The sequence below is a fragment of the Mustelus asterias genome, chromosome 8, assembly GCF_964213995.1.
Source record: "Mustelus asterias chromosome 8, sMusAst1.hap1.1, whole genome shotgun sequence".
NCBI classification, from domain to species: domain Eukaryota; kingdom Metazoa; phylum Chordata; class Chondrichthyes; order Carcharhiniformes; family Triakidae; genus Mustelus; species Mustelus asterias.
Genome location: NC_135808.1, coordinates 35,804,779 through 35,876,587, shown reverse-complemented (window position 1 = coordinate 35,876,587; position 71,809 = coordinate 35,804,779). Strand labels below are relative to the sequence as shown.

The following is a 71,809-nucleotide window of genomic DNA, read 5'->3' as shown; positions in this document are numbered from 1 at the left end:
AAGATAAGATGTTCACTCCAGGTGTGATTCTATTGACACAATAGGAAGCTTTTAGCAAAATGAACTTTAATTAACAAGACAGTTTAAATATAACAAATTAATTAGCTTAACTTTTACCAATTGAAATACTTAAACCTGACAAGATACAATTCTTAACTGCTCATCTATCTCTATTAGTTTCAATTTAAGCAATATTCCTCAGAGACGTAAACTGCTCTTCAAAATGCAGTTAGTAAACAATGTAGGCTTATGTGCTGGTACGTAAGCTGCCAGTCCTCAAGCCTTTGAACAGCCCTGGAGAGAGGTACAGAGAGACACCTGTCTTCTGACAAACAGCAGACTCCAGAGCGAGAGAGACATCGCTTGCTCCTTATAGACCCAAGCAGAAACTGCCTGCTTTTCTCTGGAAGCTTAGCTCCTCCCTTTCACATGATTCTGCTTCTGTCAATCAACCTAATAAAACCCTACTCTGAAATCTCAGGAAAAAAACAACAAAAATGCATTAGCTCAGATTAAAACAAACACCCCATTATCTAGGATAAATTATTCTCCTGCATTCTCATCATGGAGCTGCCTGGTTCATAAACAGATCAACATCAGGTAAAACAGCTGAATATTAAACACACACCTCATAAGAAATATGATAAAAATACATTTCTTAAAGGCACAGTGTCATCAAACCATTGATGGAGAAAGTATCAAAAACAAAATGCTGGAAAATCTCAGCAGGTCTGCTGAGATTTTCCAGCTTTTCTGTTTTTGTTTCAGATCCCAGCATCCACAGTATTTTGCTTTTATTGATAAAGTATATCAGCCCACTGTGACATTGAATGTTTCACTGAATAGGAACAAACTATGCTGATAAATCAGGTAGTTTGGATTCAATAAAAAAATGAATTAATTGTAAGTTATAAATCTATACAGAAGATTGATAAAACAGCAAACAAACAACAGCATAGTTTACACAAAACATCAACCAAAACAACAAAGCATTTGAAAATGATTCAAGATCTTTCCATAAGATGAAATGAATCTTGGAAGAGTGTAAGGTGAACATATCACACCATTGTTACATCGAGGTATGATGGGTTGAGGGAACTCAGGTTTGTAGAGACTCACCCCCACTCCCTCACCATACTCAGGATAGTCGTCCTCCCAGACAGGAGAGTACAAACATTACCCATGGTGTTAGTCAAATACCCGTCACCTGAAGAGGATCTGTCTGTAATTCACATCACCAACTAAAGCAGGGTCTGATTCTATCCCATACCCACTCCTGAGAACTGGCTCACTTTACTAACACACACTCACATCAGGAGAAATTCTCTCGCAATACTGCAGACAGAAGTTTCTTTAAAATCTCTGTGCTTTAGTCTGGCTCCCAATTCTGATGGTCAGAAATGGCGCTGAACTTTAGTGACACAAGATGGAGCTCTTTCCATCATACAAACTCTCCAATGGTTACAGAGATCCACATGGGTCCATGGACCAATCAGTTTCCATTCCTGGAAGACACTCTTCATCCAGGTGAGCTGGACAGTGCTTTCTTTTTATTGAAGTTATTGTTTTTATTTTTATTTTCACACAGCACACAGAAACAAAAGATTAAAATAGTAAAAGAGTTAAAATTGTACATCACATTAATCATCAGTGCTGTTGACAGAAGTATTAAACTTTACAAAGGCACTTTTAGTTTAGAGAAACAAGTTACATGTACAAATTGGTGTTCATATAGCAGATAAACAAGAAACTATTGATGAAAACTGTATTAACTGTATTATTGTATTCAAGTTGCTCCCTTAATATAGAGTATCATTGAAAAATAGCTAGAAAATATATGGGAAACCCTCATTCGTTTCCAAATCGGTGATAGATTTGTCCAATTCCTTAGCGCTATTTTCTGACAACCCCTATCCCTACAGGCACCAGAATCCTTGTACAATTTCCTATAGAAATCCACAAAAGCAGAAGTTTTCTCTGGTGTGATGGGGTGCCTGTGACTTAAGTTTTGGAACAATATTTGATTTGATTTTCATTTGATTTATTGTCACATGAATTAGTATACAGTGAAAAGTATTGTTTCTTGCATGCTATGCAGACAAAGCATACCGTTCAGAGAGAAGGAAACACAAATGCAGAATGTAGTGTTACAGCCATAGCTTGAGTGTAGAGGAAGATCAACTTAATGCGAGGTAGGCCCATTCAAAAGTCTGATGGTAGCAGGGAAGAAGCCTGTTCTGAAAGCAAACTATCAAGAGCTCTGAGAGCCTTTGTGAGGGGGAGCATCAAAAGCTGGTGAGTGCTGCTTTTTGCGATGCTGTTCCAAATTTTCAATTTCCTGCTCTAATTTAATATTTTAATTCTTTTTTCTTCCTTTTGGCACAAGAAAATCAGATGATGCAACCTCTTAACCTTTGTGCAGTCCCATAGGGTCCAGGCTGAGCTATCCCGTGCTGCATTGAGTCCTGGATAGAGTTGTAATTGTTTTCTTACAAATTCAACAAATTCTTTATCATTTATGAGCGATTCAAACGCCATCTCTTTGAGGAGATTTTCCTCCCAGATCCCAAGTCACAGCTATGGCCCATGATCGGAGAGAGCGTTATTGGTAAGATGTCGCTGTCAATTATTCCACGAGCTTCTGAATTATTGTGAAGAAATAGTCAATGTGAGAGTATGAACAGTGCCTGTTGGAGTATAATAAAGTCTCTGCTACTTGGGTACAGGTGCCGCCATGTGTCTATTAGCCCAATTTCCGTGACATGACTTCTCAATGAGACTTCTCAATGACTTGCTCATCTTGGAACAGGGGTTTGCTGATGCTGAGAGCTTGTCACAATTAAAATCGCACTTGGCTACAGTCAGCTAAGATCGCTCTACTCCCTCAATCTAACTGTTCCCACCGTCAACCGTTATAAGAACTGGCTAAAAACTTCCTGGCATTTCTGAATAAACAAAACAAAGTGCATACGTAAAAAAAATTCTCAGCCACTTGTAAAGTAATATCCCCAAAGAACAGAATCGCATCAGCAAGCTAACATGATACCAGATTACCTGAGCTGCAGCTAAACAAGCTGGCTGCAATTCAGTTTTATTTAGCTAACCCAGCCCGTAGGTAACTTCCAAGTTAAGGAGTCTCCAGTTTAAAGTTTCATTTTGTTCCCACTGATATCTGAGTCACATCTCACCACTATTTTAACACCGTCCTCCCTCATCGTGTCTCTGCAGCAGATCCTCTGAATCTTGAGCCACCGACCAACTAAGCAGGGAATCGCACCATCATTGATTTCTACCAGCATTGTGCCATCCGCTTTGGTGCACATCTCTCCAGCCGTTCACCCACTGAGAGGCTTGCGGTGATGCCCAGGTGTTTCAGTTCATCTGCAGTCTTCCAAGCCAATGAAAAGGTCTTGCTTCGATCGGCACGAGGGACTCTCAGCATCGCCACGTAAGATGTTGCAATCTTATGTTCATCTCCCGAAGTTGCTTCTTAATATTTGCATATTCGCATCTTTTCCATTACAGAGCTGGCAAATAGTCCTGATCTAGCGTGATTCACCTTCCTTTCAAGTAGAGGTTTTTCTTGCCCTAAGCCTTGGTGAGAATAGACTATTTTGTCCAAAAGCTGAGAAATTTCACCACAAATGATCTTGGGATACATTCGCATCTGACGACTTTTGTGCAGCAATCTGTGAGCTTGCTCTAGTTGCCATGGAAAATCGACCAGGTGTTTAAGGAGGTCCTTGTAAAAGCTTTCTATCCACCGGATAAAATCCCTGCCTTCTGAGTGTTATGGCACTCCATCAATTCACAAGATATTCTGTCTCCTGAAATTTTCGTGGTGCTCACATCTGACCACAACTCCCTGTCTCTCCGGAGTAAAGAGAGTAGCCCGTTGATGCATATGTTGCTATCCTTAACCTTACTAATTTTGTTCTCAGACTCCACTACCCGCTTTCCCAAACAGCTGACAACTTGTTCCAGTTGAGACCGAAATATTCATTTTCCCAAGGACATTATTAACTTCTTTCCTGAATTTTCTCAATTCAATCAGGAAAGTGCTCATCTCAGACTTTTCCAGATCTGAATGTGGTGCTCGGGCGTCCCCAGTGCTACCATGAGAAGAGGGGCGTTAACTTCTCGCTTCTTTATTTCTGTCTTGCTCAAGCAGTTTTGATTAATCTCTCTTCTGTCTCATACTTTGGCTCATTCTGTGTCTATATCTATATTGGGTAAGTATTTTGAGGTGATATCATTAGTGGATGAAGGTGGACTGATGTTAGGGGTGAACAGAGTAGTAACACTCATCAGGCAGCCATTAGGTTCTTCAGCTCCCTCTAGTCGACAAGTGCATTCTAATTTCCAACTCCCTGCCCTTTCATTCCACATAATGCTTCTGCAGCCATCAATCTGGTTTAACCACTCCCTCATTTCCACCTTCTACACCTTTGTTCCTAAAATTACCTTTACTCCCTTCCTGGTCGATCTCCAAAGTGTGAAGATTAGTGTGTTTCTAGCACACAACTGGTTTAGCCATCCATCGACAAATCTGACTGGACCACATGAAGCACTCATGGTCCTGCTGTCCTCTGTCAAAACTACTCAGTACTCCAGGACCATCCTGAAGAAAAAAGATAACTCACAACATCTCCTCCCCAAAACCAACTGTGTCCTTGGGAACTTATGTTCCAGCTGGACAGAGCTCTGATTAGATCCTATCTGGAGAACTGTGTTCAGTTCTGGGCACTGTACCTCAGGAAGGATATATTGGCCTTGGAGGGAGTGCAGCATAGATTCACCAGAATGTTCCTGGGGTTAAACAAGTTAAATTATGGGACAGATTGTACAGACTGAATGTAGAAAATTAAGGGGTGATTTAATTGAGGTGTTTATGCTGGTTAAAAGAGTTGATAAGAGTAATTTGTGAGAAACTATTCCTCTGGTGGGAGAGTCCAGAACAAGGGGACAGAGCATTAAAATTAGAGCGAGGCTGTTCTGGGGTGATGTCAACAAACACTTCTTCACAAAAAGGGGATTGGAAATCTGGAACTCTCTCCCCTCAAAAATCTGTTGACATTGTGGGGGGTTCTTAGATGAACATTTCACAACTAAGTTTGATAGGTTTATTTTTAGACAAGGCAGATAGATAGAGTTAAGCTACAGATCAAAGCTCAAAGGATGACTCCAGTTCCCCTATTCCTTAAATTTCTCTTGATTGCCCTCTCCACTCTCATCTCAACAACAATTGGTCAGTGTCAGCCTCAACCTCCAGCTGAGCTTCTGACCCCATACCCTCTCCATCATTAAGATCATCTACTTTCCCCTCTGTAACTTGCCCATTTCCAACACCCCCACCCATCCCCACATTAATTCATCTGATGTTGAAATCCTCATCAATGCTGACTGTGTGAAGTCTTTCTCAGACACCTCAGTCTGAAACATCCTCTCCTGTGTGGAGGTCTCAATGTTTCATGAGCGTTACTGACTGTGTGAGACTCAGTCACAGGCCTCACTTGGCTTTTCCGCTGTGTGAATGCGACGGTGATCCAACATCCCCCATAACTGTTCAAAGTTCTTGTTGCACAACTCACACGTGAATGTTTTCTTCTGCCCAGTGTGAATGCGTCGATGACTCATCAAGCCTGGCAATTGTGTAAAGCTCTTATTACACACCTCACACTTGAACGGCTTCTCTCCTGTGTGAATGCGTTGGTGTACATGGAGGGTCCATGACTGGGAGAATGATTTCTCACACACTTCACAAGTGAATGGTTTCTCCCCGGTATGAATGCGTTGGTGCACACGAAGGGCTGATGAATGGGAGAATGATTTATTACACACTTCACAGGTGAATGGTTTCTCTCCAGTGTGAGTGCGTTGGTGTGCATGAAAGTAAGATGAGCTAGAGAATGATTTGTCACACACTTCACAGCTGAATCCTTTCTCCCCAGAGTGAATTCGTTGGTGTGCATGAAAGTTAGATGAGCTAGAGAATGATTTGTCACACACTTCACAGGTGAATGGTTTCTCTCCAGTGTGAGTGCGTTGGTGTGCATGAAAGTCAGATGAGCTGGAGAATGATTTATCACACACTTCACAGGTGAATGGTTTCTCCCCAGTGTGAGTCCGTCGGTGTCGTGAAAGCCCTGATGACTCTGTGAAGGCTCGACCACATAACTCACAACTGAAGGGTTTCTCGCCTGTATGAACACTCTGGTGTATTAGGAACCTATAAGATGTTGGGAAAGATTTATCACAAAACTCACACTTGAAAGGTTTCTTCCCTGTGTGAATTGTCTGATGGACCTGGAGGTTCCATAATTTTGTGAACGCTTTCTCACACATGTCACAGCGGAATGGCTTCTCCCCTGTGTGAATGCGTTTGTGTCTGTGGAGCTGCCATGACTTTGAGAATGATTTGTTGCAAACCTCACACATAAATGGTTTCTCTCCAGTGTGAGTGCGCTGGTGGTTACGAAACTGAGATGAGCATGAAAAATATTTGTCACACAATTCACAGTTCAACAGTTTCTCTTCCATGTGGCTGTCTTTGTGTTACAGGTGATACAACTGAGCCTGTTGAGCCCACATCACACACAAACAGCCTCTCATCTGTAGGAATTAATCAGTGGTTCATGAGGATCGATGAATAATTGAAGCTGTTACCACACTTGAAACTCACTCACACTTCTTTCCAGCCTCACCCTGACTTATCACCCACAGCTGAACCTTCAGAAAGGTTGGTTCTGATGGAAGGTTCCACACCACTGACCAGTTTTAGAACTGATGATATGTCAAAGCTCCCCCGACCCAACCGATTTCCAGTTGACAGTTTCACTATCCAACCTTCTCCGTGTTGAGCAATACTGTGAAGGGACTGAATGTCTTCCCACAGTTGTGCAGTTGTTCCTTGGGTGATAGTCAGGATCTATCTGCAGTGTCTATCCTCTCTGTATTCTCTGGTGTACACAGTGCAATCCTTCTGTAAAACAGAAAAAGGAAACATGATTTCCTCCAACTCCCTCTCCTCCTTTGTTGAAGGACCTGATTCCTCAGTTAGAGAGTATTCCACACTGAGTGCCAGTCTGCTATCCCCGTGTGAGGAATCAGACACAAGTCCTTTCTTTTCCCTCACTCGACTGTCACACACCCACTGTTTCCAGCAAGGCCACTAAATAGTGACCAGGAGCAGACAATGTGGCTACTGTCTTTTCTCCACCTAAACCCCCATCTTCACAGGAATTATGAGTGCAATGGAACAGACAGTCAGCTGCTGTGCATGTGCACCACATGATACCAAGTTATTTTGCATCCAGGTCACTGAATCATATCAATTTGGAAATATCCCAGACTTCACCGTCACCATCCCTGGGAATGCCCCATCCACTGGCAGGTGGGGAAGTTCTCAATATTGACTCCATGGAGTCTCATGGCTTCAGGTCAAACAAGTTCAAGGAAAACTACCGCTCCCCTCCCAGCTGATGAGCGAGTACTTCACCCTGTTAATCATCACTGGGGAAGTAGACTAAGAACAGATCCCAAAACAGGTTATCCATGGGGTGCAGTGAGCCATCAGCAGCAGCAGCAGGATTGTATTCACCACAATCTCACAGCCCGGCACAGCCCTCGCTCCAAGATTATCATCAAACCAGTTCAGACTTATCAGGAGCAGCGATGGGTATATTATAGAGTCCAGGTTTTGAATCTGGTGAAGGTTATTATTGAATCTACGTCCACCGCCCTATCAGACAGCATATTCCAAATCCTAACCACACATTGTATAAAAACATTTTTCCTCAAGTCACCTCTGATTCTTTTGCCATTGTTCTTTTATCTGTAAACTCGACCCTCTGCCAATGGGAACAGTTTCTCTTTATTTACCCTGTCTAAACCCTTCATGATTTTAAACATCTCTAACAAATCTCCTCTTAGCCTTCTCTGCTCTGAAGGAAACAATCCCAGCTCCTCCGGTCTTTCCGGTAATCCCTCAATCCTGGAACAATTTTAGTAAAACTCTTTTGTGCCCTACCCAAAATTCAGAGATTGAGGGTGGGAGGTCTTTGCGAGATTTAAAAAAGAAAAGAGATAACTGACCATTAAGAGTCCACAGGAGAATCACACACACTCAACAATAGGAAATCAGTAGGAATCCTCGCTCTGCCCTCCCAGATAATCACACCTCACCTTCTCATATTCAGTAATGACCCATCAACAAAACTCAGCCTGTAAATCAGAAGGGAAATGCTTCCAATAAACACACTCAATACCCAACACACAGCTCCAATCAAACAGCTCAGCACAAAGCACCGAGTAAACAGGTCTCTCAGCTGGATCTTCTCACACAGCATAAGGGGCATTTCCACACCTGATTTCCCACAGGATAGTCAGACTGCCTGAACATTAGTGTGGATATTATGCAATGTAATTATTATAAATTCTGCTCCTTCACTCACCATCTCCTCACTTGGTTTTCAGTCCCTACAGGAAGTGAAGCAGCTGTGAAAGAGGAAGAGGAGAGAATGGGCAGAGTGGGTGGGCTCTCTGATTGACCGTCTCTCACAGCCAATCCAAATATTTCTGGAGTAACACGAGTTTCCTGAAGCTTGGGAAACTGACCGGTGAAACGGAGGTGACTTTGAGCAGCAGATCAGGTGGGGATTTAAACTTGTCATTGCCCCATCTGAATAAAACCTCACTATTGCAGTTCTCAGTTCCCCGGTGAATGTTTGACAGAGATTTCTAGTGTGGGTCTCGGTGCTGGGCGCCTGCGCACTGAGGCCTGTCTGAGTGACAATGACTTACGTCCAAAACTGGGAGGAATTTGTTAAAGCGGCGGAGAAGCTGAGCCTTAGCGAAACCATGAAGGTTCGTGTGGTCATTAAGTATCGGCACTGTGCTGGCCTTCTCTCCATGAAAGTGACCGATGATGTTGTGTGCTTGCAGTACAAGACAGACCAAGCTCAGGATGTCAAGAAGTTTGAGAAATTCCAGAACCAATTGATGCGTCTCATGCTTTCCCGGGAATCCCGCAGCAACCTGATGGAGATGGACTAAAAATCAGCAATAATGAAGGGGACCAAAAGAACTTCCGTGAATAGAAGCTATTGGGAACTGGAGGGAGGTGTGAAACGGGTTGACAGTGGAAACTGGACATGAAGTTTCTCTGAGGAGGCTCCGATCACAACTCGGGATTATTGGAGCTTTAAATCTACTCTCAGTGGATGGACTGGGATTGGTTCAGCCAGCAAGACTCAGACCTCTGAATTCTGGTTATGTATTGTGTTATGTTTCTGCAGTCAAGACAAAGTCCTTTTCCTTCGCATAATCCTGATGGTGGAGGTTCCTTGGGGAAGCTACCAGTTAGTGTTGAAGCTGGCTGCTTAAATAAATCATCCTTGGCGGAAAAAAAAATAGCATTCTTCATCCTCAGAGGTTTCTATACTGACATCAGTGTGGGATGTGCAGCCTCAGGTGTGTTTGACAGCAGATCAGAAAAGGGTAGGGGAGGGGGATGGGTGTGAGGGAGGGGGAGGGGGATGGGTGTGAGGGAGGGGGATGGGTGTGAGGGAGGGGGAGGGGGATGGGTGTGAGGGAGGGGGATGGGTGTGAGGGAGGGGGAGGGGGATGAGGGAGGGGGAGGGGGATGAGGGAGGGGGATGGGTGTGAGAGAGGGGGATGGGGTGAGAGAGGGGATAGGGGTGAGGGAGGGGGATGGTGGGGTGAGGGAGGGGGTGGTGGGGTGAGGAGGGGGATGGGCAGTGAAGGAGGGGGATGGATGGGTGAGGGAGGGGGATGGGTGGGTGAGGTAGGCAGATGGGGGGGTGAGGGAGAGGGTGGGGATGTGGCAGGGAAGGGTGAGGGAGGGAGATGGGGGTGAGGGAGGGAGATGGGGGTTAGGGAGCGGGATAGGGGGTGAGGGAGAGGGGTGGTGGGGTGAGGGATGGAGATGGTGGGGTGAGGGAGGGATTTGGATGGGTGAGGGAGGGGGATGGATGGGTGAGGGAGGGGGATGGGTGGTGAGGTAGGCAGATGGGGGGGTGAGGGAGAGGGAGGGGATGTGGTAGGGAAGGGTGAGGGAGGGAGATGGGGGTTAGGGAGTGGGATAAGCAAAAGTGGCATCAAAGCATTATCACAAACCTCTCACTTAAACGGTTATTCCCCTATGTGGATCCACTGATGGAGCTGGCGGGTTGATAACCTTAAAAATGCTTTGCACACCTCGCATGTGAATGTCTTCTCCCCCTATAAAAATTCTGGTGCACACGGAGACTTGATAAAGCAGAGAATGATTTATCACACACCACACACTTGAATTGTTTCTCCTTCATGTGAATGCATTGGTGTCTGTGGAGAGTCGATTAAGTTGTGAATGATTTATCACACACCTAACACTTGAATGGTTTCTCTCCTGTGTGAATGCATTGGTGTAAGAGGAGTTCCGATGATGACGAGAATGATTTGTCACACATCTCGCACTTGAATAGCTTCTCTCCTGTGTGAATGCACTGATATCTGTAGAGAGTCGATGACTGTGAGAAAGATTTGTCACACACCTCGCGTGTGAATGGTTCCTCCCCAGTGTGAATACGTTGGTGTGTGCGGAGATGCAGTGATCTCATAAATGCTTTGTGACAGACCACACATCTAAATGGTTTCTCCCCTGTGTGAATGCGTTGATGTATGCTGAGATTCCCCGATACCGAGAACGATTTGTCACACACCTCACATGTGAATGGTTTCTCCCGTGTGAATGTGTTGGTGCACGAGGAGTCCCGATGACAGCATGAATGATTTGTCACAAACCTCACAAATGAATGGTTTCTCCCGTGTGAATGCGTTGGTGTATGAGGAGGCCTGATGATAGCATGATTTGGCACACACCTCACATGTGAATGGTTTTGCTCGTGTGAATACATTGGTGTGTGCGGAGCGTTGATGAGTTTGGGAATGATTTCTTGCACACCTCACATGTAAATGGTCTTTCCCCTGTACGAGTGCATTAGTGTTTGTGTAGAGTCGATGACTCCAAAAATGATTTGGAGCACATGAAGACTCGATGACAACAAAAAGGATTTATCACACGTTTTGCATGTGAATGGTTTTACTCCTGTGTGAATGCGTTGGTGTTTGTGGAGGTTTGATGAAGTTGTAAATGATTTGTCACACACATCACATGTGAATGGTTTTTCCCGTGTGTGTGCGTTGGTGTTTGTGGAGACTCGATAAATTCGAGAATGATTTGTCACACACCTTGCATGTCAACGGCCTTTCCCCTGTATGAATACATATGTGTATACAGAGAGTTAATGCCAACAAGAACGATTTGCCACACACCTGACACGTGAATGGTCTTACCCCTGTGTGAGTATGTTGAAGTGTGCGGAGGTTCGATGAATTTGTGCATGATCTGTTGCATACCTCACATGTGAATGGCTTTTCCTCTGTGTGCGGAGGTTCCATAACTGTGAGAATGATTTGTTACACACCTCACATGCAAATGGTTTCTTCCCTGTATGAAAACATCGGTGTGTGCGGAGGTTTGATGGATTTGCGAATGATTTGTCACACACCTCACACGTGAATGGTTTTTCTCCTATGTGAACAGGCCAGTGATTTTCCAGGCCTGATGACTGTGCAAAGTTCTTGTTATGCACCTCACATTTGAACGGCTTTCCCCAGTGTGGCTGCATTGGTGAACCATGAGCTTTCTTTGGCTCGGTCACAAACCTCACACGTGAATTGTTTCTCCTCCATTAAGCTGCCCTTGTGTTAACAATGGTCTCTACACTGCAACCTTGTGTATTTGGAGACCATATGAGCAATGCTGTGACGGGACTGGATGTCTTCCCACAGTTGTGCAGTTGTTCCTTGGTTGATGGTCAAGATCTATCTGTGGTTTCTATCCTCTCTGTATTCTTTGGTGTAGTAAGGTGCAATCTCTCTGTAAAACAGGAAAAGGAAACATGATTTCCTCCAACTCTCTCTCCTCCTCGTCTGAAGGGACTGACTCCTCAGTTTTTTATTTATGCTTTCATGGGATGTCGGCATCGCTGCGTAGAAAGCATTTATTGACCATCCCTTTCTGCACAATAGAAGGTAGTGGTGAGATGATTTCATAAACTGCTGCAGTTTATGTAGTGTCGGTACACCCATAGTGCTCTTAACAACGAAGTTATATAATGTTGACCCAGTGAGTGTGAAGGAACATTGATATAGTTCCAAGTCAGGATCTTGTGAGATTCCGAGGGAAAAAGGTAGGTGTTGACATGTTCTTTTAGATGTTAGAGCTTGAGGGTTTGGAAGGTTCTTAGGAGCCTTGCTGCAGTCCATCTTGTAGATGGTGCACACAGCTGCCAATGTGCTTCACTGATGGAGGGACTGGATATTCAAGATGGTGGATGGACTGTCAATCAAGCAGGCTGCCTTGTCCTGGATGGTGTGGATCTTCTTGCATAATGTTGGAGCTGCACTCATCCAGGGAAGCAGAGACTATTCCATCACACTCCTGACCTTGTGGATGGTGGGCAGGTTTTGGGTATGGGGAGGTGATTTCCTTCCCGCAGAATTTCCAACCTCTACAGCTGTTGTCACTACACTATTTACATTGCTGGTCTAGTTCAGATTTTGATTAATGGGAACCACCAGAATGTTGATCGTGGGGGGATTCAGCAATCCCACAACCAGCAAATCAGATTTGAGCTCTGCAGTTCTGCCACATCCAGGTTAGCAGTTAAACAACTAACTGGAGGAGGTGCTGCAAAATATCCCCATTCTCAATAATGGAGGAGTCGAGCACATCAGTGCAAAAGGCCAGGCTGAAGCATTTGCAACAATCTTTAGCTAGAAATGCTGAATGGGATGATCCAACTTGTTCTGCTCTATATGTCCCCAGCAATACAAATGCCAGTCTTCAGCCATTTTGATTCACTCCACATGATATCAGGAAACGGTTGAACGCAATGGATACTGCAAAGGCTGTGGGTTTTGACAATATTCCAGTAATAGTACTTGAGACTTGTGCTCCAGAATTGTGATCCAAACTCCAGTTTTGAGTTGCTGAATCTGTTTGAAATCTATCCCATTTAGCACAGTGATAGTACCAAACAACAGGATGGAGAGTATCCTCAATGTGAAAACAGGACTTTGTTTCCACAAAGACTGCGTGGTGGTTACTACCAAAACTGATGTGGACAATGCATTTGCAACAGGGAGATTGCTAAGAATGAGGTCATGTAGCTTCTTCCCTCTTTTTGGTTCCCTCACCACCTGCCCCAAGCTCAGTCTATCAGCTATATCCTTCAGGATTCACCCAGTCAGTCAGTGGTGGTACTATTCCCCCTCTCAGTGCTGGACATTTACATTAGGGGTGGCACAGCAGAGTGGTTAGCAGTGCTGCCTCATAGTGCCTCAATTCCAGCCTCGGGTCACTGTCTTGTGGAGTTTATACGTTCTCCCCGTGTCCTCCGGGTGCTCCAGTTTCCTCCCACAGTCCAAAGATGTTAGGTTGATTGGCCATGCTAAATTGCTCTTAGTATCAGGGGGATTAGCAGGGTTAGTATGAGTGGTTACGGGATTAGGGCCTGGGTGGGATTGTGATTCCCACCCAGAATACACTCTGTGCCCTCAATATCATCACCGTTTCCTCCAATTGGTGTTCAACATGGAGGAAGCACTGATTGATCAGTGAAGGGTTTGGGGTGGGGGGAGGGGTGATGGGGGGGTGCCCGCGGTCACTTGTAACCAGCAGGAGATTTCCTTGCTCATAGTTGATTTGATGCCATAAAACATCATAGGTTCAAAGTCACTGTTGAGGACTCTTAGGTAACTCCCACCTGACTGTGGGGGTAGGGCCTGGGTGGGATTGTGGTCGGTGCAGACTCGATGGGCCGAATGGCCTCCTTCTGCACTGTAGGGTTTCTATGATTCTATGATTCTATGACTGTATCCCACTGCCTGTGACCTCCTGTGAGTCTGTTCTGCCATTGGGACAGGAAATAGTGAGGGTGATGGCGGTGTCTGGGACGTTGTAAGTTGGGTATTATTCAGTGAGTATGGCTACATTAGGCTGCAGCATGACAAGTCTGTGGGACACCTCTCCCAGTGTGGCCACAAGTTCCCAGATGTCGGTAAGGAGAACTTGGCAGGGTCGAGTTTCTTAATTGGGATTGTCATTGTTATTTCCATTGTTGAGGTTGATATCCAGTGGTCTGCCATGTTTCATTGCTTTGTAACTTTGTCACGGTTTGCTCGGCCACTTCAAGGAGATTTAAGAGTCAACCACATTGCTGTGGATGTGAAGTCACGTGGGCTAGACCAGGTAAGTTTGGCATATTTCCTTCCCTCAATGTGAACCAGATGGTTTCATACTACAATCACTAATGGTTTCACGGTCAGCATTATTCATAGAGTCATAAATAAACAGCATGGAAACAGGCCCTTTGGCCCAACTCATCCATGCCGACCAGGTTTCCTAAACTGAACTAGTCCCATTTGCCTGTATTTGGCCCATATCCCTCTAAATCTTTCCTATCCATGTAACTGTCCACGTGTCTTTTAAATGTTGTAATTGTACCTGCCCCTACCACCTCATTCCATATATGCACCACCCTCTGTGTGAAGAACATAAGAACATAAGAACTAGGAGCAGGAGTAGGCCATCTGGCCCCTCGAGCCTGCTCCGCCATTCAATAAGATCGTGGCTGGTCTTTTCATGGACTCAGCTCCACTTACCCGCCCGCTCACCATAACCCTTAATTCCTTTACTGTTCAAAAATGTATCTATCTTTGCCTTAAAAACATTCAATGAGGTAGCCTCAACTGCTTCACTGGGCAGGGAATTTCACAGATTCACAACCCTTTGTGTGAAGAAGTTCCTTCTCAACTCAGTCCTAAATGTGCTTCTCGTTATTTTGAGGCCATGCCCCTAGTTCTGGTTTCACCTGCCAGTAGAAACAACTTCCCTGCTTCAATCTTATCTATTCCCTTTATAATCTGAGATGTTTCTATAAGATCTCCCCTCATTCTTCTGAATTCCAATGAGTATAGCCCCAGTCTACTCAGTCTCTCCTCATAAGCCAACCCTCTCAACTTTGGAATCAACCTCGTGAATCTCCTCTGCACCCCTCCAGTGCCAGTATATCCTTTCTCAAGTAAGGAGACCAAAACTGTACACAGTACTCCAGGTGTGGCCTCACCAGCACCTTATATAGCTGCAATATGACCTCACCATTTTTAAACTCCATCCCTCTCGCAATGAAGGACAAAATTCTATTTGCCTTCTTAATTACCTGCAAACCAACTCCTTGTGATTCTTGCACAAGGACACCCAGGTCCCTCTGCACAGCAGCATACTGCATTTTTTACCATTTAAAAAGTAGTCCATTTTGCAGTTATTGCGACCAAAATGGATGACCTCACATTTACCAACATTGTACTCCATCTGCCAGACCTTTGCCCACTCACTTAAACTATCTATATCCCTTTGCAGACTTTCAGCGTCCTCTGCACACTTTGCTCTGCTACTCATCTTAGTGTCATCTGCGAATCTTGACACACTATACTTGGTCCCCAACTCCAAATCATCAATGTAAATCGTAAACAATTGCGGTCCCAACACTGATCCCTGAGGCACACCACTAGTCACTGATTGCCAACCAGAAAAACACCCATTTACCCCCACTCTTGGCTTTCTGTTAGTTAACCAATCCTCTATCCATGCTAATACATTACCTGTAACACCGTGCACCTTTATCTTATGTAGCAGTCTTTGGTGCGGCACCTTGTCAAATGCCTTCTGGAAATCCAGATACACCACATCCACAGGTTCCCCAATGTCCACTGCACATGTAATGTTCTCAAAGAGTTTCACCAAATTAGTCCGAAGTACTCCAAATGTGGCCTTACCAATATCTTATACAGTTGTAACATAACGTCCCAATTCCTGTACACTCAGTGCTCTGACCGATGAAGGCAAGTGTGCCAAACACCTTCTTCGCCTCCCTGTCTACTTGTGATGCCACTTTCAAGGAAATATGTACCAGCACCCCTCGGTCTCTCTGCTTAACAACACTCCCCAGGGCCCTACCATGAACTATGCAAGTCCTGCCCTGGTTTGTCTTCCCAACATGCAACACCTCGCATTTATCTGAATTATATTCCACTTGCCATTCCTCCGCCCACTGGCCCAGTTAATCAAGATCCCGTTGTAGTCTGCACGGTGACACAGTGGTTAGCACTGCTGCCTCGCAGCGCCAAGGACCCGGGTTCGATTCCCGGCTTGGGTCACTGTCTGCGTGGAGCTTGCACGTTCTCCCTGTGTCTGCGTGGGTTTCCTCCGGGTGCTCCGGTTTCCTTCCACAGTCCAAAGATGTGCAGGTTATGTGCATTGGCTATGCTAAATTCTCTCTCCGTGTACCCAAACAGGCGCTGGAGTGTGGCGACTAGGGGATTTTCATAGTAACTTCATTGCAGTGTGAATGTAAGCCTACTTGTGACGAATAAATAAGCTTTAAACTTTAACCTTCTTCACTATCCACTACACCACCAATTTTGGTGTCATCAGCAAACTTACTAACCATGCCTCCTATATTCTCATCCAAGTCATTTATATAAATGATAAACAACAGCACCGATCAATGCAGTACACTGCTGGTCACAGGCATCCAGTCTGAAAAACAACCCTTTATTACCACCCTCTGTCTCCTACCGGCAAGCCAATTTTATATCCGATTGGCTAGTTCTCCCCCGTGGATCCCATGTGATCTAACCTTACTGACAGTCTACCATGCGGTACCTTGTTGAAGGTCTTGCTAAAGCCCATGTAGACAACATCTACTGCACTGTCCTCATCTATTTTGTAGGGCAGCACAGTGGTTAGCACTGCTGCTTCACAGCGCCAGGGACCTGGGTTCGATTCCTAGCTTGGGTCACTGTGTGTGGAGTTTGCACATTCTCCCTGTGTCTGCATGGGTTTCCTCCGGAAGCTCCGGTTTCCTCCCACAGTCCGAAAAACCTTTTGGTTATGTGGATTGGCTATGCTAAATTCTCCCTCAGTGTAGCTGAACAGGCGCCGGAATGTGGCAACGAGGGGATTTTCACAATAACTTAATTGCACTGTTAATGTAAGCCTATTGGTGACACTAATAAATAAACTTTAAACTTAAAACTATTTTCTTGGTCACCCTTTCAAAAAACTCTATCAGATTTCTATCAGTGGATAAATCCCCAGGACCGGACAGGGTATTCCCACGGACCTTGAGGGAAGCTAGTGTTGAACTTGCAGGGGCCCTGGCAGACATATTTAAAATGTCAGTATTCACGGGGGAGGTGCCGGATGATTGGAGGGTGGCTCATGTTGTTCCGTTGTTTAAAAAAGGTTCCAAAAGAAATCCGGGAAATTATCGGCCAGTAAGTTTGACGTCGGTGGTGGGCAAGTTATTGGAAGGTGTGATAAGGGATAGGATCTACAAATATTTGGATAGACAGGGACTTATTAGGGAGAGTCAACATGGCTTTGTGCGTGGTAGGTCATGTTTGACCAATCTATTAGAGTTTTTCGAGGAGGTTACCAGTAAAGTGGATGGAGGGAAGGCGGTGGATGTTGTCTACCTGGATTTCAGCAAGGCCTTTGACAAGGTCCCTCATGGGAGGTTAGTTAGGAAGGTTCAGTCGCTAGGTATACATGGGGAGGTAGTAAATTGGATTAGACACTAGCTCAATGGAAGAAGCCAGAGAGTGGTTGTGGAGGATTGCTTCTCTGAGTGGAGGCCTGTGACTAGTGGTGTGCTGTGGAGACCACAGGAAACTAGTGGTGTGCTGTGGAGACTAGTGGTGTGCCGCAGGGATCGGTGTTGGGTCCATTGTTGTTTGTCATCTATATCAATGATCTGGATGATAATGTGGTAAATTGGATCAGCAAGTTTGCTGATGATACAAAGATTGGAGGTGTAGTGGACAGTGAGGAAGGTTTTCAAAGCTTGCAGAGGGATTTGGACCAACTAGAAAAATGGGCTGAAAAATGGCAAATGGAATTTAACGCAGACAAGTGTGAGATATTGCACTTTGGAAGGACAAACCAAAGAAGAACGTACAGGGTAAATGGTAGGACTCTGAAGAGTGCAGTTGAACAGAGGGAACTGGGAATACAGGTACAGAATTCCCTAAAAGTGACGTCACAGGTGGATAGGGTCGTAAAGAGTGCCTTTGGTACATTGGCCTTTATAAATCGGAGTATCGAGCATAAAAGTTGGAGTGTTATGGTAAGGTTATATAAGGCATTGGTGAGGCCGAATTTGGAGTATTGTGTACAGTTTTGGTCACCTAGTTACAGGAAGGATGTAAATAAGATTAAAAGAGTGCACAGAAGGTTCACAAGGATGTTGCCAGGACTTGAGAAGCTGAGTTACAGAGAGAGATTGAATAGGTTGGGACTTTATTCCCTGGAGCGTAGAAGATTGAGGGGAGATTTGATAGAGGTGTATAAGATTTTGATGGGTATAGATAGAGTGAATGCAAGCAGGCTTTTTCCGCTGAGGCTTGGGGAGAAAAAAACCAGAGGGCATGGGTTAAGGGTGAAAGGAGAAAAGTTTAAAGGGAATATTAGGGGGGGCTTCTTCACGCAGAGAGTGGTGGGAGTGTGGAATGAGCTGCCGGATAAAGTGGTAAATGCGGGGTCACTTTTAACATTTAAGAAAAACTTGGACGGGTTCATGGATGAGAGGGGTGTGGAGGGATATGGTCCAAGTGCAGGTCAGTGGGACTAGGCATAAAATGGTTCGGCAGAGACAAGAAGGGCCAAAAGGCCTGTTTCTGAGCTGTAATTTTCTATGGTTCTATTTGTAAGACACAATTTCCCACGCACAAAGCCTTGCTGACTATCCCCAATCAGTCCTTGCCTCTCCAAATGCATGTACATCCTGTCTCTCAGAATCCCCTCCAACAACTTACCCACTACTGATGTTAGGCTCACTGGTCTGTAGTTCCCTGGCTTTTCTCTGCTGCTTTTCTTGAATAATGGCACAACATTTGCCTCTTTCCAGTCTCCTGGCACCTCACCCTTGGCTGTCAATGATACAAATATCTCCATTTGGGGCCCTGCAATTTCTTCCCTAGCTTCCCAGAATGTCCTGCGATACACTTGATCAGGTCCTGGGGATTTATCTATCTTTATATGTTTTAAGACCGCCAACACCTCTTGTGTGATCTGGATATTTTTCAATACATTGCTATTCACTTACCTGAGTTATTCAGACTTGCTTTTAACTACATTATTAATTAATTTAATAATTGAATTTAAATTTCATCAGCTGCTGTGAGGTGATTTGGACCCATATCCCCAGAACATTAGCCCGAGTTCCTGACATTATTGGTCCATTGATGACACCACTGCCACCTCCCAGTTCGAGTGCCAGTCTGTTATTTCTGTGTGGGGGAAGTCCTTTCTTCTTCCTCACTTGACTGTCACACACCCTCTGTTTCCAGCAGGGACACTGGATAGTGACCAGGAGCAAACAACGTAGCTACTTTCTTCCCTCCACCCAGACCCCCATCATCGCAGAAACACAAAGTCAATGTATAAGACAGGCAGAATGTACAACAGACTATCAATACACTGAGCTTGAGTCATGCTGCTGAAGACTAGTTTTAACCTTGGAGAATGTGTTTAAAATAAACACTCAAGAGAAATGCTAACTCAGTGGAGATTTTGACATTTCTGCCCTTGTTTTCCAAAATTATTCGAAGAAAACACACTGGAAATGAAGTGCAAGAAGCTAAGGAAAATATTGCTTCAGGTTCTGGTTTATCCTGGGAAATTAGATACACTGCACTCACTCAGGCTGCACATCCCAAATTCAGCTATCAGGCACAGCACTGGGTAAAATTCAAATTCAAGTTCAGGCTTTTGGGAAAGGCCGAGGCCTTCAGATAAAATATTTAAAGAAGGCATTAAAAGACATTTCAATAAGTGTGTGTCGCTGCCCCACCCAGATAATTACACCTCACCTTCTCATTTTCAGTCATGAGCCATGAAAAAAAGTCAGCCTGTAAATCAGAAGGGAAATGCTTCCAATAAACACACTCAATATCCAACACACAGCTCCAATCAAACAGCTCAGCACAAAGCACCGAGTAAACAGGTCTCTCAGCTGGATCTTCTCACACAGCATAAGGGGCATTTCCACACCTGATTCCCCACAGGATTCCCCGAAGAGGAAAGAGTCGAATTGGACGCCTCCGGAAGGCCGCTGCCCTCAACTTGACATGTATGCCCAAGCCATCAGGCGGTGCGTCAACACCAAATTCATCAGCCGCACTCACAAGACAGCACCGAACATCACCCAAGCACAACGCAACGCCATCCACGCTCTCAAGACCAACCGTAACATTGTCATCAAACCAGCAGACAAAGGAGGGGCCATCGTCATACTGAACAGAACGGATTACTGCAAAGAAGTGTACCGACAACTGAACGACGAGGAACACTACAGACAGTTACCCACATATCAACACTCTGATCAAAACCTTTGATCCGGACCTTCAAAGCACCCTCCGTGCTCTCATCCCACGTACTCCACGCGTTGGAGAGCTCTACTGCCTCCCAAAGATACACAAGGCAAACACACCCGGCTGTCCCATCGTTTCAGGCAATGGAACCCTGTGCGATAACCTCTCCGGCTATGTCGGGCATCTTGAAACCCATTGTACACAGAACCCCCAGCTTTTGTCGCGACACTACACTCAACGCACATGGAGCAGTTGAACCAGGAGCACTCCTCGTCACAATGGATGTCTCGGCACTCTACACCAGCATCCCCCACGATGATGGCATTGCTGCAACGGCCTCAGTACTCAATGCCGTCAACTGCCAGTTTCCAGATGCAATTTTACAACTCATCCGCTTCATCCTGGACCACAATGTCTTCACCTTCAACAACCAGTTCTTCATCCAGACACACGGAACAGCCATGGGTACCAAATTCGCACCTCAATATGCCAACATCTTCATGCACAGGTTCGAACAAGACTTCTTCATCGCACAGGACCTTCAACCGATGCTATACACTAGATACACTAGTTCATGGATGAGAGGGGTGTGGAGGGATATGGTCCAAGTGCAGGTCAGTGGGACTAGGCAAAAAATGATTCGGCACAGACAAGAAGGGCCAAAAGGCCTGTTTCTGAGCTGTAATTTACTATGGTTCTATACATCGATGATGTTTTCTTCCTTTGGAGTCATGGTGAGGAATCACTGAAACAACTATATGATGACATCAACAAGTTCCATCCCGCCATCAGACTCACCATGGACTACTCTCTGGAATCGGTTGCATCCTTAGACACACGTATCTCCATTAAGGACGGTCACCTCAGCACCTCACTGTACCGCAAGCCCACGGATAACCTCATGATGCTCCACTTCTCCAGCTTCCACCCTAAACACGTTAAAGAAGCCATCCCCTACGGACAAGCCCTCCGAATACACAGGATCTGCTTGGATGAGGAGGATCGCAACAGACACCTCCAGACGCTGAAAGATGCCCTCATAAGAACAAGATATGGCGCTCGACTCATCGATCAACAGTTCCAAAGCGCCACAGCGAAAAACCGCACCGACCTCCTCAGAAGACAAACACGGGACACAGTGGACAGAGTACCCTTCGTCGTCCAGTACTTCCCCAGAGCGGAGAAGCTACGTCATCTCCTCCGGAGCCTTCAACATGTCATTGATGAAGACGAACATCTCGCCAAGACCATCCCCACACCCCCACTTCTTGCCTTCAAACAACTGCGCAACCTCAAACAGACCATTGTCCGCAGCAACCTACCCAGCCTTCAGGAGAACAGTGACCACGACACCACACAACCCTGCAACCTCTGCAAGACGTGCCAGATCATCGACACGGATGCCATCATCTCACGTGAGAACACCATCTACCAGGTACACGGTACCTACTCTTGCAACTCGACCAACGTTGTCTACCTGATACGCTGCAGGAAAGGATGTCCCGAGGCATGGTACATTGGGAAAACCATGCAGACGCTATGACAACGGATGAATGAACACTGCTCGACAATCACCAGGCAAGACTTCCTGTGGGGGCGCACTTCAGCAGTCATGGGCATTCAGCCTCTGATCTCTGGGTAAGCGTTCTCCAAGGCGGCCTTCACGACATACGACAGCGCAGAGTTGCTGAGCAGAAGCTGATAGCCAAGTTGCGCACACATGAGGACGGCCTAAACCGGGATGTTGGATTTATGTCACATTATCAGTAACCCCCACAGCTTGCCTCCTGGACTTGCAGGCTGTCCTGTCTGGAGACAATACACATCTCTTTAACCTGTGCTTAATGCTCCCTCCACCCACATTGTCTGTATCTTTAAGACCTGGCTGGCTGTAGGGATTCGCATTCTAATCAGTATTCTGTAACTTGATTTTGTGTCTCTGTGCACTGTTTGAGAGCACATTTCCACTCCATCTGACGAAGGAGCAGTGCTCCGAAAGCTTATGGTATTTGCTACCAAATAAACCTGTTGCACTTTAACCTGGTGTTGTTAAAACTCTTACTGTGTACCCCACAGGATAGTCAGACTGCCTGAACATTAGTGTGGATATTATGCAAAGTAATTATTATAAATCCTGCTCCTTCACTCACCATCTCCTCACTTGGTTTTCAGTCCCTACAGGAAGTGAAGCAGCTGTGAAAGAGGAAGAGGAGGGAATGGGCAGAGTGGGTGGGCTCTCTGATTGAAGTCTCTCACAGCCAATCCAAATATTTCTGGAGTAACATGAGTTTCCTGAAGCTTGGGGAACTGACCGGTGAAACGGAGGCGACTTTGAGCAGCAGATCAGGTGGGAATTTAAACTTGTCATTGTCCCATCTGAATAAAACCTCACTTATTTCAGCTGCTGTTTCAAACAACAAAGCAGAAATTCTATACAATATTAAGTAATTGTCATTATGACTATCATCACCATTCTGTAGGAGCATAAGACTTTGGAAGCCTGCTTCGCAATTCGATAAGATCATTGCTGATCTTGTTATCGTCTCAGCTTCACTTTTTCATTGATCCCGTAAGCTCGAATCCCTTCTCTATCAGAAATCTGTCTATAGGAAAAGAGCACTTGGGTCAAAGTCCTGTTCGACAACCAGGGTTTGTGATTTAAAAATGCAAGCCTTTCTTAGGGAAATATTCTTCTTCCTGTGAACTGGAAATTCTAAACCTATTGATGGAGGAAGTATACCAGCGCACAGTGACATTGACCAATATATTGTGTATAGGGCTCTTACTGTAGGCTCCTGAGTGTTTCAGTGAATAGGAACACACCATATTGACAAAACAGGTAGTTTTGGGTTAAGATTTTAAAAATTAATTTGTGAGTTATTAATCTATACAGAAGATTGATAAAACAGCTGATAAACAACAACACAATATTCAGCTTACAACTAATTCAAATCAACAAAACTACAAATAACAATTTAAAAATTATTCAAGATATTTTCCAGGACATGAAATGAATCTTGGAAGAGTGTAAGTTGAACATATTACACCGTTATTACATCGAGGTATGATGGGCTGAGGGAACTCAGGTCTGTAGAGACTCACCCCCACTCCCTCACCATACTCAGGATAGTAATCCTCCCAGACAGGTGAGTACAAACATTACCCATGGTATTAGTCAAACACCCGTCAACTGAAGAGGATCGGTCTATAATTCAGATCACCAACTAATGCAGGATCTGATTCTACCCCATACTCACTCCTGAGAGCTGGCTCACTTTACTAACACATTAGGGGAAACTCGCTCAGAATACTACAGACTAAAATCTCTGTGTTTTAGTCTGGCTCCCAATTCTGATGGTAGAAATGGCACTGAACTTTAGTGACACAGAATGGAGCTCATTTCCATCAGACAAACCGACCAATGGTTGGAGAAAAGCAGAGTTAAATGGAAAATCAATTGTAATCTAATTGAGGTGATTTAGATGATTGATCGAGCTTATATAGTAGTTAGAGGGAACCTATTCCTCTTGTGGGTGAGTCCAGAACAAAGTGACATAAAATTAAAGTTAGAGTCATAGAGTCTTACAGCAGAGAAAGTGGCCCTTCAGCCCATCATGTCCTTGTCAGCCATCAAGCACCGATCTATTCTAGTCCCATTTCCAGCACTTGGTCCGTAGCCTTGTAAGCTATGGCATTTCAAGTGCTCATCTAAATGCTTCTTAAATATTGTTAGGGTTCTCACCACGACCAACCTTTCAAGTAGTGAGTTCCAGATTCTTACTACCCTCTGGATGAAAATGTTTTTCCTCAAATCCCCTCTAAATCTCCTGTCCCTTCTCTTAAGTTATTGATCTCTCTACTAAGGGAGAAGGTTTCTTCCCATTTACCCTATGTCCTTCATAATTTTGTACATCTCAATTATGTCCCCCTCCAGCCTTCTCTGCTCCAGCCTAACCAGCCTCTCTCCATAGCTGAAATGCTCCTGCCCAGGCAACATCCTGGTGCATCTCTTCTGCACCATTTCTAGTGCATCTCCTCTGCATCCTTTCTAGTGCAATCATATTCCTCCTATAGTGTGACGACCAGAACTGCATTCAGTACTCTAGTTGTGGCCTAACAAGCATTTATACAGCTCCATCATAATCTCCCAGCTCTTATCGTCAATGCCTCACCTAATAACAGCAAGTATCCCATGTGCCTTCTTGACCACCTTATCTACCTGTCCTACTGTGTTCAGGGATCTTTGACATGCACCCCAAGGTCCCTATGGTCTCCTGTACTTCCTAGTGTCCTACTGTTCATTGTGTATTCCTGTGCCTTGTTAGTCCTCCCAAAATGTATCACAGCTAGGCTGTTCAGGGGTGATGCCAGCAAACTCTTCTTCACAAAAAGGAGACTGGAAATCTGGAACTCTCTCCTCACAAAAATCTGAGTCTGGGGGTTAATTTAAAATTTCAAACTGATTAATAAATCAGCGGATGGCTCCAGTTTTTACTTTCACTAAACTCCTCTCGATTGCCCTCTCCACTCTCTCCAACAATTGGTCAGCGTCATCCTCTTCAACTCCAGCTAAGCTTCCGACCCCATACCCTCTCCATCACAGTGATCACCTACTTCCCCCTCTCTAACATCACCCATTTCCAACACCGCCACCCACCCCCACATTAGTCCATTTGTTGTTGACATTCTCATCCATGCTGTTGTTGCTTCTAGACGAGACTGGACCATTCCAATGTTCACCTGTCCAGCTTCACATCTTCCACCCTCCAGGAACTTCACCTAAAACTCTGCGGTCTCGAGCTTAACTCACACACATTTCACCCCTGTGCTCACTGACCTACACTAGTTCCCACCCAGTGTCTCCAATTTAAAATTATTATGCTCCGGTACAAATTAGTCCATGGCCTCAGCCCCCTCCCTATCTCTGTCAACTCTAACCCCATCTGCCTCCAAGGTCTCTGCGCTCCTCCAATTCTGGCCTTTAGTACATCTCCATCTTCTTTCACTTCACCATTGACAGCTGTGTCTTCAGCCATCCAGGCTCTATGCTCATTAATTCCCTCCCTAAACTTCTCTGCTTCTTTATCTCTCTCTCTCCCCTCCTTTAGGACTCTCCTGAAATCCTATCTCTTTGACCATATTTTTAATCATCTCCTCCTGATTCCACAGGTTCATTACTCTGAGTGAAGAAGTTTCACCTCACCTCAGTCAAAAATGGTCGAAACACCTCCCCCCCCCCCCACCAACCATAGGAAACAACATCCCTGCTGTGTGGGTCCTCACTTGACTATCACACACCCTCTATTTCCAGCAGGAACACTGGATAGTGACCAGAGCAGACAACATGGTTACTTTATTTCTTCCACCCAGACCCCCATCTTCCCTATTAAATCTGTCCAGTCATGTCAGAATTTTATATGATTCAATGAGATCCCTGTCATTCTTTTAAACACCTGTGAATAGAGGCAGAGTCCACACAATCTCTCTTCATACAATCTGCCATTCCTGGAATCAGCCTAGTGGAACTTTGCTCCACTCCTTCTATGGCAAGTATATAACTTTTTTAGCTAAGGAGACCACATTTGCACATAATATTCCAGGTGTGGTCTCACCAAAGCCAGTAAATTCTCTTTCACTGAAGGCCAACATACATTTGCCTGCCCAAGAGCTTGCTGCATATACATGGTTGCTTTCAGTGATTGGTGTGCAAGGACACCGTGATCCCTTTGTAAATCAAAATTTCCCAAAGACACCTGGGTCATCACAGTTTAATGGTTTCTCCCCTGTGCGAATATGTTTAAGCCTGCTGGAGGGAGATGAATGTGTAAAGGCTTTGTCACACACCTCCCACTTGAATGATTTCTTTTCTATGTGAATACGTTCATGTATACTGAAGGGAGGTAAGTATAAGAAAGAATTGTCGCTGACCTCTCACTTGAATGGTTTCTTGCCTGTATGGGCGCGGCTGTGATTCACCAGATTTGATGATTTTGCAAAGCACTTGTTACACACCTTACACCGGAATGGTTTCTCCTTGGTGTGGATGTGTTGGTGATTGAGAAGAGTCCATGAGTCTGTGAATGCTTTGTCACACAACTCACACTTGAATGGTTTCTCCCCACTGTGGATGCGTTGGTGTCTTCGGAAGGGAGATGAATGTGCGAATGATTTGTCACAGACCTCGCACGTGAATGGTTTCTCTCCTGTGTGAATGCGCCGGTGATTCACCAGGCCTGATGATTGTGTAAAGCTTCTGTTACACACCTCACATTTAAACGGCTTCTCCCCAGAGTGAATGCGTCGATGATTCACAAGCGTTGATGATTGGGTGAAGGATCGGTCACACAGCTCACACTTGAAAGGTTTCTCTCCAGTGTGAATGCGCTGATGTTTCACCAGGCCCAATAACTGTGTAAAACTCTCTTTACAAACCTCACACTTAAACAGCTTCTCTCCTGTGTGAATCCGTCGGTGTTTAACAAGTGTCGATGACTGGGTAAAAGCTCGGTCACACACCTCACACTTGAACGGTTTCTCACCCGTGTGAATCATCTGGTGTCTCAGGAGATCAGAGGATTGGGTGAAAGCTTTCTCACAAACCTCACATCTGAATGGTTTCTCTCCTGTGTGAATCCTCTGGTGCATGAGGAAGGTCTTCAACCTTATGAAGGGTCTGCTACAGGTCTCACTGTCGAATGGTTTCTCTTCCATGTGGCTCCCGTGTCAACAGTTGTACATCACCTTACAGGTGAGCACACCTATTCAATCAGTGGCTTCCACTTCACACACCACACATGTGACTAGCCTATCACCTTTAGGAATGAATCAATGGTTCATGAGGTTCGATGAATGATTAACGCTCTCTACCCAGCCTCACCCTGACTGATCGCCCACAGCCAAACCTTCAGTTGGTTCTGATGGAAGGTTCCACACCACTGACTAGTTTCAGATCTAATGATATGTCAAAGCTCCCATGACCTTCCCGATTTCCAGATAATGATATCGCTGCCCAACTTTCTCTCTGTTGAGCAATGCTGCAAAGTGACAGGATGTTTTCCCACAGTTGTGCAGTTGTTCCTTGAGTGATGGTCAGGATCTATCTGCGGTGTCTATCCTCTCTGTATTCTCTGGTGTAGTACAGTGCAATCCTTCTGTAAAACAGGAAAAGGAAACATGATTTCCTCCAACTGCCTTTCCTCCTTTGCTGAAGGGGCTGACATGTCAAGAGACTGTTCCAGAGTAAGTGCCAGACTGTTATCCCCGTGTGTGGGTCCTCACTTGACTGTCACACACCCTCTATTTCCAGCAGGAACAGAGCAGACAACATGGTTACTTTATTTCTTCCACCCAGACCCCCATCTTCCCAGGCACCGTGAGGGGAATGGAAAATACAGTTGGGCAGATGGTAAAATTGGCTATTAATTCGTGCTGGTGAAGACCAGTTTTACCCTAAGAGTATGTCTTTAATATAAAAACATTCAGGAGAAATGTTAATTCAAAAGAGATTTGAAATTTCTCCCTTTATTTTCCCAAATTATTTGAAGAAAACATACTGGACAGAATGTGCTGGAAAGTAAGGAAAATATTGTTTCAGTGTAGCTGATTGAAGGGTTCTGGTTTATCCTGGGAAATTAGATACACTGCTCACAGATTGCACATCCCAAATTCAGCTATCAGACACAGCACTGGGCAAAACTAGCAAATCCAAACCCAGGCTTTTGGGGAAAGCCGAGGCCTTCAGCTAAATTCTTGAAAGACATTCAAAGAAATTTCAATAAATGTGTCTCTGCCCCTCCCAGATAATTACACCTCACCTTCTCATATTCAGCAATGACCCATCAACAAAACTCAGCCTGTAAATCAGAAGGGAAATGCTTCCAATAAACACACTCAATATCCAACACACAGCTCCAATCAAACAGCTCAGCGCTCTGATTGACGGATCTCACAGCCAATCGGAGAAAGAAACATCCCCGCCCACAGCGACCATATCGAGGGGGGGCGGGGTTCACCGACTCCGTGCTCCGCCAGTTCTGCGCAGCCGCTTTCCAGACAGTCTCACTTGGTGGAAACTACATTACCCATGCTGCCTGTGGCCCTGGGCCTGCGCAGTGAGGAACGGCAGTTTGGAATCAGGGGGAGATGGTAGTCATGATGTGGAGATGCCGGCGTTGGACTGGGGTAAACACAGTAAGAGTTTTAACAACACCTCTTTTCTACAAAGATGCAAGAAAGCAGACAAGATACCGAAAGGACTACGGATGAAACTTTAACCTGGTGTTGTTAAAACTCTTACTATCAGGGGGAGAGCCAGCCCGCAGTGCCTGATGGGAGTTGTAGTTCTGCCGCGCGCAGCTGCGGCTGTCTCCCAGCGTTCGGGAGTTGGAATGTGAGGAAGCGCGAGCCCGAGCGGCTGAATCGAATTGAAAAGCAGAGATTGACCCTTGGTAGGAACCAGAGCGATGGCGGTGGGAAGATTCACCATTGCAGGAGATTCGCTGTATACAATCGAAGAGGAAAAAGTTATACAAGTCAGAGCATTCCCCCTGACTGGACGACAGTATAGTGTGGTCGGCCATGTCAAAGGCTGCAGAGATTGCTTCTCTCTCCACAAATGTTTCCTGACCTGAGTGCAGATAGTGAACAATGTGCAGATGGATATCGATGTCCAACTAGTGGAGACACAATCAACAATAGATAAGGAGAAAGCTCACGTAGAAAGCTAATGGGCCGAATGTTCTATTTCTGTGCTTCAAAAACTAGAATCAAAATGAAAAATGCTGGAATTACTCAGGTCAGGAATTGTTGAGAGAGGGTTAAGCACAGGTTAAAGAGATGTGTATTGTCTCCAGCCAGGACAGTTAGTGAGATTTTGCAAGCCCAGGAAAGTCGTGGGGGTTACAGATAGTGTGACATTAACCCAAGATCCCGGTTGAGGCCATCCTCATGTGTGCGGAACTTGGCTATCAGTCTCTGCTCAGCAACTCTGCGTTGTCATGTGTCGTGAAAGCTGCCTTGGAGAACACTTACCCGAAGGTCAGAGGCCGAATGCCCGTGACCGCTGAAGTGTTCCCCAACAGGATCCACTCTTGGCCCCAGGAAAATGGAAGATGCAGTGATCAAATGGTGGTACTTCTGGATTTAAACACTTTCTGCTTTTTTTGTCATGATGGAGCGGCTCTCTATCATGGCAAAAATCCAGACCAAAAACAGAAAAATATCCCTCATGATAAAACAGGAGGGAAGAGAATGAGGTAGAGGTGGCAGTGTTGGAGGGAGGGACCCTAATTCCTTCTGCATCTCCCCCGTCCTTGTGATGTGACTTCTGTGTCAGAGGCGTGTCCAGTAGTAGATGTCTATGCACTGGGCTGCTGCTGGCCAGACGGTGCAGGCGCTACAACCTAAGACAGAATTTGCCTCATCTCATTCAAAGTTTCATTGCTTCTTGGCAGAAGCTGACAAAGAACCTCATTCTGCTGCTGAAGAAACTCATTGTTCCTTGGTAGATGCTTTTGAAGAATTTCATTGTTTCTTTGTAGATGATGCTGAAGAATTTTCTTATTTCTTTGCAGTTTCTGGTTAACATCCGTCTTAAATTCAGTCAAAGTTTGCTGAAGCAAGTTAAAATTGGCCTGATAACTCTCTGTACTTTGAATCTGTTCCTGATGTAAGCATGCAAGATCATCTTCATTTTCTTCACCAGCAGCATGAGCCTGATGTTGTCCATGTGCTCGTGGAGACGGCAGAGCTTCTGCTCCCAAAGCCGCAGGTTCCTCACCTCCTGTAGGTTCGGCGCACCCTCCCTCCACCACAGCAGCCAGAGCACCACACACACCTCCTCTTTCATACAAACCACAATATTTAACTTGAATACATCAATACTACCCTCTCAGAGGGTAGTGAATCTCTGGAATTCACTGCCCATTGAAGGAGTGGAGGCTACCTCGTTAAATATGTTTAAGTCACAGGTAGATAGATTTCTGATCAATAAGGGAATTAAGGGTTGTGGGGAGCGGGCGGGTAAGTGGAACTAAACCACTATCAGATCAGCCATGATCTTATTGAATGGCGGGGCAGGCTCGAGGGGCTAGATGGCCTACTCCTGCTTATGCTGTCTCAATTCCCCCGATAAATGTTTGACAGAGATTTCTAGTGTGGGAATAGCATTCTTCATCCTCGGACTGACATCAGTGTGGGATGTGTAGCCTCGGATGTATTTGATCAGATCTGAGATCAGAAATTTTTTCGGTTGCTAAAAAGTCACTCTCTTTTGCCCTGTGTGACCTTCCTCTCCCCCACCTTCTTTCACATATCTTTCTCACATTCCTCCTCTCTCCCCTTCATATTTCCAATTTCGTCCTCCGCTCTCTCCTCATTCCTCCTCCAGGCGCAATTCTGGAGTTAGAAGGAGCTGTTTCAATGAGCCCAGCAAGATGCTCCTCTTACCATTCTATTGATAATTTCCTCTCCATTACGGAATAGACTGTCTCTATGGGCTAGGGCTGAATTCCCATCCCTTGCCTCAGATGATGTTGGCCTAGGCCCCCCCTGTTCTCCAAGGTGGCCTTCACAACACATGACAACGCAGAGTCGCTGAGCAGAGACTGATAGCCAGGTTCCGCACATATGAGGACGGCCTCAACCGGGATCTTGGGTTCATGTCACACTATCTGTAACCCCCACAACTTGCCTGGGCTTGCAAAATCTCACTAACTGTCCTGGCTGGAGACAATACACATCTCTTTAACCTGTGCTTAACCCTCTCTCTACTCACATTGTCTGTACCTTTAAGACTTGATTACCTGTAAAGACTCGCATTCCAACCATTATTTTGTAAATTGTGTTTGTATCTTTATATGCCCTGTTTGTGAACAGAACTCCTACTTACCTGAAGGAGCAGCGCTCCGAAAGCTGGTGGCTTGTGCTACCAAATAAACCTGTTGGACTTTAACCTGGTGTTGTGAGACTTCTTACTGTGTTTACCCCAGTCCAACGCCGGCATCTCCACATCATAAACTCTGGGATGACAGAGTCATGGAGCCGCTTATAGTGGGGCAAAGGCTTTAAGGCAGTGGTGAGCAACTTCTGGCCTGGAGACTCATGCAGTCCATCGGGGTTCTGAGTGTGGCCCATGAGACATTTTGTTGACCACTGTCCACATGAAGGGTTGCCACATTCCACTGATTTCAGTCTGTGTGGTTTTTTTCCCCTACTGGCACAAGTAAGGATTTGATTATATTATTGTCACATGTATTAGTATACAGTGAAAAGTATGGTTTCTTGTACCCTTTACAGACAAAGCATGCCATACATAGAGAAGAAAAGGAGAGGGTGCCGAATGTAGTGTTACAATCATAGCTAGGGTGGAGAGAAAGATCAACTTAATGCAAGGTAGGTCCATTCAAAAGTCTGAGCAGCAGGGAAGAAGCTGTTCTCAAGTCGGTTGGTACGTGACCTCAGACTTTTGTATCTTTTCCCCGACGGAAGAAGAAGGTGGAAAAGAATATGTCCAAAGTGCGTGTGTCCTTGATTACGCTGGCTGCTTTTCCGAGGCAGTGTAGACAGAGTAAATGGGTGGGAGGCTGGTTTGCATAGTGGACTGGGCTTCGTTCACAACCTTTTGTAGTTTTTTACGGTATTGGACAGAACAGACCCATACCAAGCCATGATACAACCAGAAAGGATGCTTTCTAAGGTGCATCTATAAAAGTTGGAGTGAGTCATAGCGGACATGCCAAATTTCCTTAGGCTCCTGAGAAAGTAGAAGCTTTGTTAACTATAGCGTCGGCGTGGATGGACCAGGACAGATTGTTGGTGATTTGGACACCTGGAAACTTGAAGCTCGCGACCATTTCCACTTCATCCTCGTTGATGTAGACACTACTATGCTTCCTGAAGTCGATGACTATCTCCTTTGTTTTACTGACAGAGGGAGAAATTATTGTCATCACCCCAGTTCACCAGATTTTCTCTCTCTTTTCTGTACTCTGTCTCATCATGTAAAGCAAGGGCAAGTAAAGTGAGGTGGGTGCATGTTAATTGCACACAACAGATGCAGAGGAAGCTCAGGCTCTCAGTCAAAAGTGTAAATACTTATTTTAAACATTTGAAGTTGATAGTTCTATCAATATGTAAATGCTTAAGCATTTTCTGCAACACAATGCAATATTTGGCCTGCATTAAATGTATTTACTCATTCCTATTTCAAACTTGCAGCCCAATGAGATGGAGGGCCACTCATGCAGCTAACTCACTAGCCTAGGTTGTCCATCACTGCTTTAAGGACATATCGAATGTAACAGATTGGCGCAGTGCTCCAGAATCATGTCCATTGGGCACTTAGTTGAGCCTCAGATGGATTGCTATCATTTTCAGCTTTCCCTTCTCCCATCTCTCTCTGATCTCCTCTTTTCCACTTGTCTAAACTCCTCTTTCCCCCTCCTCTCTCTCTCCTCCCTCCTCCAGCATTATAAAGATGAAAGCAATAGAAAGTTCACCATTTTAAACTATCAATTTAAACAAAACCCAGAAACTCCATACAATACTGTTGAGGTAATGTAATTATGATTATGTTAAACTATTTTTCCTATTTCTCCTGTTCACATGACAACTAAAACAAACTGTTATTTTTGGGCCTGTAGTTTGCTGAAGTAATTGCTACTCACAGCATGTAGACTGGAATCATGAATATGACAGACTGTTGGTGCCTGAACGCCCAAAAACCTGAGTGTAATTTGAAGAGCCGTCTCAAACGGGTGCAATCAACAGAAATGCACCACTCTCATTATTCCCATCTGGGGCCGTCGTCATTTCTGTGGTTGGTACCAGCTTCCTGGATGATGTTTAATAAACCAGTGTTAAAGATTGCAAATGTCCAACTTATGATTGGCAAAATGTACAGTTAAAATGGTGGAATATTAATTCACGTTTCACTCAACTCAGGTTAACATTCTGGACCTTGTCAATTTCAACCAGATTACATTGATAAAGCCGACATGACTGGAGTCAACTCTCAGCAAATCTTTGATAAGGAAGCATGATGAAGGTTTCTCATGAACCGGAAATACCAAACCCAGTGATGGAGAAAGTATAGCAACCCACGGTGACATTGACAATATATGGTGCACAGGACTCACTGTCGGCTCCTGAGTGTTTCAGTGAATAGGAACAAACCATGCTGACAAATCAGGTAATTTGAGTTCAGTTAATAAAGTTAATTTATTGAATCATATCTGTACTGAACATTGATAAAACTGCAGACAAACAAAATATTCAGCTAACACCAATCTCGGAATTGACCAAAATAACAAAATATTTGAAAAGGACTCCAGATTTTTCCCAGAACATGGAAATGAATCTTGGAAGAGTGCAAAGTGAATATAATCACACCATTATTACATCGAAGTATGAAAGGCCTCAGGTTTATAGACAATGTTTCTGTATACATCGATCTGGTTTAGCCCCTGCCTCATCTCCACCTCTATGACCTTGTTCCCAGAAAATCCTTTACTCCCTTCTTTCTTAGTCGATTTCCCTGCTTCTCAAGTCCAAGGAGTGAAGATTTGAGCGTATCTGGTTCAGCCATCCATCGCCAGATCTGATTAGGCCACATCAAGCATCCATGGTCCTGCTTTCCTCTGTCAAAACTGCTCATTACTCCAGGACCATCCTGAAGAGAAAAGATAACCCAAAGCTTCTCCTCCCCAAAACCAACTGTGTCCTTGTGGAAATTGTGTTCCAGCTGTACAGAGCTCAGTCTAGATCCGATCTGGAGAACTGTGTTCATGAAGGATATATTGGCCTCCAAGAGAGTGCAGCATAGATTCACCAGAATGTTCGTAAGGGCTAAACTGAGGACAGGCGTACAGATTCAACTTGCGTTCCTTAAATGTAGAAAATTTTACTGAGGTGATAAAATGTAATTGGGGGTATTTAATTGAGGTGATGAAACGAGTTGAGAGAGTAGTTAGAGAGAAACTATTCCTCTGGTGGAAGAGTTTAAAGTAAAGTTTATTTATTAGGTCACAAGTAGGCTTACATTCACACACTCTAATAAAGTTACTGTGAAAATCCTCTATGTTCGGGTACACAGAGGGAGAATTTAGCACGGCCAGTTCACCAAACCTGAACATGTGTCCAGAACAAGGGGACAGTGTGTTAAAATTAGAGCTAGGCTGCTCAGGGTGATGTCAGCAAACACCACTTCACAAAAAGGGGAATGGAAATCTGGAACTCTCCCCCCCACAAAAATCTGTTGAGTTTGGGGGCTAATTGAAAATTTCTAAACTGAGATTGATAGGTTTATTTTTTAGACAAGGGGATTCAGGGTTACAAAGCCAAGGCAGGTAAATAAAGTTAAGATACGGATCAGCCATGATCTAATTGTATAATGTCACATGTCAAAGGATAACTCTCGTTTCCACATTCCTTAAATTCCCCTCATTGCCCTCTCCACTCATCAACAACAATTGGTCAGTGTCACCCTTATTCCTTCTCACCATCACAAAAAGGTCAACTCTGTGTGCGAGCACTGGAGGGTAAACACAGAAAACTCTCAGTGTAAGGGAAACAGGTGAGAAGGCTGCAAGTACTTGTGGCTATAATGATGTTTGGCGAGAGAGGAGCAAGTGAAATAATCCTGGCTCATGTCACACTGGAAGGGTGTGCCTGCCATGTGGTTTCACTGATGATCCAGGAGATCAACAACAGTATGAAGGTTTCTCCCTAATCTCAATGCACTGTGATTCACAAGCTGTGATAACTGTAAAGCCCTTATTACACATCTCACACTTGAAGGTTTCTCCCCAGTGTGACTGCGTCAGTATTGCACGAGCATCGATGACCCTGTATACGTTTGGTCAAATATCTCACGAGAAGGATTTTCTCTCTTTTGATCCTCTGGTGCCTCAGGAGATCAGAGGAGTGGGTCAAAACCTTCTCACAAACATCACACCCGAATAGTTTCTCCCATGTGAATCCTCTGGTGTCACAGGAATGTCAAAGACATGAAAGCTTCATTGCAAACCTTGCACTTGAAGGATTCATCCGGTGTGATTCCTCTGATGGACCTTGAGGTTCCATGACCGTGAGAATGATTTGTTACACATCTCGCACGCGAATGGTTTCTCCCCTGTATGAATGCGTTGGTGTGCACGGAGGTTTGATGACCGTGAGAATGCTTTGTTGCACACATCGCACCTGAAGAATTTTTCCCCTGTGTGAATGTGTTGGTGTCTCAGCAGCCATGTAGATATTGGAAAAGCTTGATCACAAACTTCACACTTGAAGGGTTTCTCCCCTGTATGATTCCTCTGGTGGACCTGGAGGTTCCAGGACCTTGAGAATGATTTGTTGCACACATCGCACATGAATGGTTTCTCCCCAGTATGAATGCGTTGGTGTACATGGAGCCTTGATGATGCAGTGAATGATTTGTCACAAACCTCACACTTGAATGGTTTCTCCCGAGTGTGAGTCCTCTGATGGAGCAGGAGTCTTGATGAGTCAGAGAATGATTTATCACACAAGTTGCACTTGAACAGTTTCTCCCCTGTGTGAGTACAGTGGTGTGCACCCAGGTTCGATGAGTCAGAGAATGATTTATCACATGCTGTACACTTGAACAGTTTCTCCTCCGTGTGGATGCGTCGGTGTATGCGGAGGCTTGCTGACCGTGAGAATGATTTGTCACACACCTCACAGGTGAACGGTTTTTCCCCTGTGTGAATGAATTGGTGTCTGCGGAGATCTGATAACACCAAGAATGATTTGTCACACACCTCACAGGCGAATGGTTTCTCCCCTGTGTGTATGTGTTGATGTCTGCGGAGATTTGATGGGTCAGAGAATCTTTTATCACAAACTTCACAAGTGAATGGTTTGTCCCCTCTGTGAATATTTTGGTGTACACGGAGTTGAGATGATCGTGAAAATGATTTGATACACACCTTGCATGTGAATGGTTTCTCACCTGTGTGAATGTGTTGGTGCATGAGGAGGGTCGATGACTGCGAGAACGATTTGTGGCACACCTCACATTTGAATGGTTTTTCTCCTGTGTGAATGAGCCGGTGATTCACCAGGCCTGATAACTGTGCAAAGCCTTTGTTACACACCACACAAATGAAAGGTTTCTCCCCGGTGTGAATGCGTTGGTGATTCATGAACGTTGATGGGTAAGTGAAGGCTCGGTCACAAACCACACATTTGAATGGTTTCTCTTCCATGAAGCTTTCCTTGTGTTAACAGTTACACCTTGTGTGCTTTAAGAGGTCTCATCAGCCTATGGAGCCCTCCTCACACTTGAACAGTTGGAATGAGTCAGTGGTTCATGAGGCTCAATGAATGATTGAAGCCCTCACCACTCTTGGAGCCCATTAGAGTTCATCTCACCCTCGCCCTGATTAATCATCCACAGCTGAACCTTCAGAAACAAAAAAGCTTGGTTCTGGTGAAAGGTTCCACACCACTGACCAGCTTCAGATCTGATATGTCAAAGTTCCCCTGACCCGACCGATTTCCAGATGATGGTTTCACTGTCCAACCTTCTGTGTTGAGCAATGCTGTGAAGGGACTGGATGTCTTCCCACCGTTGTGCAGTTGTTTCTTGGGTGATGGTCAGGATCTATCTGCGGTGTCTATCCTCTCTGTATTCTCTGGTGTAGTATGGTGCAATCCTTCTGTAAAACAGGAAAAGGAAACATGATTTCCTCCAATTCCTTCTCTGCTGAAGGGGCTGACTGCTCAGTTTTTTTATTTATGCTTTCACAGGATGTGGGTGTTGCTGGCTAGGCCAACATTTGCTCCTCATCCTTAATTATCCTTTCAGAATGTGGTGGTGAGCTGCCTTCTTGAATCACTGCAGTAGTTTAGGTATACCTCGAGCCCTGGTGCTTCTGCTGTTTATAATTCCCTTATCTTCAACATCTCTAGGCCCTTTATAACCCTCACATACTTCAGGCACCCAGAATTTTGAACTATAGTCACAGTGGGATCAAACTGTTTCAAATAACATTTGAAAAACTTTTCTTTTGTACATCTATTTATAAAGCCCATTGAAAGCTCAGGTTTTGCTGTGATACCCATTATAACTACAGCTTGTCAGACAATTCCACACAACTTGGTCATTCATACTAAGCAATCAGCTCTTTATGGCCCTATGCAATATCCAGACAGCAACATCCAAAAGACTTGAGCCCCACAAGCATCGCAATCCCATGAGCAGGTTCAAAATCTGAACTAACATATTCCTGGTTTCACTTCCAAATTTAAACATTACAAAACCTTCTTGTAAAGTAGCAATAACAATTCGCCTGTAATAATGAGGGACAGCATGGTGGCACAGTGGTTAGCACTGCTGCTTCACAGTTCCAGGGACCCAGATTCAATTCCCGGCTTGGGTCACACTGTGTGGAGTTTGCACATTCTCCTTGTGTCTGCATGGGTTTCCTCCGGTTTCCTCCCACAGTCCAAAGATGTGCAGATTAGGTGCTTTGGCCTTGCTAAATTGCCCCTTAGTGTCCCCGGATGTGCAGGTTAGAGGGATTTGCGGGGTAAATATGTGGGGTTATGGGGATGAGACCTGTGTGGAATTGTTCTCTGTGCAGGCTCGATGGGCCGAATGGCCTTTCTGCACTGTAGGGTTTCTATGATTCTATAAGCTATTTCTGTCCAAACAAGTGAGCTTTAGTGACAGAAAAATTATATTTTGCAGTGAGTGATCAATATTTTCTCATTTTAAATTGAGACTATCCACACTTTGAATGCCCAACATGGAATATACAACAGGAGTAAAGTACTGCAAAATGCTAGAAATACTCAGCAGCCAGGCAGCATCTGTGGAGAGAGAAACAGAGCCAATGCTTTGGGTCCATGATCTGAACTCATTCTGACAAGGACTCACTGACCTCTGTCTCTCAGCATAAACACACCAGACACACTGAACATTTCCAAACACCTCCCATTTCTGTTGGAGCAAAAATAACTCTCTTCACCAGCTCTCCAAAAAGTCATCAGATTTCCAGTGAGCCTCTCATTTCCCTTCAGCCAGACCACCAGCAGCAGCTGCCTGAGATCTAGTTTGGAACAACATTAAACATACATGTCAATAAAATGTTATGAAGGAAACATCAACAACTTGAGCGACTGCATGAATAGAAATGACTACTTAAAAACCATAAGAAGTTTAACAACACCAGGTTAAAGTCCAACAGGTTTATTTGGTAGCAAAAGCCACACAAGCTTTCGGAGCTCCAAGCCCCTTCTTCAGGTGAGTGGGAATTCTGTTCACAAACAGAGCATATAAAGACACAAACTCAATTTACATGAATAATGAGTTAAATTGAGTTTGTGTCTTTATATGCTCTGTTTGTGAACAGAATTCCCACTCACCTGAAGAAGGGGCTTGGAGCTCCGAAAGCTTGTGTGGCTTTTGCTACCAAATAAACCTGTTGGACTTTAACCTGGTGTTGTTAAACTTCTTACTGTGTTTACCCCAGTCCAACGCCGGCATCTCCACATCATACTTAAAAACCATCAGTCAAGCTAACTGGTAAAATCTTTATTACCTTCTTGCTAACGAAGAAGAACTGGGCAGACAGAGACAGACAGACAGATAAAGAGAAAGAAAGAGAGAGACAGACAGGCAGGGCCCCAAGTCCTGGTCACAGGGAAGAAGTTTATTTATTATTAATGTCACAAGTAGGCTTACATTAACACTGCAATTAAGTTGTGAAAATCCTCTGAAGGGGACCAGGACTGAGCTAACCTGTTGGGTTTCACAACACCAGGTTAAAGTCCAACAGGTTTATTTGGTATGATGAACTTTCGGAGTGCTGCTCCTTCATCAGATATCTCTCACCTGATGAAGCAGCAGCGCTCTGAAAGCTTGTGATACCTAATAAACCTGTTGGACTTTAACCTGGTATTGAGAGACTTCTTACTGTGCCCACCCCAGTCCAACATCAGCATTTCCACATCACAGTTGGATTTAACGAATACTGAAAGTGTGCTTGTCTCAGGTGCTCACTCTGAGCTGGACTTGCTGGAATTTATATGCAAGTGGGGTGGGAAGGTGGGAAAGGGAGGACGAGTCGGGTTTGTTTCAATGAGCAATTTTGTATGTGTACTGACATACACACCCCGACACACACACACTTTCCTAAGGTGTTGTGAAGAGAGCGGTCTTGAGAGGGTAAACTAAACAGAGACACTAGGGGACTCTGTCCCTGACTGAGGGGGGACTGGGTGGAGGGGTAGGGAAAGGGATTGAGAGGGTAAATTTAACACAGAGGCAGTATATACTCTCTCACTGACTGAGGGTGGACTGGGGAAGGGGATCGTGAGGGTGAACTAAACACAGACACTGGGGGCCTCGCTTCCTGACTTTGTCTCCAATCAGCTTCGACCAGCAGCAAAACCACCCAATCAGAACTGCACAAACTCAGCATTACAAAAGTGATTGATCAATTTTACATCTCCCACTCAGCCAATCATTGGCTGCTATTAAGAACAAGAATAATCATTGTCCTGATTGACAGGATAATTGGCCAATGTCTACATCCGATTGGCTGCTTTTGACAATTACCATCATGATTAGAACATAAGAACTCGGAGCAGGAGTAGGTCATCTGGCACCTGTTCCTCCATTCAATAAGATAATGGCTGATCTTTTCATGGACTCAGCTTCACTTACCCACTAGATCACCATAACCCTTAATTCCTTTACTGTTCAAAAATTTATCTTTGCCTTAAAAACATTCAGCGAGGTAGCCTCAACTGCTTCACTGGGCCGGGAATTCCACATTCACAAAACTTTGGATGAAGAAATTCCTCCTCAATCTACTCCCCTTTATTTTGAAACTATGCCCCTGGTTCTAGTTTCATCGTAAGAAGTCTCACAACACCAGGTTAAAGTCCAACAGGTGTATTTGGTAGCACAAGCCACTAGCGTTCGGAGCGCTGTTCCTTCATCAGGTAAGTGGGAGTTCTGTTCACAAATAGGGCATATAACGACAAACTCAATTTACAAAATAATGGTTGGATTGCGAGTCTTTACAGGTTATCAAGTCTTAAAGGTACAGAATGTGAGTGGAGAGAGGGTTAAGCACAGGTTAAAGAGGTGTATTATCTCCAGTTTCATTGTTTCAGTATTGTCTCTAGTTTCATCTGCCAGTAGAAACAACCTTGCTGCTTCTATCTTATCTATTCCCTTCAAAATTTTATGTTTCTCGAAGATTAAACCCCCCCCCCATTCTTAATTTCAATGACGACAGTCCCAGTCTACTCAGTCTCACCTCATAAGGCAACCCTCTCAACTCCAGAATTAACCCAGTGAAGCTCCTCTGCACCCCTTCCAGTGCCAGTATATCCTTTCTCAAGGAAGATGACCAAAACCGTACACAGATTAACAGGCAGCTTGGCCAATGAGGACAACCCTGGTGATAAACACCGTCTGCCCCACCCCTTACCCATACCCAGCTTCTCATTCAGCAATGACCCATCAACAAAACTCAGCCTGTAAATCAGAAGCGAAATGCTTCCAATAAACACACTCAATAGCCAACACACCGCTCCAATCAAAGCACCGAATAAACAGGTCTCCCAGCTCGATCTTACATAGCATAAGGAGCATTTTCACACCCGATTCCCCACAGGATAGTCAGACTGCCTGAACATTAGTGTGGATATTATGCAATGTAATTATTATAAATTCTGCTCCTTCACTCACCATCTCCTTACTTGGTTTTCAGTCCCTACAGGAAGTGAAGCAGCTGTGGAAGAGGAAGAGGAGAGAATGGGCAGAGTGGGTGGGCTCTCTGATTGACGTCTCTCACAGCCAATCCAAATATTTCTGGAGTAACAGGAGCTTCCCGAAGCTTGGGAGACTGACCGGTGAAACAGAGGCGACTTTGAGCAGCAGATCGGGTGGGGATTTAAACTTGTGATTGTCCCATCTGAATAAAACCTCACTTACTGCAGCTGCTGTCTCAATTCCCCCTGGTAAATGTTTGACAGAGATTTCTAGTGTGAAAATAGCATTCTTCATCCTATTTGAAGAAAACACATTAGGCAGGAAGTGCTTCCAGCAGAACAATATTGTTTGCGTAGCCGATTGAAGGGTTCTGGTTTATCCTGAGAAATTAGATACACTACATTCACTCAGCTACCAGACACAGCACTGGGCAAAACTATCAAATTCAACACCAGGCTTTTGGGTAAAATCTTTAACAAAGACATTTCAATAAATGTCTCAGCGCCTCCCAGATAATTACACCTCACCTTCTCATGCAGTAATAATCTATCAGCCTGTAAATCAAAAGGGAAATGCTTCCAATAAACACAGCTCCAATCAAACAGCTCAGCACAAAGCTCCGAGTAAACAGGTCTCTCAGCTGGATCTTCTCACACAGCATAAGGGGCATTTCCACACCTGATTCCCCACAGGATAGTCAGACTGCCTGAACATTAGTGTGGATATTATGCAAAGTAATTATTATAAATTCTGCTCCTTCACTCACCATCTCCTTCCTCACTTGGTTTTCAGTCCCTACAGGAAGTGAAGCAGCTGTGAAAGAGGAAGAGGAGGGAATGGGCAGAGTGGGTGGGCTCTCTGATTGACGTCTCTCACAGCCAATCCAAATATTTCTGGAGTAACATGAGTTTCCTGAAGCTTTGAGGTGGAGATGCCGGCAACATCATCAAAGCTCATCCTATATTTAAATTAGTCTGTAATATACCTCAGTTTCACACAGGTTAACATTTTTCAAGCGTAGTTGCACTTTAAGTTAATCAGCACTAAAGGTTAACAACTCGGAATTAAGTTACAACCTTAAGCCCGTCAAAGCCCTGGGATGGGCATAGAAAGAAGTCTCACGACACCAGGTTAAAGTCCAACAGGCTTATTTAGAATCATGAGCTTTCAGAGCGCTGCTCCTTCATCAGGTGAGTCAACTGATGAAGAGGCAGCGATCCAAAAGCTTGTGATTCCAAATAAACCTTTTGGACTTTAACCTGCTGCTGGGAGACTTCTTCCTGAAGCTTGAGAAACTGACCGGTGAAACGGAGGACACTTTGAGCAGCAGATCAGGTAGGGATTTAAAGTTGTAATTCTCCCACCTAAATTAAACTTCACTTATTGCAGCTGCTGTCTCAGCTCCCCCTTGTTAATGTTTGACAGAGATTTCTAGTGTGGGAGTAGTCCTTGTTCGTCCTTGGAGGTTTTCAAACTGACAACATTAATATGGGATGTAGCCTCGAATGTGTTTGACAGCGGATCAGAAGAGAAAGAGCCACAGCATCCAAGGCAGTGATAAAGTGCAGTGGTGAGATTAACAGATGTACAGGAGAGAGAGAGGGAGAGACAGGAGAGAGGAGGGAGAAGAAGACAGGAGAAACAGGTAAAAGAGAGAGGGGACACAGGAGAGAGGGACACCTTGGGTGGGGGAAGGGAGCAACGACTGTCCGAATGTTTGGAGAGTGCCCCTCAGGGAGACATGGGTGTCAATAAACAACGTGATGTGGAGATGCCGGTGTTGGACTGGATTGGACAAGATGAGAGTATACACAGCACCAGGTTATAGTCCAACAGGTTTATTTGAAATCACAAACTGCTCCTTCATTAGGTGACATCACGGGTACCAATAAACAACATGGTGGCACTGCTGCCTCACAGCGCCAGGGACCTGGGTTCAATTCTGACCTTACGTGACTGTGTGCCATTTGCACATTCTCCAGTGTCTGCATGGGTTTCCTTTGGGTGCTCCTCACACACTGCATGGGTTTCCTCCGGGTTTCCTCACACATTCCGAAGATGTGCGGTTTAGGTTGATTGGCTATGCTGAATTGCCCCTTAATGCCAAGAGGATAGCAGCGTAAATATGTGGGGATAGGACCTGGCTGGGATTGTTGCCTGTACAGGTTCGATGCGCCAAATGGCCTCCTGCACTGTAGGGATTCTCAAAAGACACCCTCCTCACATGCCATCAACAGTAGTAACATCAGCCACAAAAGGAAAGGATGGACCTTGTCCCTAATCAGGCCACTCACCTTCCCCGAATATGGGTGTGATGTCTGAGTCCCTGACAATGAAAGCATTGTGGGATGATCTAGTGAGAGTGACATGCTCAGATGTTCATTACACACATGATGGAGGGGAATTGTTTTCTGTTCAGGGAGCTCCATGAGTCTCCTCAGGTAACCTTCAATGCCAAGTGAGTGTTATCAATCCCCCCAACACCTTGGGGAAGCAGCTATTCCATAAACCTCCAGTGACCTCTGCTGCTGCTCTCTGTTGTATTCAATTTGATGAAGTCATTTACTCTCCTCCTCTCTCTCATCGCTATCCATCTCTCTACTTTGTCAATCTTTCTCCTCTTCTACATCATTATCTTTCCTCCTCTTCCTCTCTCACACTCTCTCCCCTTCTCCATCATTATCGAGAGGGATAGAGAAAAAGTTCACCATGTTAAACTGTCATAAATGAAAGAAACAAAGCAGAAACTCCACACAGTATTATTGAAGTTATGTCAAGATGACTGTATTAAACTATTTTAATTAATTCTTCTGTTTCTGTAATACAGCTGAAATAAACTATTATCTGTAGGTCTAGTTTGCTGAAATAATCATTGGCCACAGCATCTAGACTGCAATCATGAATATGACTGACTGTTGGTGCCTGAACACCCAAAAACCAAAATTTGAAGAGCCGCCTCAAACATGGGCAGCCGATAGATGGGAATCCGCAAACTCCCCTCCAAGTCACACATCCTGACTTGGAAATTTATCGCTTTCCATCGATGGTGCTGGGTCAAAAATCCTGGAAATCATTCCCTAACTGTGGGTGTACCTACACCTCATGGTCAACAAGGCGGCTCACCACCACCTTCTCAAGGACAATCAGGGATGGGGAATAAATACTACTCTAGGCAGTAACATCGACATGCCATGAACATTTTTTTTTAATTTGAAGAAAATAGCAGCAAAGATCAAACCAGAAACAATCATCGGTAAACTTGCTGGATCTATGTAGGGAGCTGCTGCCAAAACACTCAGGACCTCAGCACTCGCACAGCAGAGTACTGAGCACCTGGTAAAGGACATCTCTCACACACACATCTTGCTGAGACTCAACTGAACACAATGTGCGTCATAACTGCAACCCTCCACTCAGCTTCTCTCCCGTGGCTTCCTGTCCTCACAAACATCACTCCCCCTCACATCCCCCAACTGACTATAACCCACGAGCTATTTGAAATCCTCTGTGCTGCCCCTCACTTACTCACTCCATGATGACCTTTTCAACCCACCTACTGCCCACCTTCCTTCTCAGTGCCCCACGTGGAACAACCTTCCTGAGCTGGATCAGCCAGCGGACATCCTTTGGATCAAGGAATGGGAAACACAGGAGTCACTAACAAATTCCTTGTGACAAATCTGTCAAATGGCTTTGAACTACCTCAGTGTGAGTGCTCTTTGCTAAACAGGTTCAGGACAGGGCAAGCCCCTTTGCAGACAACCTCCATCGCTGGGGCCTCAGTACAAATCCTTATACACTCGTGGAGAGACACAAACAATGCTGCATATTACCGAGGAGTGTCTAAAGACTAATCACTGTAAACTCACCAAGTGAGGATCCTTTCACTTGGCTTTGGAATTTGCATTTATAAAATAAAACAAAAACAGGAACCCAGACTCAGAGACAACAGTGGCACCTACAGCTTAAACAAGTTACCATTTTAATACAAATCAAACTTTCAGGCTGCCAGTTTACAGGGGGCAAAATATTCTGTACACAGCCTTGAGGCTTAACCCCTTAGAAACTGAATCTAATACAACAGAAATATTACAAGTTATTGTCAGCCATGGCTTAGTTAGCACTCTTGTCTCTGAGTCAGAAGGTTGTGGATTCAAGTCTCATTCCAGAGACTTGAGCATTGAGGTGAGATTCCGGTGCAGTAGTGAGGGAGTGCTGTACTGTCAGAGGTACCATTTTTCAGATCTGTTAAAAGTCCTCACCTGCCATCTCAGGTGAATGTAAAAAATCCCGACTATGGATCCCACAATAAACATCAGAAAAACAGATTATCTGGTCATTATCACATTTATAGGAGCTTGCTGTGTACTAATTAACTGCCACGTTTCCAGTGAGTACACTTCAAAAACATTTCATCACCTGTAAAGTATTTTCAACAGTCATGAAAGTTGATATAAAAACACAAGTCATTCTTTCTTAGGGAAATGTTCTACTTCGCGTGAACTGGGAATTATAAATTCATTGATAGAGAAAGTGCACCAGCCCACAGTGACAGTGACCAATATATTGTGTACAGGACTCTTACTGTAGGCACCTGAGAGTTTCAGTGAATGGGAAATCACCATGCTGACAAATCAGATGCTTTGGGTCAATTAAAAAAGAGAATTTATTGTGAGTTATAAATCCATGCAGAAGATTGTCTGCTGTTTTATCAAACTATACAATATACAGCTTACACCAAATTTTGAAATAACAATGTATTTGAAAATCACCAATTAAATCAGGATCAAATTCTACTCCTGCCCACTCCTGAGATGTGGCTCACTTTGCCAGCACAGGGACTAAGCATTAAAATTAGTCTTTTCAAATAAGGTGTCAGGAAGTGATGAGAAGGCAGGTCGTGCAGGAATAATGAGTATACTTCACTCCACAACCAGTATTTAGTTTTGAATGAGAGTAATAGTCAATGTGGGGAGTGTAGCCACAGCCATGGACACCACATAAGTGATCATTGAGCACGTGTATACCCAGACAGTGAATGTTGTGAGATAATGAAGATTGTCACAGCCGAGACACACCCTGCCCTCCCCCTGACTTCCCAGCTGGGTTCACTGATGAGGAACAGGATTCCTGGCTGATTCTCCCCCTCAATAGACCCTAGATGCTGAGACTAATTGAAGTCCCTCCATTACTACCCCAGGAATGGCTCCTCCCCTGGGTACTTGGGCTGGTCACACACCTCACACTTGAATGGCTTCTGCCCCATGTGGATGTGTTGGTGTTTCAACTGTTGATGACTGTGCGAAGGCTTGGTTGCACACCTCATGTCTGAAAGGTTTCTCCCCAGTGTGGACCCTCTTGTGCTTCAGGAGAGCAGAGGAGTGAGCGAAAGCCTTCTCACAATCATCACATTTGAAGGGTTTCTTCCCTGTGTGAATCCTCTGGTGCTTCAAGAGATCAGAGGATTGGGTGAAAGCCTTTTCACAAATTTCACATCTGAAGGGCTTCTCCCCTGTGTGAATCCTCTGATGTATCAGGAGAGTTGAAGATGTCACAAAGGCTTTATTACAAACCTCACATTTGAAGGGTTTCTCCCCAGTGTGCACAAGCTGGTGCATGTGGAGGCTCCCTGATTTTGAGAATGATTTGTTGCACACCTCACACCTGAACAACTTCTCGCCTGTGTGAGTGCGTTGGTGTGCACGAAGGTTCGATGACTGCGAGAATGATTTGTCGCACACCTCACAATTAAACGGTTTCTCTCCTGTGTGACTGCGCTGGTGATTAACAAGGTCAGATAATCGTGCAAAGCCCTTGTTACATGCCTCACACATGAAAGGCTTCTCCCCTGTGTGAGTGCGCCTGTGATACACCAGGATTGATAATCGTGCAAAACTTTTGTCACACACCTCACAGAGGAATGGCTTCTCACCTGTGTGAATGCGCTGGTGTGCACGGAGGTGAGATGAATGTGAAAATGATTTGTCACACACCTCACACTTGAATGGTTTTTCCCCTGTGTGAAGGCGGCGATGATATACCAGGTGTGATAATCGTGCAAAGTTTTTGTTACACATCTCACACGTGAATGGCTTCTCTCCTGTGTGAATACGTTGGTGTATGCTGAAGTGAGACAAGTGTGAGAATGATTTGTCACACACCTCGCACTTGAACGGTTTTGCTCCTGTATGACTGTTCCTGTGATTCACTAGGCTCGATAACTGCGCGAAGCTCTTGTTACACACCTCACACTGGAACGGTCTCTCCCCAGTGTGGGTGTGTTGGTGATTCAGGAGCGTCCATGAGTCTGTGAATGCTTTGTCACACAACTCACACTTGAACGGTTTCTCCCCACTGTGGATGCGTTGATGCCTTCGGAAGGGAGATGAATGTGCGAATGATTTGTTACAGACCTCGCACTTGAATGGTTTCTCTCCTGTGTGAATGCGTCGGTGATTCACCAGGCCAGATGATTGCGTAAAGCTTCTGTTACACACCTCACATTTAAACGGCTTCTCCCCCGTGTGAATGCGTCGGTGATTCACGAGTGTTGATGACTGTGTGAAGACTTGGTTGCACATCTCACATTTAAAGGGTTTCTCCCCAGTGTGAATCCTCTGGTGTATCAGGAAGGATGTTGAATTTGTGAAGGTTTTGTCACACACCTCACACTTGAATGGTTTCTCATCCATGTGGCTATCTTGTGTTACAGATGGGATAACAGATGCACCTAGTGTGTTAAGAGATCCAATGAGCCTGTGGAGCCCTCTTAGACATCACACTTGAACAGCTTCTCACATGTAGGACTGAGTCAGTGGTTCATGAGTCTCAATGAATGACTGAAACTCTCACCACACGTGGAATCCACTTACGCTTCTTTCCAGTACTACTCTGAGCGATCACCCACAGCCGAACCTTCGGAAAGTTTGGTTCTGATGGAAGGTTCCACACCACTGACCAGTTTCAGATCTGATGATATGTCAATACTCCCCTAACCCGACCGATTTCCTGATGATGATTTCACTGCCCAACCTTCCCTATGTTGAGCAATGATGTGAAGGGACTGGATGTCTTCCCACAGTTGTGCAGTTGTTCCTTGGGTGATGGTCAGGATCTATCTGCGGTGTCTATTCTCTCTATATTCTCTGGTGTAGTACGGTGCAATCCTTCTGTAAAACAGGAAAAGGAAACATGATTTCCTCCAACTTCCTCTCCTCCAATGCTGAACGAGCTGACTCCTCATAGGTTCCATAGTGAGTACCAGTCTGCTATTCCTCTGTGTGAGGGATTGGATGCAAGTGCTTCCTTTTTCCTCACTTGTCTGTCACACACCTTCTGTTTCCAGCAGGGACACTGGATAGTGACCATACAGTCATAGAGGTTTACAGCATGGAAACAGGCCCTTCTGCCCAAATTGTCCATGCCGCCCTGTTTTTACCTCTAAGCTAGTCCCAATTGCCCGTGTTTGGCACATATCCCTCTATACCCATTTTACCCATGTAACTGTCTGAATGCTTTTTAAAAGACAAAATTGTACCCGCCTCTACTACTGCCTCTGCAGCTCATTCCAGACACCCACCACCCTCTCTGTGAAAAAATTGCCCCCCTGGACTCTTTTGTATCTCTCCTCTCTCAGCTTATATCTATGCCCTCTAGTTTTAGACTCCCCTACCTTTGGGAAAATATGTTGACTATCTACAGTATCTATGCCCCTCATTATTTTATAGACTTCTATAAGATCACCCCTAAGCCTCCTACGCTCCAGGGGAAAAAGTCCCAGTCTATCCAGCCTCTCCTTATAACTCAAACAATCAAGTCCTGGTAGCATCCTAGTAAATCTTTTCTGCACTCCTTCTAGCTTAATAATATCCTTTCTATAATAGGGTGACCAGAACTGTACACAGTATTCCAAGTGTGGCCTTACCAATGTCTTGTACAACTTCAATAAGATGTCCCAACTCCTGTGTTCAATGTTTTGACCAAGCAAGCCACCCTGTCCACCTGTGACTCCACTTCAAGGAACAATGAACCTGTACCCCTAGATCTCTTTGTTATATAACTCTCCCCAATGCCCTACCATTAACTGAGTATGTCTTGCTCCAATTCAATTTACCAAAATGCATCACCTCACATTTATCTATATTAAACTCCATCTGCCATTCATCAGCCCACTGGTCAATTGATCATGATTCCATTGCAATCCTAGATAACCTTCTTCACTGTCCACTATGCCACCAGTCTTGGTATCATCTACAAACTTACTAACCATGCCTCCTAAATTCTCATCCAAATCATTAATATAAATGACAAATAACAGTGGTCCCTGCACAGATCCCTGATGCATACCACTGGTCACAGGCCTCCAGTTTGAAAAACAACCCTCAATGACCACCCTCTGTCTGCTGTCGTCAAGCCAATTTTGTATCCAATTGGCTACCTTTCCTTGGATCCCGTGAGATTTAACTTTATGTAACAATCTACCATGCGGTATCTTGTCAAAGGCCTTGCTAAAGTCCATGTAGACAATGTCGACTGCACTGCCCTCATCTACCTTCTTGGTTATCCCTTCAAAAAAGGCCAGGAGCAGACAAAGTGACTACTTTCTTTCCTCCACCCTGAACCCCATCTTCCCAGGCACCATGACGGCAATAGAAAATACAGTCAAACAGAGTGTAAAATGGGCTTTCAATTCACTGTGAACTTGAGTTGTACTGGTGAAGACCAATTTTACCCTTAGAGCATGTATTTAAAAAAACTGAGGAGAAATGTTAATTAAATGGAGATTTTGAAGATTCTCCCATTGTTTTAGCCAAATTATTTGAAGTAAATACGCTGTGCAAGAAGTGCTGGAAGCTGAGGAAAATATTGCTTCAGTGTAGCTGATTGAAGGGTCCTGGTTTATCCTGGAAAATTAGATACAGTGCACTCACTCAGACTACACCTCCCAAATTCATCTATCAGACTCAGCACTGGGCAAAACTATCAAATCTAAGTCCAGGCTTCTGGGAAAGCCAAGACCTTCAGGTAAAATCTTTAAGTAATGTATTAAAAGTCAATTCAATAAAAGTTGAATTGCTATGGTGCTGGATTAAAAGATTGTGATTTCAAATCCAACCACAGAATGTTACATACATAGAATTACAGCGCAGAAACAGGCCATTTGGCCCAGTTGGTCCATGCTGGTGTTCATGCTTCACACAAGCCTCCTCGCACCCCTCTTCATCTCACCCTATCAGTACATCCTCCTGTTCCTTTCACCCTCGTGTATTTTTCTGGTTTCCCTGAAAGGCATCTATGTTATTCACTTCAACCACTCCCTGCTGTGAAACAGAATTTAATACATTTTGGAACAGAATCAATAACAATAATTGCATGGAGTCTCATGGCTTCAGGTCAAACAAGTTTAAGGAAAACTACCTCTCCCCTCCCCGCTGATGAGTGAGGACTTCACCATGTTAATCATCACTGGGAGAATAGACTAAGGACAGATCCCAAAACTGGGTATCCATGAGGTGCAGTGAGCCATCAGCAGCAGCAGGATTGTATTCCATCACAATCTCACAATCTCATTCCATGATTATCATCAAACCAGTAGATAGACATGTCAGAAGCAGCATTGGGTAAACTTCAGAGTCTTTGTTAACTTCAGAGCCCATAGTTAAGAAAGCTCACCAGTGCCTCTTCTTTCTCAGAAGATGAAGGAAATTTGGCATATCCGCTGCAACTCCCACCAACTTTTACAGATGCACCGTAGAAAGCATTCTTTCTGGTTGTATCACAGCTCTGTCCAAGACCGCAAGAAATTACGACAGGTTGTGAACAAAGCCCAGTCCATCACTCAAATCAGCTTCCCACCCATTGACTCCGTCTACACTCCCTGCTGCCTCGGAAAAGTAGCCAGCAAAATTGAGGACCCCATGCACCTCGGACATAATCTTTTCCACCTTCTTCCATCAGGAAAAGATACAAAAGTCTGAGGACACATACCAAACAGCTCAAGAACAGCTTCTTCCCTGCTGCCATCAGACTTCTGAATGGACCTACCTTGCATTAAGTTGATCTTTCTCTACACCCAAGCTATGATGTAACACTACATTCTGCACCCTCTCCTTTCCTTCTCTATGTGCGGCATGCTTTGTCTTTATAGCACACAAGAAACAATATTTTTCACTGTATACTAATATATGTGACAATAATAAATCAAATAAAAAACAATCTTTGAATCCAGTGACGGCAATACAATGGGCTACATGCAGGCTAAACACCAGGAATCTCAGGTAATAAACAGAACTAAACCACCCCAGCAGACCAAAAAAATCAATACATCAGTGATTCTGCAGACAGAGACATAAATTGTAACTGTCCAGTGGGGTGTTCAGACTTGTTAAAAGTTAAGGGATGAACCACACTTCAAAACTACTTCATTGGCTTTAAAGAGCTTTGGGGCAACTGCTGATCATAAAAGGCTCTATGTAAATGCACACTTTTCTTTTTGAGGAACACAAACATACCCTGTAAATCAGAAGGGAAATGCTTCCAATAAACACTCTCAATATCCAACACACAGCTCCAATCAAACAGCTCATCACAAAACACCAAGTAAACAGGTCTCTCAGCTGGATCTTCTCACACAGCATAAGGGGCATTTCCACACCTGATTCCCCACAGGATAGTCAGACTGCCTGAACATTAGTGTGGATATTATGCAATGTAATTATTATAAATTGTGCTCCTTCACTCACCATCTCCTCTCTTGGTTTTCAGTCCCTACAGGAAGTGAAGCAGCTGTGAAAGAGGAAGAGGAGAGAATGGGCAGAGTGGGTGGGCTCTCTGATTGACGTCTCTCACAGCCAATCCTAATATTTCTGGACTAACATGAGTTTCCTGAAGCTTGGGAAACTGACCGCTGAAACGGAGGCGACTTTGAGCAGCAGATCAGGTGGGGATTTAAACTTGTCATTGTCCCATCTGAATAAAACCTCACTTATTGCAGCTGCTGTCTCAGTTCCCCTGGTAAATGTTTGACAGAGATTTCTAGTGTAGGAATAGCATTCTTCATCCTCGTAGGCTTTCAAACTGACATCAGTGTGGGATGTGTAGCCTCGGATGTGTTTGACAGCAGATCAGAAGAGGAAGACTCACAACATCGAAGGGATTAGCACATGAATGGGAAAGGGGGCGGAGCGGGGGGAAGAGAGGGTTAAGGACCGGAGGGGGACGGGAGAGAGGGGCGTCAGGGGTGTGTGGTGAACCATCGTTGGTTCACCACTGGGGTTTGTTACCATGTTACTGTTGGGCTAGGGTGTTATTACTGTGGGGGTTGTACGATGTTGTTGGGTTAGGGTGTTTACCTGTTATGAGAGTTATCGTGGCACGTTCCAGTGGGGTCCCGCCTCCGGTGGCAGGGTATAAGACCCCCTGCTCCGGCAGGACCCCTTCAGTCTGAACTGGTGTATTTGTGTTAGTAGTTCCCTTGTTACTGTATTAAAGCCTTCAATACCAAAGCCTTGATTCCATGTGCTCATTGACGCGCATCAATTTAATACAGTAAACAGAGAGTATGGAACAGATCCTAAAACCGGATCGTCTGACACTGGACCCACGTGCGGTCGGTGCAGCTAACACATTCGACCATTGGTGGAAGTGCTTTGAGGACTACCTGGCAGCCTCGGTAGCTATCACTACGGACAGTGATAGACTCCAGGTCCTCCACGCAAGGGTAAGCGACACGATTTACCTAGCCATTCGTGCAGCTCCCACTTACCAGGGTGCCGTCGAGCTCCTAAAGAATAGGTACATTATGCCACCCAACAAGATACATGCTCGTTACCTCCTCGCTACACGACGTCGGCAGTCGGGCGAAACCATAGAGGATTATGCCAATGAGCTCCTGCAGCTTGCCAGGGGTTGCGACTGTAAGGACGTCTCCGCCGAGCAGTATATGTACGACCTCGCCCGAGACGCGTTCGTAGCAGGGGTAGGGTCCTCGTACATCAGGCTTAAATTGCTAGAAAAGGGGAAACTCAACTTCACCCAGGCAATGGGGATGGCCGTGAGGTTGGAGGCGGCGTCGAAGAGCTTGGCGCTGTACCCCGAGGACCACGTGCAGTCAACGTGGTTGGAGCAAGCTCTGCTCCCTCCTCGCCCCGCGAACCCGCGCTCCCAGATCGATTCGACGACGGCGGCAGCTCCAGGTGGCCAGCGATGCTATTTTTGCGGTGGGGCCAAGCATCCACGGCAACAGTGTCCGGCAAGAACGGCAATCTGCAGCCAGTGCGGTAAAAAAGGCCACTACGGCAAAGTCTGCAGGTCCAAACCTAAAAACGGCAGTGCAGCTTGTAACCCTCCTGAACGGAGACCATCTCTTTCGGCGTCGCAGTACCCATGAGGTCCGACCACGTGCGATCTCAGGACGGCGCCATCGTGGCAGACAGAGGAGGAGGAAGACCACCAGGAGTCGCTGCGCTTGGCGCCCTCGCCCACGTGCGATTCATGGGGGCGGCCATCATGGTCCACGACGACTAGGAGCGACCAGCAGGGGTCCTCAGCATCCACATCGGCAGCATGCAGTGACGCCCAGGGGCCAACGGTGGCGTCGATCTCTCTGGATCCGTCCAGGCATTACAGACTGGAACATTCTATGATGGAGGTAAAGGTTAGTGGCAGAACTGTGAATTGTCTGTTTGACAGTGGGAGCACCGAAAGTTTCATACACCCTGAAACTGCTAAAAGGTGTGGACTCCGGGTTCTCCCTGCCAAACAGACAATTTCCATGGCATCACAGTCCCGGTCTGTACCGATCCAAGGACGATGTATGGTAACTCTTGAGGTACAGGGCACAGTTTACGAGCAATACAGGCTCCTTGTGCTACCTCACCTTTGCGCGCCAATTCTCCTCGGACTAAACTTTATGGTCCACATGAAGAGTGTGATCCTACAGTACGGTGGGCCACTCCCTTCACTGGCAGTAGGGAATCAGCCGCAGCCTCCAAATTGCCCAAAGCGCCCCGCGTGCAATTTATCCACCCTGAAGATCACGACACCATCCCTTTTTAAAAATCTGGTACCTGGCTGCAAGCCCATCGCTACTAAAAGTAGGCGTTACAGCGCTGAGGACCGGATCTTTATTAGATCTGAGGTTCAGCGGCTCCTCAAGGAAGGGATCATACAGGCCAGTGCTAGTCCGTGGAGAGCGCAGGTCGTGGTAGTCAAAAGCGGGAACAAACCTCGGATGGTCATCGACTATAGTCAGACCATTAATCGTTATACGCAGCTGGATGCGTATCCTCTCCCGCGCATTTCTGATATGGTCAATCAGATTGCGCAGTACCGAGTGTTTTCTACCATAGACCTTAAGTCCGCCTACCATCAACTCCCCATCCGCCCAGAGGACCGACAATATACGGCTTTTGAGGCGGATGGTCGTCTATACCAATTCCTCAGGGTTCCATTTGGTGTCACCAATGGGGTCTCGGTCTTCCAGCGTGCTATGGACCGAATGGTGGACCAGAACGGGTTGCGGGCTACCTTCCCGTACCTGGATAACGTCACCATCTGCGGCCATGACCAGCAGGACCACGACACGAATCTCCAACACTTTCTGCGCACTGCATCTCGCCTGAATCTGACCTATAACAGGGAGAAGTGCGTATTCCGTACGCGTAGGTTAGCCATCCTCGGATACGTGGTGGAAAACGGGGTCATTGGCCCTGATCCAGACCGTATGCGCCCACTCACTGAACTTCCCTTGCCCGCTAGCACGAAGGCACTGAGGAGATGCCTCGGGTTCTTTTCATATTATGCACAGTGGGTCCCCAACTACGCGGACAAAGCTCGTCCGCTCATTAAGTCCACGACCTTCCCACTTACGCCGGAGGCCCAATTGGCCTTCAAGGTTTTGAAGAGCGACATCTCGAAAGCCACGATGCACGCGGTGGATGAATCCATCCCTTTCCAGGTGGAGAGTGATGCATCTGACTTCGCCCGAGCCGCCACACTAAACCAGGCAGGCAGGCCCGTCGCGTTTTTTTCCCGCACCCTTCAAGGCCCAGAGATTCGGCACTCAGCGGTGGAAAAGGAGGCTCAGGCCATTGTGGAGGCAGTCAGACACTGGCGCCATTACCTGGCAGGTAGGCGGTTCACCCTGATCACGGATCAACGATCCGTGGCGTTTATGTTCAGTAACACGCAGAGGGGCAAGATCAAGAACGATAAGATCTTGCGGTGGAGAATTGAGCTCTCCACCTATAATTACGATATTATGTATCGTCCAGGGAAGCTCAATGAGCCCTCGGATGCCCTCTCGCGCGGAACATGCGCCATCATGCAGGAGGACCGCTTGAAGGCTCTCCACAATGATCTGTGTCATCCTGGAGTCACCAGACTCTACCATTTCATCAAAGCCCGCAACCTGCCCTACTCGGTGGAGGATGTCAGGTCAGTAACTAGAAGCTGTCGGATTTGCGCAGAATGCAAACCACACTTTTATCGACCAGACCGGGCACAATTGGTCAAGGCCACTCGCCCTTTTGAGAGGCTGAGTGTGGATTTTAAGGGCCCCCTTCCCTCAACGGACCGGAATGTCTATTTTCTCAATATAATAGACGAGTATTCCCGGTTTCCGTTTGTTTTCCCCTGTGCGGACACGTCAACTGCCACCGTCATCAAGGTTTTCAGTGAACTTTTTACCCTGTTCGGGTACCCCTGCTACATTCATAGCGACAGGGGCTCGTCGTTCATGAGCAACGACTTGAGGCAATTCCTGCTCTCATTCGGGATTGCCTCTAGTAGAACCACGAGCTACAACCCTAGGGGTAACGGACAGGTGGAAAGGGAGAATGCTACAGTCTGGAAGGCTGTCCTACTGGCACTGAAATCCAGGGGCCTTCCAGTCTCCCGTTGGCAGGAGGTCCTTCCAAATGCGTTCCATGCTATCCGCTCCCTCCTGTGTACGGCAACCAATGCTACTCCCCACGAGAGGATGTTCTCATTCCCTCGGAAGTCGTCCTCGGGGACCTCATTGCCAGCCTGGTTGACGTACCCAGGACCCGTCCTTCTGCGGCGCCATGTGAGGGCTCGCAAGTCCGACCCCTTGGTCGAACCGGTCCAACTCCTCCACGCCAACCCTCAGTATGCCTATGTGGCATATCCTGACGGGCGAGAGGACACTGTCTCCATTAGAGACCTGGCGCCCGCAGGGGACGTAGCAACCCCTGTCGCTCCTATTCCCCCAGTCACAAATCCACTACTCCTCATTACTTCCCCAGACGTGGCGCGGTCAGCACCGGGACCAGTGCATAACACTTTTACTCCCATGTACAGCTTGCCTGAGACTCGGAGATCGGCGCCACCATCATCATCACCACCACCACTACCACCAAACGTTCCAGGATCCCCTGCACCATCGCCTCACCAGGGCCGGCTGGCCCGGGAGTCCTTGAGGGGACAGCCAGACGTTACTTTAAGAGCGCCACCACAAGCACCTGCTCCGTTTTCGCAACCGGTGTTGAAGAGATCGGCACCTGCTCCGGTTTCGCAACCGGTGTTGAGGAGATCGCAGCGTCGGTGCGGTCCTCCAGACCGTCTGGACTTGTGAATCCTATGACTTTTTTTGTTATTGTCTGTTTTTCGTCCACCCCGCCACCTTTTGTTCCTAAAGGAGGGGTGAATGTGGTGAACCATCGTTGGTTCACCACTGGGGTTTGTTACCATGTTACTGTTGGGCTAGGGTGTTATTACTGTGGGGGTTGTACTATGTTGTTGGGTTAGGGTGTTTACCTGTTATCATAGAATCATAGAATCATAGAAACCCTACAGTACAAAAAGAGGCCATTCGGCCCATCGAGTCTGCACCGACCACAATCCCACCCAGGCCCTACCCCATGTCCCTACATATTTTACCCGCTAATCCCTCTAATCTACGCATCCCAGGACACTAAGGGGCAATTTTAGCATGGCCAATCAACCTAACCCGCACATCTTTGGACTGTGGGAGGAAACCAGAGCACCCGGAGGAAACCCACGCAGACACGAGGAGAATGTGCAAACTCCACACAGACAGTGACCCAAGCCGGGAATTGAACCCAGGTCCCTGGAGCTGTGAAGCAGCAGTGCTAACCACTGTGCTACCGTGCCGCCCCTAACCACTGTGCTACCGTGCCGCCCGTACCACTGTGCTACCGTGCCGCTGTGCTTCAAAACTAGACTCAAAAACAAAAAACTACTGGAGATACTCAGCAGATCAGGCAGCATCTGTGAACACAAACAGTTAAATGTTCAGCTCAACATAACATTTAATCAGAAACTAGTTTGGATGTTGAGCGGCTCCACTATCACACAATAAACTGCCCGTTCTCACTGACATAGCCATGGCTATTCTCACCAGTACCCCCTTGGCCCTATTGTTACACTGTACTACTTTTATTTCCACAGAGTTGGTCAACCTGGAGTCAATATCCAGGGGGGCGGCACGGTGGCCAGCACTGCTGCCTCACAGCGCCAGGGACCCGGGTTCGATTCCCGGCTTGGGTCAATGTCTGTGTGGAGTTTGCACATTCTCCTCGTGTCTGCATGGGTTTCCTCCGGGTGCTCCGGTTTCCTCCCACAGTCCAAAGATGTGCGGGTTAGGTTGATTGGCCATGCTAAAATTGCCCCTTAGTGTACTGAGATGTGTAGGTTTGAGGGATTAGCGGGTTAATATGTAGGGGTCTGGGTGGGATTGTGGTCGGTGCAGACTCGATGGGCCAAATGGCCTCTTTCTGCACTGTAGGGTTTCTATGAAAAGACAATTCGACCCAATAACTTTCCATCAGTGCCGAAGCTCCACATGAACTTTCTCTCCATCTATTTTCTCTCACCCCATCAGCAGATTCCTTGAGTCAAAGAATTTTACAGCACAGAAAGAGGTCCTTCGGCTCATCATGTCTGTCCCGGCCATCAAACAGCAATCCACACTCATCTCAATATTCTGCACTTGTTCCCTAGCTCTGGTCTTTCAAGTGATCATCTAAATGTTTCTGAAATGTTGAGGTTCCCGTCTTGTTTACTTGGTTTGACCTAAAAAGAGGTCTCCACCACCCTTTCAGTCGGTGAGTTCCAGATTCTCACCACCGGCTGGGTGGAAACGTTTTTCTTCAGATCGCTTCTAAAACTCTTCTATGTTCTCCAGTCAGTGGGAATGCTGTGACTTGTGTGGCTTTTTCCTCTTCAGTTGTACACAGAGAATCTCCTGCAATGGTGAATCTTCCCACCGCCATCGCTCTGGTTCCTACCAAGGGTCAATCTCTGCTTTTCAATTCGATTCAGCCGCTCGGGCTCGCGCTTCCTCACATTCCAACTCCCGAACGCTGGGTGCCAACTGCCGCTGCGCGCGGCAGAACTACAACTCCCATCAGGCACCGCGGGTTGGCTCTCTCCTCCCACGCCCCCCCCCCCCCCAGGCTGCAGCTCACTGCGCAGGCTCAGGAGTGCGGAGTCCGTGAAGCCCCGCCCCTCTTGTGATTGGATATTCAAAATTATTGGCCTGTCGAAACGGGAGGTCAGCTGTTTTCTTTCTCTCTGATTGGCTGTGAGATCCGTCAATCAGAGCGCTGAGCTGTTTGATTGGAGCTGTGTGTTGGATGTTGAGTGTGTTTATTGGAAGCATTTCCCTTCTGATTTACAGGCTGAGTTTTGTTGATGGGTCATTGCTGAATATGAGAAGGTGAGGTATAATTATCTGGGAGGGGCAGAGACACATTTATTAAAATGTTTTTTAATGCCTTCTTTAAAGATTTTACCTGAAGGGCTCGGTCTTTCTTAAAAGCCTGGGCTTGGATTTGATAGTTTTGCCCAATGCTGTGTCTGATAGTTGAATTTGGGATGTGCAGTCTGAGTGAGTGCAGTGTATCTAATTTCCCAGGATAAACCAGAACCTTTCATTCAGCTGCAGTGAAGCAATATTTTCCTTAGCTTCTAGCATTTCCTGCCCAGTGTGTTTTCTTCAACAAATTTTGGAAAACAACGGGAGAAATTTCAAACTCTCCACTGAATTAATATCTCTCCTGAGTGTTTTTTTTATATTTAAACTTATTGACTCAGGGTAAAACTAGCCTTCACCAACACAACTTGAGCTGTTCTGAATTGACAGCCCATTTTACATTCTGGCCAACTGTCTTTTCCATTTGAGCTCTGATGAAGCGTTACCCAGACTTGAATCATTGGCTCTATTCTCTCTCCACAGATGCTATCAGACCTGCTGTGATTTTGCAGCATTTTCTGTTTTTGTGTCTTTTCCATTGACCTCATGGTGCCTGGGAAGTGAGTGAAACAGAGGACCTGTGACATGATAGTGAGGGAAAAAAAGGACTTGTATCTGGTTCCCCACACATGGAAATAGCAGATTGGCACCCACTGTGGAACAGTCTCAACTGAAGAGTCAGACCTCTCAGCAAAGGAGCAGAGAGAGTTCGAGGAAATTATGTTTCCTTTTCCTGTTTTACAGAAGGATTGCACCGTACTACACCAGAGAATACAGAGAGGATAGACACCGCTAATAAATATTGACAATCAACCCAGGAACGACTGTATAACTGTGGAAAGACATTGAGTCCCTTTTCAGCATTGCTCAACACACAAGGTTTGGCAGTGAAACCATCACCTGGAAATCAGTCAGGTCAGGGGAGCTTTGACATATCATGAGATCAATAACTCGTCAGTGGTGTGGAAACTTCCATCAGAACCAACCTTTTCTAAGGTTTGGTTGCAATGATTGGTCTGGGTTAGACTGGGCAAATTGTTAGAGGGCTCCAAGTGTGGTGCAAGCTTCAATCATTCATCAAGCTTCATGAACCAACTTTCTCATTCTAACAGGTGAGAACCTGTTTAAGTGTGAGGGGGCACCACAGACCCATAGGATCGGCTAAAATACTGCCACAGCTACATGGCAAGCAAACCATTCAAGTGTGAGAAGTGTGATCTCGCTTTCACACAGTCCTCAACACTTCTGCAACACCATCGCATCCACACAGGGGAGAAACCATTCACCTGCGAGGTGTGCAACAAATCATTCTCACATTTAACAAATCTCCATGCACACCGACGCATTCACACTGGGACAAAACCATTCGTGTGCAATGTGTGTGAGAAATCATTCACGCAGTCATCGAACCTCCGTGCACACCAACGCATTCATACAGGGGAGAAACCATTTACCTGTGAGGTGTGTGACAAATCATTCTCACATTTAACAAATCTCCGTGGACACCAACGCATTCACACAGGGGAAAAGCCATTCCGATGTGAGGTGTGTGCAAAGTCATTCAGACTGTTATCGAGCCTCCAGATCCATCAGAGGACCCACACTGGGGAAAAACCCTTCAACTGTGAGATTTGCAATAAAGTTTTTGCAACATCAACAAATCTCCTGATACACCAGAGGTTTCACACTGGGGAGAAACCCTTCAGATGTGATGTTTGTGATAAGGCATTCACCCAATCCTCTGACTTGCTGACTCACCAGTGGATTCACACAGGGGAGAAACCCTTTAAATGTGAGATATGTGACCGAGCCTTCACACGGTCAACAATGCTTTTGCAACACCAACGTGTTCACACTGGGGAGAAGCCATTCAAATGTGAGGTGTGTGACAAATCATTCTCGGACTCATCGAACCTCCGTGTACATCAACGCATCCACACTGGGGAGAAGCCGTTCAAGTGTGAGGTGTGTGACAAATCATTCTCGGATTCATCAAACCTCCGTGTTCATCAACGCATCCACACTGGGGAGAAGCCATTTAAATGTGAGGTTTGTAATGAGGGCTATACACAATTATCAGGTCTGTTAAATCACCGCCGCATTCACACAGTTGACTAGAAGGTGTGTGACTGAGACTTCACACTATAAACAACGGTAATGAAACACATTCACACTGAGGAAACAATGTTGAAGTGTGAAGTCATGATGTGGAGATGCCAGCGTTGGACAGGGGTGGGCACAGTAAGAAGTCTCACAACACCAGGTTAAAATCCAACATAGTGCTCCAAAAGCTTGTGTTCCAAATAAACCTGTTGGATTTTAACCTGGTGTTGTGAGACTTCTTAATGTGTGAAGTATGTGACAAATGCTTTACAAGATCAACATGCTTCCTGATCCACCTGAGCATTCATACAGTGAGAAACCATTGTGAGCTATGTGACTGAGCTTTCAAACTACATTCACACATTTATTAAGCGTTACAAGAGCACAGACAATACACAGGAGAAACCTTTCAGGTGTGAGGCTTGTGATAAAGTTTTCGCCACATCTAGAGGCTTCTGATGCATAAAGAATTCACAGAGGAGAAAGTATTTAGGTGTAATGTTTGTAATGAGGGCTTTGCACAATCACCAGAGCATTCACCCAGGGAAGAATCTGTTCGCATGTGAGACCTGTGGAAAAAACCTTCACACAGATATCGAGCCTCCTGCAACATCAGACAACCCATGCGGCAGAGTCACATTTCAAATTTGAGGTTTGTAGGAAAGTTTTTGCATTGTTGACCATCCTGGGAAATCACAGAATTCACACAGGAGAAACCATTCTGTGTGATGTTTGTGACAAGGCTTTCACCGAATCCTCTGATCTTCTAAAGCACCCGTTGATCCACACTGGAGAAGAACCTTTCAGACGTGACATGTGTGACATTGTTTTCACATAGTCGGTGTGTCTCCTTGTCCATCAACACATTCACACAGGGAGAAGCCCTGTCGCTGTGAGTTCTATAATCACAGACAGCTGTCAGACCTCCTGGAAACCCACACGGGAGACAAACCCTTCCAATGTGACGTGTGTCAGGATTGTTTCACCCACTCCTCCTCTCTCGCCAAACACCAGCACCTCCACAGGGACTTGAAGCTAGCTCACCTGCTTTCCTTACACAGAGTTTTCTGAGTGTACCGTCCTGTGCACACACAGGGGAGCTGCCCTTCCAAAGCACTGTCTGTCTCAGCAGTGTCACTTTCCAACCTCTCCCACCATCAGTCTAATTGTTTCAAGAAGGTCAGTTTAACCTTTGACCAGATCGCCAAATGTCACCAAAAGAAGACATCAATATGTATAGAAGCTCCTGTATAAATTCAGCATCTTTTCAGTGTAGGGTCAGGTACAAGTCACACTGACCGAGAAGGCAATCAGATATTCAGTGGTTAGAAAGGCTTCAGCTTCTGATCTACCAGCACAACCACCGGGGGAGGAGCCATTCCTGGGGTAGTAATGGAGCTACTTCAATTAGCCTCAGTATCTCTGGACTATGGAGGGAAAAATCAGCCAGGAATCCTGTTCCTCATCAGTGAGCCCAGCTGGGAAGTCAGGGGGAGGGCAGGATGTGTCTCAGCTGTGACAGCCTCCATTGTCTCACAACATTCACTGTCTGGGTCTACACATGCTGAATGGCCACTCAAACAGAGCACTAGAGGCCAATCAATGTCCACAGTCTGTTCTCCAGGTCAGTACCTTGAGGATTGAGGGGAATGTGAGAGGATAACAGCTTGTATTTATAGAGTGCTTTAATATAGTCAAATATCCCAAAGTGTTTCATAGAAACGTAATCAGAACACAATTAACTCTGAGACAAGGAAAGGAATGGCCAAAAATATGTTCAAAGAGATTGGATTTCAGGAGTGTCCTAAAGGAGACCTAAAGTCCTAAAGTTGGTACAAATGAATGCCTGGCTAAAGGACTGGTCCAGGAGGGAGGGCTTCATTTTCATAGATCAATGGGAAGTTTTCAGGAGAGGATGGCACCTGTACAAGAGGGAGGGGTCACAACTAAGTTGGAAGGGCACAAATATCCTGGCTGGGAGCTTTGCTAGTGCAGTTCGGGGGGGTTTAAACTAGTATGGCAGGGGGGTGGGGATCAAAATATTAGGTCTACAAGTGTGGAGGCTGGGGACGAGCTTGGGGCTGGGACAAGGCTGGCAAAGAAGAAGAGCACTCTGGGGGAGGACGACCTCACTGGGCCTGGAGGTCTGGAGTGCTTATACTTCAATGCAAGGAGCGTAGCAGGCTTCATTCTATGATCATCTTGCTGGTGCCAGTACAGAGCGAGACTGCGGATAGTTGGGAACCTGTCTCGGGGGCAGGGAATTCAGATGGTGTTCGTAAAGCAGAAGTGGAAATGAATATGGTTGGGAAGCATTTTCTGATCAGGGCCAGTGTGATCTCCTGGACTCGTTTCGATCGCCACAGGGGGTCGGAGAGGAATTTCCCAGATTTTTTTTCCCCCATATTGGCCCTGGGGTTTTCACTCTGGGTTTTCGCCTCTCCCTGGAGATCACATGGTCTGGAATGGGGGGGTAGGGGTGAGTTAATAGGTTGTGATGAACAAAGCATCGTAGCTGTGAGGGACAGCTCGGTGGATAGGATATTAGGATGTAGATAGGCTGGAAAATTGGGCGGGGATCCTGGATTCAGGATTCAATCCTGGACCGGGGAGCGGCGCGGGCTTGGAGGGCCGAAGGGCCTGTTCCTGTGCTGTATTGTTCTTTGTTCTTTGAGGGGTGAGAAATAAAGAAGCAGAGAGTTTAAGGAGGGAATTCACGAGTATGGAGCCTGGTTGGCTAAAAACACAGCCGTCAATAGTGAAGTGAAGGAAGTGGGGGATGTACTAAAGCCCAGAATTGGAGGGATGCAGAGATGTCAGAGGGAAATGGGGTTAGAGGTGACAGAGATAGGGAGAGGGGGAGTCCATGGAGCATTTTGTACTGGAGCATAAGAATTTTAAATTGGAGACTGGGGAACTGGGAAGCAGTGTAGGTCAGGGAGCACAGGGGTGAAATGTGTGCGAGTTAGGATAGAGACTGCAGAGTTTTAGCTGACCTGAAGTTTCTGGAGGATGGAAGATGGGAAGCTGGATAGGAGAACATTGGAATGGGCCAGTCTGGTCTAGAATCAACAACAGCATGATGAGGATTTCAACAGCAGATAGACTAATGCGGGGGTGGGTGGAGGTGTTGGAAATGGGCGATGTTAGAGGTGAAAGTAGGTGATCTTTGTAATGGAGAGGGTATGGGTCGGAAGCTCAGCTGGAGGGGGAAGAGGCTGACATTGATGAATTGTTGGAGATGAGAGTGGAGAGGACATTCGAGAGGAATTTAATGAAAGTAGAAACTGGAGTCATCCCTTGATCTATTAACAAGTTTTGAAATTTTAATTTGACCCCTAAACTCAACAGATTTTTGTGGGGAGAGAGTTCCAGACTTCCAGTCCCCTTTTTGTGAAGAAGTGTTTGCTGACATCACCCCTGAACAGCCTAGCTCTAATTTTAATGCTCTGTCCCCTTAGAATCATAGAATCTACAGTGCAGAAGGAGGCCATTTGGCCTATTGAGCCTGTAACAACAACAATCCCACCCAGGTCCCATCCCCATAATCCCACCTATTTACCTTCCTAATCCCCCTGACACAAAGGGGCAGTTTATCATGGTCAAGCAACCTAACCTGTTCTGGACTCTCCCATCATAGAGGTTTACAGCATGGAAACAGGCCCTTCGGCCCAACTTGTCCATGCCGCCCTTTTTTTTAAAAAACCCCTAAACTAATTCCAATTGCCCACATTTGGCCCATATCCCTCTATACCCATCGTACACATGTAACTATCTAAATGCTTTTTAAAAGACAAAATTGTACCCACCTCTACTACTACCTCTGACAGCTTGTTCCAGACACTCACCACCCTCTGTGTGAAAACATTGCCCCTCTGGTCACTTTTGTATCTCTCCCCTCTCACCTTAAACCTATGCCCTCTAGTTTTAGACTCCCCTACCTTTGGGAAAAGGTAGAATAATTTCTCTCTAGCCACTGTACCAACTCGTTTAGTCATCTTATTCACCTCAATTAGATTACGCCTTCATTTGCCATGTGATCACTGGGTCCCTGTAACCATTGGTGGGGGGTGTAAGATGGAAACAAGTTCCATCCTGTGTTACTAACCCATCGGAATTAGGAGCCAGACTAAAGCACAGGGATTTTAAAGAAACTTCAATCTGTAGTATTCTGAAAGAGTTTTTCCTGGTATGAGTGTGTGTTAGTAAAGTGAGCCAGCTCACAGGAGTGGGTATGGGGTAGAATCGGACCCTGCTTTAGTTGATGATGTGAATTATAGACAGATCCTCTTCAGGTGACGGGTATTTGACTAACACCATGGGTAATGTTTGTACTTTCCTGTCTGGGAGGACGACTATCCTGAGTATGGTGAAGAAGGGAGGAAGAGTCTCTACAAACTTGAGTTCCCTCAGCCCATCATATCTCAATGTAATAATAATATATGTTCACCTTACACTCTTCTCAGGTTCATGGGAAAGTGCTTGAGTCATTTTCAGTTTAGTGCAAACTAAATTTTGTGTAGTCTGTTTTATGAGTTTTATCAATGTTCTCTATAGATTTATAATTCACAATAAATTCACGTTCTTCTAGCTTTAACTCAAACCACCTGTTTTGTCATCATGGTGTGTTCCTATTCACTGAAACACTCATCCTGTACACAATATATTTCTGTTACGAAGGGGAGGGTAATCTTCTCTCTGACAACTAATACTCAACCACTCAAAGGTAAGTATCTCCCTTTCATAATCTTTTAAAAAGCATGTGAGAAATAGTACAATCTGCCTACAGCAATTTTTAGTGGTTAAATCAAAAATAACTACCTGAGACTCTCTTTGAAAGAAACAAATAATGCTTTATTTTCTAACCAACAGTGAACAGGTTAACTAAACTATTAACAAACTGAATAAAATACTATTCTAATGGAATGCTATTTAGGTCATACAATTTCCACTTATTGACAAATTTTTTTAAAATAGAATTTTTATAGTCACTCTCAAATGTCAATCAGGTTTGTAGTCTTCCCGGAATCTTCTTTCTTCTGTGCTTCTGTTCTTGAGTCCTTCTGAGATAAAATGAGGCTTTTTAAAGACATAAAATGTGTCCTTAACACTGGCTGATAGTTGTCTGTCTGTGTCTCTCTGTCTTGCTGTTAGCTGTGGCAGGCTACGGGCAGGCGATCTTCTTGTGACTTCTGGCCCTTTGGAGCTGGGAGCGATGGCATTTATACCTCCTATGACAAAGCAAAATTCACACAATAGGATTAATTTACAGGTTATCAAAACATCAAGATTCTAATCTGACAGGCTTATGTGATTGAAATGTTTATTTTAAATTGACTGGTTAACATTCAAAACATGTTGTGATTCAAATGCTTATTTTCAGTTGATTGGCTAACATTCTAAAACATATTTTGATTCAAATGCTAAAGCCTGTTACCACAGCAACCCTGTTGCTGTGCCTTTCAATACAATGGGCCCAATTTTACCATCAAGTTGCGCCCATTTTCGGGTGCAAAAACTCGGTAAAGTCAGGCGTGAGGTGAATAGCGCGATCCGGGCCCGCCTCTGTGCCGGTTCCCTCTTTACCAAGGCCCGAAAATGGCCATCATCGGGACCATGCCCAAAACGGGCGCAACAGCCATTTAAATGTATTTGCATGCATTTAAAAACTGACTTAATGGGCTGCACACCCAACTTTACCGGTACTTCCCCCTTTACCACCGCGTTCGCCCATCCAGTATCGGCGCAAAACAGACATGTTCCATAGAAGTCCGATTTGGGCACTCCAGTTAGTGGGGCGGTTGGTGTCAAGTGTCCAACGGCTCTCTGCTTGAGACCGGTGGGGGGGGGGGGGGGGGGGGGGGGGGGGAGAAGAGAGGGTCTGCTGCCACTCTGCCTGAAATCAGTGGGAGGAAGGGGGCATTCACTGCCACTTTGCCTGAGATCAGTGGGTGGGGGGGGGGGGATGGGGGAGGGAGGGGCCGTGATCAGTCTTGGGGGGCGAGGGGGTGGAGGGATATGTGGATCAGTAATGCTGTGGGGGTAGGCAATGTCTGTGTGGGCCAGGGGAGGCATTACCTGGCCTGGGAGGAATGTGGCAGGGAAGTGGCATTCCATCTTTTTTTTCTGTGCATGCGCAGTTAGAGGTGTCGCCCACAAAGTTGTGCAGCGTGATTTGAAATCACTGATTTTTCTGCAGGCAGAGTGCATATGGGGGCACCCCAGAAGAGTCTAAAAGTCGGATCTGAAACACTCCTGCCCAGCACTTGGAATCAAAATGGTAAAATAGGGCCCAATGTTTCAATCTCTACTGGATTCTTGCACATGCAGCTTCCTAGCACACAGACAAAACTAACCACCTTTTAAACAGATAATTTTTACAACCTTTAGCATTTTACCAGTATTTATAATGTTTGTAATTTTACAAACACTAACTTCACAACATTGGTCGATGTCACTGGGGGCTGATATACTTTCTCCATCAATGAGTTTATAATTTGCAGTTCACAGAAAGCATATAATTTTCCTCAGAAATGAAGACTTGCATTTTTATATCAACTTTCACAGATTTAAGATATCTGAAAGCACTTCACAACTAATGAAGAGATTCTTGAAGTGTAGTCAGTGTTGTAATGTATGACTTGAACCCAGAAATCTCTGTCTCAGTCATCTCTAACTAAGTCATGAGTGACAATAATGTTAAATAACTCTATTGTGTTAGATTCCGTTTCTAAGGAGTTAAGTCCCAAGGTTGTGTACAGGATGCTTTTCCCTCTGTAAGCTGGCAGTCTGGAAATTTGATTTAATTTAAAGTGGTAACTGGTTAAAACTGCAGCCATCTGTGTTGTCCTGTGTCGGGTTGCTGAGTAGGTGTTGCTTATTGATGCCTGTGTCTCGCTGAGGTAGCTGACAGAGAGAAGCTCGTGGAATATTCCAGAACTGTTGCAGGTACTGGCTACACCTGGGGTTGGATCACAGTGTTCCCCAAAAAGAGAGAATGGTAACAATCCTCCTTGTGTACTGCAAACTGACAAATATCACACTTAAATAATGTAGAGACTGGAAAAGACAGTGAGGAGTCTCACAACACCAAGTTAAAGTCCAATAGGTTTATTTGGTAGCAAACGCCACTAGCTTTCGGAGCGCTACTCCTTCGTCAGGTGAGTGGGAGATCTGCCTGGCGAAGGAGCAGCACTCCGAAAGCTAGTGGCGTTTGCTACCAAATAAACCTGTTGGACTTTAACCTGGTGTTGTTAGACTCCTTACTGTGTTTACCCCAGTCCAACGCCGGCATCTGCACATCGAGACTGGAAAAGTCCAGGAGAAGGAGAGGTGGAAGTACCACGATCTCCTGAGAGTGGTGAATGGATTGGGATATCTTGAGAGAGGCAAATCACCTGGGTCATCACAGGAGAGGTGAACAAACTGGAATGTCCTGGGATAGGTGAACAGATGAGATGAATGTTGAGCCTCTCAAATTGGAGCCATGTGAAACTAAACCTTCACAGAAGTTGACCCCTAGATAGGGCAGGGCTGTCAGACATGAAGACTTGAGGCACATCAACACAATGACCCCCACCTCACACTTAAAGTGAATATCCAAATACTGGGTCCTTATCCTCTTTCCCTCTCTGTGCTGTGCCCCTATCGTTGTCCCTCTTGTTCCCTGTTGTCCTGTCTTCCTCTCACCCATGTCCCTCTCGCCTGTGCATGTGCTGATCCCACGTCATTACTGCCTTGGATGCTGTGGGACTTCCTTTTCTGATTTCCTGTCAAACACATCCGAGGGTACACATCCCACACTGATGTTATCAGTTTGAAAGCCTCCGAGGATGAAGAATGCTATTCCCACACTAGAAATCTCTGTCAACTGTTAGGGATGAATATTCAGTGAGTGATGGATCAAGATTATATCCCATACTATCAGCCAGTCTGACTATCCTGTGGGGAATCAGGTGTGGAAATGCCCCTTATGCTGTGTGAGAAGATCCAGCTGAGAGACCTGTTTACTCGGTGCTTTGTACTGAGCTGTTTGATTGGAGCTGTGTGTTGGATATTGAATGTGTTTATTTGAAGCATTTCCTTTCTGATTTACAGACTGAGTTTTGTTGATTATGAATATGAGCAGGTGAGGTGTAATTATCTGGGAGAGGCAGAGACACATTTATTGAAATGTCTTTTAATGCCTTCTTTGAAGATATTACCTGAAGGCCTCGGCCTTTCCCAGAAGCCTGGGCTTGGATTAGATAGTTTTGCCCACTGCTGTGTCTGATAGCTGAATTTGGAATGTGCAGCCTGAGTGAGTGCAGTGTATCTAATTTCCCAGGATAAACCTTCAATCAGCTACACTGAGGCAATGTTTTCCTTCGCTTCCAGCACTTCCTGCCCAGTGTATTTTCTCCAAATAATTTGGGAAAACAAGGGGAGACCACTTCTGTCTCAGTTCCCCCGGTAAACATTTGGCAGAGATTTCTAGTGTGGGAATAGCATCCTTCTTCACGTGCAAGGTCTGTGGAAAATCATTCTCATGATTAACGAACACCGGACTGAAACTGTATACCTGCGAACTGTGCAACAAATCATTCTCAGACTCATGAAATATCCCTGTACACCAATGCATTCACACAGGAGAAACCATTCACGTGTATGGTATGTGACAAGTCATTCTCACAGTCAACAAAACTCAGGAAACACCACACTTCCAGAACCTCTGCATACATCAACATATTCAGCCTGGGAGGAGTGGTTAGGTGTGAGGTGTGAGATAAAGTTTTCATGGATTTAAGGAGCCTCCTCCATGATCAGACAATCCAAACCCGGGGGGGGACCCTTCAAGCATGAGGTTTGTGATAAAAAGTTAGTGATGTCTATAAGAATCCTGAGACACCAGAGATTTATACAGGGATTTACATCAGTGTGCGTTCTATAATAAAGCCTTTGCACAGTTGTTGGACCCATGACAACCATATGAGGGGTCAAAATTGACTCCCCTAATTAACCCCTTCAGATCCAACCATAACCATTTTGTTAAGAATTTAGGAGGATAAAGGACATTTTTCAATGCTTTTGTATAACCATTGTTTTTAAATCAAAGGGATTAATTTTTATTAAGTGAAAACTCACTCAGGTCGAGATAACTTATAAACATACACTGATGCTTCTGGAACTTTTGGGACCCACATTCAAACACAGACAAACAGAAGGAAGAAAACTTTTCCAAGTTATATTGGAGGTAGTTATATTTTTAGCCAAATTAAAAGGTCAATACTGAAATCGAAAGATCACAATTTACGAGTTATTTACTTGGCATCATGGCTGTAAATTTTCCAGGTTCCTTTAAAATCCAGAGGCTGCAGACAATTTCACTTCTTAATCTGTCATCCATCTTTTCCAGAAATCAGCAGTTTCCACTGAAGTTCCCCTTGATGGAAACTCACAATCTCTGTGCTGGATTTTTCAATTGTACAGGTAGTGCTTTAATTTGAGAGAGTGAAATGGACTTTAGTGCTTCATTGACAGTATCTCCAGTCCACTACTGCTTTTCTCATAGAAATCATAGAAACCCTACAGTACAGAAAGAGGCCATTCGGCCCATCGAGTCTGCACCGACCACAATCCCACCCAAGCCCTACCCCCATATCCCTACATATTTTACCCGCTAATCTACACATCCCAGGGGCAATTTTAGCATGGCCAATCAACCTAACCCGCACATCTTTGGACTGTGGGAGGAAACCGGAGCACCCGGAGGAAACCCACGCAGACACGAGGAGAATGTGCAAACTCCACACAGACAGTGACCCAAGCCGGGAATCGAACCCAGGTCCCTGGAGCTGTGAAGCAGCAGTGCTAACCACTGTGCTACCGTGCCGCCTTTTGATCTTGGTAGCTGTAAGAAAGAGATTTCAACATAGTCACATGACCCTTTGTTCCCACCACAATTTCAGAAAGGGTTCTATATCCTGATAACAGCGAGTTTCAGCTTATCTGGCGATGGATGCTTATACCAGCCAGGACCAGACACACTTAAATCCCTTTGGACTTCAGAAACAGGGCGATCAACCGGGAACAAAAGGAATCAAGGTAATTTTGGAATATGCGGCAGTGGTTAAACCAGATTGATAGCTACAGAAGCATTGTGGTGAATGGAGAGTCGAAGGGCAGAGTTGGGAATTAGATGTGTGTGGGCCTGTGTGTGTGAATTAATAAAGTGAGACACCTCAAGAGTGGATATGGGGTAGAATCAGACCTGCTTTAGTTGCTAATATGAATAGACAGATACTCTTCAGGTGACGAGTGTTTGACTAATACCATAGGTAATGTTTGTACTCTCTGATCTGGGAGGACTACTATCCTGAGTATGATGAGGGAGTGGGGTGAATCTCTACAGATCTGAGTTCCCTCAGCCCATCATACCTCAATGTAATAACAGTGTGATATGTTCACCTTATACTCTTCCAATTCATTTCATATTCTGGGAAAGAACGTGGCTGGAATTTTCACAACAGTGGGATTCTCTGGTTCTTCTCCATCTTTGCTTGCAGCGGCAATGGGGCATGAACAGCTGGAAAATTATGGCACTTGAGTCATTTTCAAATGCTTTGTTATTTTCTTTGATTCAAAGTTTGACGCAAGCTGAATATTGTGTTGTATCAATCTTATGTATAGACTTATAATTCAAAATGAATTCATGTTTTTTAACTTCATCCAAACCA

General features: G+C 45.4%; 4 protein-coding genes across 5 annotated transcripts in view; 2 read left to right on the top strand and 2 right to left on the bottom strand.

Moving 5' to 3' along the window:
* The window catches only part of LOC144497009 (uncharacterized), a 107,507-nt gene extending 100,530 nt beyond the window's left edge, over positions 1-6,977 (bottom strand). The window contains 1 exon segment of the mRNA XM_078217690.1: positions 5,514-6,977. Within this exon segment, the coding sequence (XP_078073816.1) occupies positions 5,514-6,540 (1,027 nt within the window). The 5' untranslated portion in view covers positions 6,541-6,977.
* A 1,723-nt stretch (positions 6,978-8,700) lies between these two features.
* On the top strand, positions 8,701-9,397 carry LOC144497052 (signal recognition particle 9 kDa protein-like). Its single transcript, XM_078217785.1, has one exon. The coding sequence runs from the start codon at positions 8,794-8,796 to the stop codon at positions 9,052-9,054; it is 261 nt and encodes an 86-aa protein (XP_078073911.1). The 5' UTR covers positions 8,701-8,793; the 3' UTR covers positions 9,055-9,397.
* A 16,903-nt stretch (positions 9,398-26,300) lies between these two features.
* Positions 26,301-52,018, bottom strand: LOC144497718 (uncharacterized). The gene is made up of 8 exons (XM_078219159.1): positions 51,997-52,018; positions 50,483-50,574; positions 46,576-48,423; positions 35,545-36,635; positions 33,279-33,334; positions 30,152-30,342; positions 28,799-29,174; positions 26,301-27,224 (listed from the first exon to the last, which is right to left on the bottom strand). Exons 3-8 carry the CDS (start codon positions 47,944-47,946, stop codon positions 26,434-26,436), a joined length of 3,876 nt encoding a protein of 1,291 aa, XP_078075285.1. The 5' UTR covers positions 47,947-48,423; positions 50,483-50,574; positions 51,997-52,018; the 3' UTR covers positions 26,301-26,433.
* Positions 52,019-58,916: 6,898 nt separating this feature from the next.
* On the top strand, positions 58,917-66,359 carry LOC144497029 (uncharacterized). 2 transcript variants are annotated; one of them, XM_078217739.1, is made up of 3 exons: positions 58,917-58,955; positions 59,736-61,035; positions 65,686-66,359. In XM_078217739.1, exons 2-3 carry the CDS (start codon positions 60,174-60,176, stop codon positions 65,847-65,849), a joined length of 1,026 nt encoding a protein of 341 aa, XP_078073865.1. In that variant the 5' UTR covers positions 58,917-58,955; positions 59,736-60,173; the 3' UTR covers positions 65,850-66,359. The 2 variants fall into 2 exon arrangements, with proteins under 2 accessions (XP_078073865.1, XP_078073866.1); XM_078217740.1 differs by having other exon boundaries at positions 59,736-61,040; positions 65,686-65,811.
* Positions 66,360-71,809: the final 5,450 nt, after the last annotated feature.

What these genes read in the sequence shown, in the direction of transcription:
- LOC144497052 (XM_078217785.1), top strand. Translation starts at nt 8,794, where the DNA reads ATGACTTACGTCCAAAACTGGGAGGAATTTGTTAAAGCGGCGGAGAAG.
- LOC144497718 (XM_078219159.1), bottom strand. Translation starts at nt 47,946, where the DNA reads ATGGATGAGAAACCATTCAAGTGTGAGGTGTGTGACAAAACCTTCACA. An exon ending in CAGAGGAATCACACCGGATG is followed by an intron (nt 33,335 to 35,544) that starts AATCCTTCAAGT and finishes AACATCATCCAG; the next exon opens with GAAGCTGGTACCAACCACAG. An exon ending in GGCTGGCTCTCCCCCTGATA is followed by an intron (nt 27,225 to 28,798) that starts GTAAGAGTTTTA and finishes ACAACTGTTGAC; the next exon opens with ACGGGAGCCACATGGAAGAG.
- LOC144497029 (XM_078217739.1), top strand. Translation starts at nt 60,174, where the DNA reads ATGGCAAGCAAACCATTCAAGTGTGAGAAGTGTGATCTCGCTTTCACA. An exon ending in TGGGGAGAAGCCATTTAAAT is followed by an intron (nt 61,036 to 65,685) that starts GTGAGGTTTGTA and finishes ACGTTCTTCTAG; the next exon opens with CTTTAACTCAAACCACCTGT.